This window comes from Glycine soja, chromosome 10 (genome assembly GCF_004193775.1).
Source record: "Glycine soja cultivar W05 chromosome 10, ASM419377v2, whole genome shotgun sequence".
Taxonomy (NCBI): Eukaryota; Viridiplantae; Streptophyta; class Magnoliopsida; order Fabales; family Fabaceae; genus Glycine; species Glycine soja.
Genome location: NC_041011.1, coordinates 25,725,561 through 25,797,649, shown reverse-complemented (window position 1 = coordinate 25,797,649; position 72,089 = coordinate 25,725,561). Strand labels below are relative to the sequence as shown.

General features: G+C 37.3%; 4 protein-coding genes and 3 long non-coding RNA genes across 27 annotated transcripts in view; 2 read left to right on the top strand and 5 right to left on the bottom strand.

Moving 5' to 3' along the window:
- The window catches only part of LOC114371567, a 3,108-nt gene extending 2,648 nt beyond the window's left edge, over nt 1-460 (top strand). The window contains exon 4 of the mRNA XM_028328967.1: nt 138-460. Coding sequence (XP_028184768.1) covers nt 138-460 — 323 coding nt within the window. The remainder of the gene's footprint in view (nt 1-137) is intronic.
- A 31,242-nt stretch (nt 461-31,702) lies between these two features.
- On the top strand, nt 31,703-37,866 carry LOC114369784. Of its 21 annotated transcripts, none has more exons than XR_003657705.1 (10): nt 31,704-32,409; nt 32,646-33,038; nt 33,951-34,095; nt 35,063-35,126; nt 35,347-35,390; nt 35,551-35,657; nt 36,423-36,737; nt 36,849-36,931; nt 37,005-37,097; nt 37,620-37,866. It is a non-coding gene; the product is annotated as an uncharacterized LOC114369784 (long non-coding RNA). The 21 variants fall into 21 exon arrangements; XR_003657703.1 differs by having other exon boundaries at nt 37,606-37,866; XR_003657717.1 differs by lacking the exon at nt 37,620-37,866 and having other exon boundaries at nt 31,704-32,174; nt 32,355-32,409; nt 32,661-33,038; nt 37,005-37,293.
- Nucleotides 37,867-45,500: 7,634 nt separating this feature from the next.
- On the bottom strand, nt 45,501-47,345 carry LOC114370948. The gene is made up of 4 exons (XR_003657966.1): nt 47,102-47,345; nt 46,603-46,659; nt 46,307-46,388; nt 45,501-46,126 (listed from the first exon to the last, which is right to left on the bottom strand). It is a non-coding gene; the product is annotated as an uncharacterized LOC114370948 (long non-coding RNA).
- A 2,257-nt stretch (nt 47,346-49,602) lies between these two features.
- Nucleotides 49,603-50,851, bottom strand: LOC114370529. The gene is made up of 4 exons (XR_003657846.1): nt 50,799-50,851; nt 50,104-50,171; nt 49,939-50,011; nt 49,603-49,722 (listed from the first exon to the last, which is right to left on the bottom strand). It is a non-coding gene; the product is annotated as an uncharacterized LOC114370529 (long non-coding RNA).
- A 1,135-nt stretch (nt 50,852-51,986) lies between these two features.
- Nucleotides 51,987-53,398, bottom strand: LOC114371566. The gene is made up of 6 exons (XM_028328966.1): nt 53,250-53,398; nt 53,076-53,148; nt 52,888-52,983; nt 52,732-52,825; nt 52,364-52,488; nt 51,987-52,061 (listed from the first exon to the last, which is right to left on the bottom strand). The coding sequence occupies exons 1-6, from the start codon at nt 53,396-53,398 to the stop codon at nt 51,987-51,989; spliced, it is 612 nt and encodes a 203-aa protein (XP_028184767.1).
- A 459-nt stretch (nt 53,399-53,857) lies between these two features.
- On the bottom strand, nt 53,858-54,975 carry LOC114371565. The gene is made up of 3 exons (XM_028328965.1): nt 54,841-54,975; nt 54,042-54,713; nt 53,858-53,878 (listed from the first exon to the last, which is right to left on the bottom strand). Exons 1-3 carry the CDS (start codon nt 54,973-54,975, stop codon nt 53,858-53,860), a joined length of 828 nt encoding a protein of 275 aa, XP_028184766.1.
- A 763-nt stretch (nt 54,976-55,738) lies between these two features.
- LOC114371563 lies at nt 55,739-59,125 on the bottom strand. The gene is made up of 4 exons (XM_028328964.1): nt 57,598-59,125; nt 57,398-57,478; nt 55,995-56,995; nt 55,739-55,801 (listed from the first exon to the last, which is right to left on the bottom strand). The coding sequence occupies exons 1-4, from the start codon at nt 59,123-59,125 to the stop codon at nt 55,739-55,741; spliced, it is 2,673 nt and encodes an 890-aa protein (XP_028184765.1).
- Nucleotides 59,126-72,089: the final 12,964 nt, after the last annotated feature.

The window sequence follows — 72,089 nt, the reverse complement described above, 5'->3', positions numbered from 1 at the left end:
TTGGGAAAGTGAAGATAGTGTTTTTCAATTCTATACAAGATATGCTAGATGCCATGGGTTTGTAGTTAGGAAAGATGATGTATTTCAAGATTTGAATGACAATGTTATAAAACATCAATTTGTATGCAATTGAAAAGGTTTGAGAAATAGGAAACACTTCATGAGGGTGGATAGAAAAAGAGACCGTAGACTTATCACTCGTACTAATTGTGAAGCCAAGCTTCGTGTTTATTTAGATTACAAGACATCAAGATGGAAAGTGTATTCACTCCGTGAGACCCATAACCATGAACTGACCCCACCCACTGATATTCGTCATATTCCTAAGTATAATGTGATGACTGATTTGGATAAAAGCCAAGTGGACGATAGTTTGCATAAATTTGGTGTTAGAACTTGCCACATCATGGGATGTTTAATGGCTCAAAAGGATAGATATGATGGAGTTGGTTTTTCCTAAAGGGATTTATGAAATCATTTTTATCGGAAGCAACGAGATATGATCAAAGACAAAGATGTTTGTGTTGCATTAAGTTATTTGGCAAGCAAGTTTGCCAATGATCCCTTGTCATATTCAACATTCCTAACTACAATTGATGATAGATTGAAGCATTTATTTTGGGGAAATGGAAGCAGTAAAGTGGATTATGAATGCTTTAGTGATGTACGTGCCTTTGACACCACTTACAAGAAGACTAAATACAACAATCCACTTGTCATTTTCTCTGGATGCAATCATCATTCTCAGATCACTATCTTTGGTGCTTCTCTTTTGGCTAATGAGACCACTAATATGTATAAATGGGTATTATGGACTTTTTTGAAAACAATGAACAAGCAACCTAAATCAATTGTGACTGATGGTGATGGAGCTATGAGGGAGGCCATAAAAGAAGTGTTTCCAAATGCAATACATCATTTGTGTGGTTGGCATTTGAGTAAGAATGTGTTTGAGAATGTGAAGAAAAAATGAATTTGTAGATGGTTTCAATAATGCGATGTATTTCAAGTTGACACCAGATGAGTTTGAAGCTTATTGGAAAAAGATTGGTCTTAAATATGGCCTTGAAGAAAATAGATGAGTGTGTAAAACTTATGAGATTAAACACTTATGGGCTATAACATACTTGCGTGAAAATTTCTTTGCTCGTATAAGGATGACATCTCAATGTGAAGCAATTAATTCAATAATCAATTAATTCAATAATGAAGGTTTACATAAAGAATATAAGTGCCATTAGTGAGTTTTTACAAAATTTTGATTGGGCAATAAATGAATATAGAAATAATGAGAGTAAAGCAGACTTTAATTCTTCTCTTGATGAACCTATTTTAACTACATCCTTGAAGAGTTTTGAAGGCCAGGCTTCCAAAATATACACCAGAGAGATGTTCAAAGAAGTCAAAGAACAATTAATAGTTGTTGCGTCATTAAATGTTGTTGAATGAGTACAAAATGAAGGAAAGTTGTTGTTTAAGATGAGTCCGTGTTCAAATCCAAAGAAATAATTCAATATTGTTTATGATTCAAAGATTTCAATTTTATCATGTTAGTGTCATCTATTCGAGTATCGTGGGATTCCTTATGGTCACATTTTTGCTATCTTGAAAAATGAGTACGTTGATACTATTCCGAACAGTTTAATTTCCAAATGATGGACAAAGTTTGCCATAAGTTGAATGAAATAAGTTCAGATGTCATGAAAGATGGACACCTTGCGACAGTTTCTACCATTGCTCATAGGCCTAATTGCTAGAAATAAGAGGGATTTATTTTTGCAAATAAGAAATGATGCGTTAAATCTTGCTCACAAGTATGAGACCATGGTAGATGGAAGCAACAGATTCATTATGATAATGAAGTTGGTGATCCCACTATGATATAGACCAAAGGAGCACAAAAAAAGAAGGGTGTTGGGAGTCGGAAGCGTAGACGGTGTAATAAAGTTGGACACACTATCAAGAGATGTCCAAAGCTTCTTTCAAAAGGTCATAGATCGAACATTGATGATAAACAAGATGAATTAGATTCATATATAAGAGAAAATGTATATTTGTTTAATGTTTTAGGTTTAAATATATTTTTATCCCTAATAAATATCCGATTTTGTATTTTTTCCTAATAAATGTTTGTTTTGCGATGAGTTTCTAATAAAATAACAATTTTGTTTTTGGTCCTTGACACTTATTTTTAGTCTCTAATTAATTAGCATATGTTGTTTTTGCTCCATGATAAATATTTTTCATTTGTTATTAATACAGACTAAAATAAAATTTGCTAATTTATTAGGAAGTAAAGACAAAAATTTCTAATTTATCAATGACTAAAACAAAATATCAAGGATAAAAATAAAAGTTTTATTTTATTAGGGACTCAATGCAAAACAAAAATTTATAAGGGAGCAAACACAAAAATAAGGTATTTATTAAGGATAAAAAACATATTTAAGTCAATGTTTTAATAGAATTTATTTTTTGGTTGGTTTATTTTTAAGGCTTAAATATGTTGTTGGTACTTGATATATACCTATTTTTGGCATCTGATCCCTAGTAACTTTTTCCTTCGAATCAAGTCCCTAATATTTTAAAAGTTTTGTCTGAGATCTTTGTCGTTAGTTGGGATTCGTTAACTGCTTACGTGGCTATTAACGGGACATGTTGACATGCGACATGTGTTGCCACATGTACTCGTTGCTGAGTAGGATTACACATAGGAGTATTTTTTTAAAAAAATTAAAAACAACGTCATTTGAGTGTTATCTCTCTTCCCTCAAAAAACCTAGCTCTTTCTCTCCACCTCCTTCTTCCTTCTTCCTTGGCCTGACCGTCCTCATCCTCTGCTTCCTCTGTCGCTACCTATTAAGTGTCATATTTCAGTTATTTTTTGGATTAAAATGTTAGGACTTATCTTTCTTTTGTAATAGTTTTCTTATGAATTTCCCTTAAATCTAGTTGTTTTATATACATTGTACATTTGCTAATGTTTTATCTACAATATGAAAGATTCATCCATGATTTTGTAGATCTTGATGGTTGTTTGTTGAATCCAAAAATCAAGTGAAAAAGAAGGGCAAAATGATCATTTTCTCAAGATTTCAGACATCTATTCTCTCAAGCTAGCAACCAGCTCGCCTAGGCTAATCAAATTTCTTCAGGCTTAAGCAATCAACTCGCTTGGGCGAATTGGTGCCTTCAGCACTGTCATACCCTAATTTCGTCCGGGGACCTTTGCTCGATGACGTGCGACCATTCTTTGGTCCTCGTGAGGTGCTTGGCACCCATCATTAGGCAATTTGTGAAATTCCAGGACATGCCGAAAAAAACCAAAAAATATTGATGCACAATCCGTAAGTTTCCGTGACACACCGGAAATCAAATGGAAGCATCGTTGCATAATTAAGTGAGGTTCCGTAACATTCCGTAAGTCAAAAAGGGGATGATTATGTAATCCGCAAAGGTTCCGTAACATTACGGAAAGAAAACAAGTATCGTTACGAAATTCGTAAGTTTCCGTAACTTTACGAAAAAAGAATCACCAAAAAATAGCAGAGGGGGGTGTACTTAGTAAAAATGGGGGTGCAAATAGCACCCAGGCCCACTTGGGCCCTCCAGAAGATTCCTCCAGAAGGCGGTTGCTTCTGGAGGAAGCAACCCTGCTCGCCTGGGCGAGCTGGGCGGCAACCACCTCCCCTATTTTGCTATAAATAGGGGAGGAAATGAAGAAGGAAAGGGTCCAGCCCCTTAGGCACTTCTCTCTCTTTCGAATTTGCTTGGAAAAATTGTTTCCGTGAAGAAAATCTAAGCCGAGGCGCTTCCGAAACGTTTCCGTAACGTTTTCCGTGAGGAATCTCGCAAAGGTTTCAACCGTTCTTCGACGTTCTTCATTCGTTCTTCATCGTTCTTCGATCTTCAACGTGTAAGTACCTCGAACCGAGCTTTTCGATTCATTCTATGCACCCATGGTGGTCCACATTGCGTTTCGTGCATTTTTATTCTCGTTTTGTTTACTTTTTATACCCCCTCTTGACGTGCTTAAGCCATTTTACTTAAGTCATTTCTCGCTTAACTTAAAAATAAAATAAATTTCCACCGAACGTTTGAATTGTATTATCCGTTAACTTCGGTTAAAATGAATTCCGACTGTTCGGTCGTGCCGTAACCACGTTGGAAATCAAAAAGAGGTAAAAAATAATATAATAATCAAAAAGACATCTTTTAGTAAAATAAAGCGGAAAATCAATCGGACGTTTTCTCTTTGGGATTTCTCATTCTTAATTGAATTGATTAATAACTAAAGTGAAACTAAGGCTAAAATCAACTCGCCTAGTCAAGCTCGTCCACAAAAATAGGCTTTTGAAGTTCGTCATTTCAATTTCTCACTAAGTAAAATGGATCATTTTTAAGGTCCAACGCCTTAAAATGATCACCTCTTAAAATAAAAAAGAATCACTTGATAAGCAAGAACTACGTAGGTCTGAGTTCCTCATTGAGGATACGTAGGAGCAAAAGCCCCGCTTTTGTCGACCACCCCAAGAGATCGTTAATGGTCCAATGCCTTAACGTTTCTCTCCTTTCAAAAACAAGAGATCGTTAATGGTCCAATGCCTTAACGTTTCTCTCCTTTCAAAAACAAGAGATCGTTAATGGTCCAATGCCTTAACGTTTCTCCCCTTTCAAAATCAAAAGACCGTTTAATGGTCCAACACCTTAAATGACCTTTTGTTCAAATAAAAACATATTTTGCAAAAAAGACAAAAACAACTTAACCAAACACTTTGTTCCAAAAGAACTACGTAGGTCTGATTTCCTCATCGCAATTGAGGAATACGTAGGAGCAAAGGGAAACACCCTTGTCGACCACAAAAAGGAAAAAATATAAAAAGGGTATAAAGGATATAAGAACATAAAAGGGAACATAAAAAATCAAAGTCATGTTTGCACATTCGATTAAAGGCTGCCGTCCCTTGGGACGGACGTGTGGGGTGCTAATACCTTCCCCGTGCGTAAATACAACTCCCGAACCTTTCAACTTAAAAGTTCGTAGATCGCGTCTTTTCCGGTTTTTCCGACGTTTTCCTCGAATAAACGTTGGTGGCGACTCCGCGCGTATTCCTTTCGTGGAACACGCATCCCGCGAGTCTCGCGTCGCCCTCCCGCCGAAGGGTAGGTTGCGACAGTTGGCGACTCCACTGGGGACTGTTTTTAGAGAGTTAGGCCATTTAATCTTGTGCAATGTTTTACCGTGACTTATCCCTTTGTTGGTTTTCCTTCATTATGTTCTTATGTATATAAACTCTTTGTTGCTTTTAGTGCGTTTTAAAATGTATGCATGGGGTAAATATTTATTCATTTGATGCACACAAACACCAACACTATTTGCACACACTGTGAGTGAAAAAGGGTCCTATACCCGGGTTCATGGGAGCATAAGGAGTGGAGGTGAATCTGTGATCATGCTAGGTCTCCGACTTGCTTGATTACAGTGAACCCTCATCTAGAGCTTTTCTCTTTGAAAACCTATTGTTGCTAGTAGTCCCTACTGCTACAATATGTTCTTCAAAGAGGATGATACCTCTAGAAACCATCAAGAGAGATATAACTACCTTGGGGATTATTGCTAAAAGCCTAGTTAGTTCTCTCCCTTATAGGTCCCTTAAATAGGGGCACGAAGCAAACACGCTGCGTGCCATTTTTCACACTGCCATGCATGAGTATCATATACCCTTTTGCTTATGTTCAGTAAATATTGTCATACTGTGTACATTCCCGCATTGTATCTTTTGCATAGGCATTGCATATGGGTTCTGTCTTGATCCCTACTGTAAACAAACCAACGGAGGGTCCGTGTCGCCTTCTTAAAAACGTGCGTTGGGGCATTTTGCTACCCCTAGACGTCGTATCTAAGAAGGGGACAAATTCCCCGGACCCCCGCATTCCTAGATGGCATCTGTGTCATATGCATTCCATCATGCATTCATCCATTCCACCCATGAGATATCGGAGTTTTGATTTGCACCAGCTTTTATCTCACTTTAGTAAGCATGGGAACAAATCAAACCGGCAAGAGGTTCTACCAAGTCAAGGTCAAAAGCCCAGATACCACCAGCATCAAGGAATTAGGGCGGTTGATGGAACCCCTCCAAATGCAAGCCTTCCGCAAGACTTACGGAAAGATCTTAGAGTTGACCATAGCAGAGGTGTCCATAGAAGCCATTGCATCACTTACCCAATACTACGACCAGCCTTTGAGATGCTTCACATTCGGGGACTTCCAATTAGTACCAACCATTGAAGAATTTGAGGAAATTCTAGGATGTCCTCTCGGGGGAAGAAAGCCATATCTTTCCTCCGGGTGTCTCCCCTCTTTGAGCAGAATTGCAACTGTGGTCAAGGATTCAGCAAGAGGTTTGGACCGCATAAAACAAACTCGGAACGGCATAGCGGGCCTACCACAGAAGTACCTAGAAGACAAGGCGAGGGGTATGGCCAATCAAGGAGACTGGGTCCCGTTTATGGATGTGTTAGCTTTGCTAATTTTTGGGGTCGTCCTCTTTCCAAACGTGGATGGTTTGATAGACCTAGCAGCAATCGACGCTTTCCTTGCCTACCACCATAGCAAGGAAAGTCCGGTGGTAGCTGTCTTGGCAGATCTATTTGACACATTTGACCGAAGGTGCGAGAAGAGTAGCGCACGGATCATCTGTTGCTTACCCGCACTCTGTGTTTGGTTGGTTTCACACTTGTTCCAACAAGACACAAGACATCCATGTCCGCTCCTGAGCCATCGCTCGTGTACTGAAAAGAGGAGAATGGATTGGGACCAGCTCTTGGCCGGGATAGGAGGTAGAATAATCAGTTGGTTCCCCCGATGGAAGGAAGGAAAAGAAGGAGTCCTTTTCTCATGTGGAAGGTATCCAAACATTCCGCTGGTAGGAACGAGGCGTTGTATTAATTACAATCCCACGCTCGCTATAAGACAACTAGGGTACCCCATGAGGGGAGCACCAACGGAAGAAAGCATGTCTCCTTTCCTTGTGAGGGATCTCGGCGCACAAAATTCCAAGACTATACAAAGAATCCATAAGGCATGGGAAACCCCGTTAAGGAAAGATCAAGAGCTTAGAGGCATTCGTAATGGCATCATTGGTGGGTACCACGAATGGCTGAAAGTTCGCATACGAGGTTTAGATTGGCTCGCCAAGTTAAAAGTCGTCAGCGAAGAGAATTTTGAAGCACCGGAAGAGGACGAAGAAGTCCAAGCTCTCAAAAGCGAGTTAGGAAAGGCAAAACTCGCCAAGGAGAAGTTCAAGTTGGCTGCTACACACGTTCGGAAGGAGTGTGCCGGGTTACGGGAAGAGAATACAATTACCGCAAGAGCCCTTGAACAAGAGACCAAGAGGGCTCGCAAGGAAGAGTATGGCCGGAACAAATTTCGCGGAGCTCTATGGGGTAGCAATAGTGAACTCAAGTTGCGAAGGGAAGAAAGGGACCAGTCGCGAGCACATAGCATGGTTCTGAAAGAGGAGTTGATTGCTTGTTCAAGGTCCAAAAGAAGCTTGTCTCAGCGTTTATGCGAGACAGAGACCAACATGTTAGCTATCATCGCCAAGTACGAAGAAGAGTTAGGTCTAGCCACGGCCCACGAGCATAGAATCGCGGATGAGTACGCTCAAGTATATGCGGAAAAAGAAGCTAGAGGAAGGGTGATCGACTCTTTACACCAAGAGGCAACCATGTGGATGGATCGGTTTGCTCTTACCTTGAACGGGAGTCAAGAACTTCCCCGATTGTTAGCTAAGGCCAAGGCGATGGCAGACACCTACTCCGCCCCCGAAGAGATTCATGGGCTTCTCGGCTATTGTCAGCATATGATAGACTTAATGGCCCACATAATTAGAAATCGTTAGGAAACTTGTATGGTCTCTTAGACCTTGACTAGATATGACTTCCTTTTTGAAATAAAATGAGTTGGTCCCATGTTTCTACTCCAAAAAAAAAAAAAACTTGTGCAAATCAAATCACTCCTACATCTCATCTCTAGCATGCATTTTCTTTCTTTACCCACTCCTCACGTTTGGTTTTTTAGGGAAAAACACCATAACTAAACGCGCCGCAAGGGATCCCTATCGCACCAGATCCAAATCTAGAACGATGGGTGATCAAGAGGAGACGCAGGAACAGATGAAAGCCGACATGTCGGCTCTGAAAGAACAAATGGCCTCCATGATGGAGGCCATGTTAGGTATGAAACAGCTCATGGAGAGGAACGCGGCCACTGCCGCCGCTGTCAGTTCGGCTGCCGAAGCAGACCCGACTCTCTTGGCAACTACGCACCATCCTCCCTCAAACATAGTAGGACGGGGAAGGGACACACTGGGGCACGATGGCAGCCCTCACCTGGGATACAACCGAGCGGCTTACCCTTATGGATTGCCGCCCAACTATTCACCACCCATCTTGCAAGAAGATCCGGGCCACATTGCTTCTCCCGTCCATGAAAAAGAGCCTCCTCAGCAGCCCGACGAAGTCCATAAAGACCCTCAAGATTATGCTCGGAGGGATGTCGAGTTTTATCCCCCGATCCCCGAAGGGCCGGCACCAGGCACGTTGCCCCAACCCAACATCGCAGCATCGCCAATAGTTTTGTCTATGGAAGGGCCGCCCCCGGCAACTGAAGAAAGGAGGAAGCTCGATCTCCTTGAGGAAAGATTGAGGGCTGTGGAAGGATTTGGGGATTATCCGTTTGCAGACATGACGGATCTTTGCTTAGTACCCGATGTTGTTATTCCCCCGAAGTTCAAAGTGCCGGACTTCGACAAGTATAAAGGGACGACTTGTCCCAAAAACCATCTCAAGATGTACTGCCGTAAGATGGGCGCTCATTCTAAAGATGAAAAGCTGTTGATACACTTCTTTCAGGATAGCTTGGCCGGAGCTGCGGTAGTGTGGTACACTAATTTGGAAGCTTCCCGTATCCGTACTTGGAAGGATCTGATTACCGCCTTCCTAAGGCAGTATCAGTACAATTCTGATATGGCTCCTGACCGTACTCAACTGCAGAATATGTTTAAGAAAGAGGGTGAAACCTTTAAAGAATATGCGCAGCAATGGAGGGATTTGGCGGCACAAGTAGCTCCTCCCATGGTTGAGAGAGAGATGATCACCATGATGGTAGACACTCTGCCAGTGTTCTACTATGAGAAGCTAGTGGGTTACATGCCGTCCAGCTTTGCGGATCTGGTGTTTGCCGGGGAAAGAATCGAGGTTGGATTGAAGAGAGGAAAGTTTGATTACGTTTCCTCCACAAACGTGAACGCCAAAAGAATCGGGGCAACAGGGGCAAAAAGGAAGGAAGGAGATGCCCATGCCGTCTCTTCAACACCCGCATGGGTCAAACCCCAGCAAACACCTCATGGTACCCATCAGTACGCGCAACATCACCCAAGCTTCTCGGCTCATGCTGGGAACGCCTCTAGTTCAACACCCGTGCAGCCTAAGGCACCCACCCAGAGGGAAGCTCCCCAAGTTCCAACTCCGAACACGGCTCGACCGGCCGGTAATTCCAACACGACAAGGAACTTCCCTCCAAGGCCATTGCCGGAATTCACCCCGCTCCCGATGACGTACGAAGATCTTCTACCATCCCTCATCGCCAATCATTTGGCTGTGGTAACTCCCGGAAGGGTCCTCGAACCCCCTTTCCCGAAGTGGTATGACCCTAATGCAACTTGCAAGTACCATGGGGGTGTCCCGGGGCATTCCGTCGAAAAATGCTTGGCCCTTAAATACAAGGTCCAACATCTAATGGATGCCGGATGGCTGACTTTCCAAGAGGATCGGCCCAATGTGAGGACCAACCCGCTCGCCAATCATGGAGGGGGAGCAGTTAATGCAGTTGAATCCGATAGGCCCCACAGGTCCAAACCTTTAAGAGATGTGGCAACCCCTAGGAGGTTTATCTTTGAGGCCCTACAAAAGGGAGGTGTAATTCCCCATAGTGGGTGTAAGGAGGATTCCTGTCTGCTACATTCCGGCGAGATGCATGACATGGAGACGTGTTTGGAAGTAGAGGAATTGTTACAGCGGATGATAGACCAAGGTCGACTAGAAGTCGGCATTGAAGGAAAAGAAGAGCAGCATATATGCATGCAATCTACGGAGGGGAGCGGTGTTGCGAAGCCCAAACCCTTGGTGATATACTTCACTAAAAGTGCAGCCTCGCAAAGGCCCGGGTACCCCTTAATGGCCAAACCTGTTCCTTTCCCGTACCAAAATAGTCACGCGGTCCCGTGGAGATATACACCTCCGGGGAAGAAGGAAGAAGAAGTCACTGACGTCAGCTCGCTGTCAGCTAAAGTAACAAATATCACGGGGCTGAGCGGTGTGACCCGTAGTGGTCGTGTGTTCGCACCTCCGGACCTACCAGTCCAACCCGCCGACGTCAAAGGAAAAGGAAAAGTGGTGGAGGAACAAGATGGCGAAGCACCCCATGCTTCGAATAAAGATATGCCAGCAAAGGGGCCCCCAGAGAAAAGGGATGGTAGAAAGGAGGTGTCGCTAGAGGAAGCCAGCGAGTTCCTTCGGATAATTCAGCAGAGCGAATTCAAGGTTATCGAACAGCTCAACAAAACCCCGGCTAGGGTCTCGCTGTTAGAGTTACTTATGAGCTCCGAGCCTCATCGGGCTCTGCTAGTAAAAGTGCTGAACGAGGCTCACGTGGCCCAAGATATTTCGGTAGAAGGTTTCGGAGGGCTGGTCAACAATATCACTGCCAACAACTATCTTGCCTTCGCCGAAGAAGAAATCCCCGCCGAGGGGAGAGGGCATAATAAGGCTTTACACGTATCAGTCAAGTGTATGGACCATATCGTGGCCAAGGTACTCATCGATAATGGTTCCAGTTTAAACGTGATGCCTAAGAGCACTTTGGACAAGTTACCATTCAATGCTTCCCATTTAAAACCAAGTTCAATGGTGGTTCGGGCCTTCGACGGCACTCGCCGAGAGGTTAGGGGAGAGATCGATCTCCCAGTACAAATAGGCCCTCACACCTGTCAAGTCACCTTCCAAATAATGGATATTAACCCCCCCTACAGCTGCCTGTTGGGGCGCCCTTGGATCCACTCAGTGGGAGTTGTGCCTTCTACACTCCACCAAAAGCTGAAATTCGTAGTGGAGGGGCACTTGGTCATCGTGTCAGGCGAGGAAGATATCTTGGTAAGCTGCCCATCCTCCATGCCTTATGTGGAAGCCGCAGAAGAATCGTTAGAAACCGCTTTCCAGTCTTTTGAGGTGGTCAGCATTTCCTCCGTGGACTCCCTCTTTGGGCAACCTTGTCTGTCCGATGCAGCGGTAATGATGGCCCGAGTTATGTTGGGGAACGGTTATGAACCCGGGATGGGTTTAGGCAAAGACAATGGCGGCATAACTAGCCTGATAAAAACCCAAGGAAATCGTGGGAAGTATGGTTTAGGCTATAAGCCCACTCAGGCGGACATGAAAAGAGGCATCGCGGGAAGGAAGAACAGTGGTCAGAGCTCGCGTTGGAGACAAGAAAGTGAAGGAAGCCCGCCCTGCCATATAAGTAGAAGCTTTATAAGTGCGGGTCTGGGAGACGAAGGTCAAGTGTTCGCGATATGTGAAGATGATGTTCCAAGTACTTCGGATTTGGTCCGACCATGCCCTCCTGATTTCCAGCTGGGAAATTGGCGAGTGGAGGAACGCCCCGGCATTTACGCAACAAGCATAATGTAAACCTTTACGGTTTTAAAAGCTCTATAGTTGGGCCTGGGCTTTAGAGTTTTCATTTTGTTAAGGCTTTGTGTCTTTCGTTTTTGAATTTATAATACAAGGATCTTTCTTCATCTGTTCCTGGTCTCTACCCATTCTCATTCATTTGCATGTTTACTTCTTTTTCTAAAACGGCAGATTCGATGACGAGTCCCCCGAAGGTACTAATACCTGGGACCCGTCTATCAACTTCGAGCAAGAAATGAATCAAACGGAAGATGAAGGAGATAAGGATGTGGGACTTCCTTCGGAACTAGAAAGAATGGTCGCCCATGAGGACCAAGAAATGGGGCCTCATCAAGAAGAAACAGAGCTAGTAGACTTAGGAATTGGCAGTGGAAAGAGGGAAGTAAAGATAGGTACAGGCATTACCGCACCTATCCGTGAAGAATTAATAATCCTGCTAAAAGACTACCAAGACATCTTTGCTTGGTCATACCAAGATATGCCCGGTTTGAGTTCTGACATTGTGCAGCACCGATTACCTCTAAATCCCAGGTGTTCCCCAGTAAAACAGAAATTGAGGAGGATGAAGCCCGAAACATCCTTGAAGATAAAAGAAGAAGTGAAGAAACAATTTGACGCTGGATTTCTGGCCGTCGCTCGGTATCCAGAATGGGTTGCCAACATCGTACCAGTTCCTAAAAAAGGTGGGAAGGTACGAATGTGTGTAGATTACCGGGACTTGAATCGGGCCAGTCCCAAGGACAATTTTCCGTTACCACACATCGATATCCTCGTAGATAACACGGCCAATTTCGCTTTATTTTCCTTCATGGACGGTTTCTCTGGTTACAATCAGATAAAGATGGCGCCCGAGGATATGGAAAAGACTACTTTCGTCACCCTGTGGGGAACGTTCTGTTACAAGGTGATGTCCTTTGGACTCAAGAATGCCGGGGCAACTTATCAACGGGCCATGGTAGCTTTGTTCCATGATATGATGCATCAAGAGATCGAGGTCTACGTGGACGACATAATTGCTAAATCTAAATCTGAGGAAGAACACCTTGTCAACCTGCGGAAATTGTTCGAAAGGCTTAAGAAATATCAATTAAGGTTGAACCCCGCTAAGTGTACCTTTGGGGTCAAATCAGGGAAATTGCTTGGTTTCGTTGTAAGCCAGAAAGGGATAGAGGTAGACCCCGAAAAAGTGAAGGCTATCCTTGAGATGCCAGAACCCCGTACGGAGAGGCAAGTCCGAGGTTTCCTGGGGCGCTTGAATTATATTGCCAGATTCATATCGCAGCTCACCGCCATTTGTGAGCCGTTATTTAAACTCTTGCGTAAAAACCAAACTGATCGGTGGAATGAGGATTGCCAAGAGGCTTTTGGAAGGATCAAAAAGTGCCTAATGAATCCTCCCGTGCTTATGCCACCAGTACCTGGAAGGCCTCTCATTTTGTACATGACAATCTTGGACGAGTCAATGGGGTGTATGCTGGGGCAACATGACGAATCTGGGAAGAAAGAGCGCGCTGTTTACTACCTAAGTAAGAAGTTCACGACCTGTGAGATGAATTACTCCTTGCTCGAAAGAACGTGTTGTGCTTTAGTATGGGCATCCCATCGCTTAAGGCAGTACATGCTGAGCCATACTACCTAGTTGATATCCAAAATGGACCCAGTTAAGTACATCTTTGAAAAGCCAGCTCTCACAGGACGAATCGCCCGGTGGCAAGTCTTGCTATCTGAGTTTGATATAGTCTACGTCACCCAAAAGGCGATAAAAGGAAGCGCTTTGGCAGATTATTTGGCTCAACAGCCTCTTAACGACTACCAGCCCATGCATCCGGAATTCCCGGATGAGGACATCATGGCCTTGTTCGAGGAAAAGTTGGACGAAGATCGGGACAAATGGACTGTATGGTTTGACGGAGCGTCAAACATTCTAGGTCATGGCGTTGGGGCAGTGTTGATCTCTCCGGACAATCAATGTGTACCTTTCACAGCCAGGCTAGGATTCGACTGCACCAACAACATGGCCGAATATGAAGCATGTGCCCTAGCCGTCCAGGCAGCAATTGACTCCGATGTCAAACTACTCAAGGTGTACGGCGACTCAGCGTTGGTAATCCATCAGCTGAGAGGAGAATGGGAAACTAGAGATCCCAAGCTGATACCCTACAAAGCCTACATCAAGGAGTTGGCTGAGACTTTCGATGAGATCTCCTTCCATCATGTTCCCCGCGAGGAAAATCAAATGGCGGATGCACTTGCTACATTGGCATCTATGTTCCAGCTAACACCGCACGGGGACCTACCCTACATTGAATTTCAGTGTCGTGGCAAACCCGCACATTGTTGCCAAGTGGAAGAGGAACGGGACGGAAAGCCCTGGTATCACGACATCAAGCGATATGTCGAAAGCAAAGAATACCCGCCAGAGATTGCCGACAACGATAAAAGGACATTGAGGAGGTTGGCAGCCAGTTTCTTCATGAGCGGAGGCACACTGTATAAGAGAAATCGCGACATGACACTCCTGCGATGTGTGGATGCCAAGGAGGCAAATCACATGATCGAGGAAGTCCATGAGGGCTCGTTTGGAACACACGCCAACGGGCATGCTATGGCCAGGAAGATCTTAAGAGCAGGTTATTACTGGCTTACCATGGAAAGTGATTGTTGTGTCCATGTGAGGAAGTGCCACAAATGTCAAGCATTCGCGGATAACGTCAATGCCCCACCGCATCCCCTGAATGTCATGTCCGCCCCTTGGCCTTTCTCTATGTGGGGAATAGATGTCATCGGGGCCATTGAGCCCAAGGCCTCGAATGGTCATCGCTTCATCCTCGTAGCAATAGATTATTTCACCAAGTGGGTCGAGGCGGCTTCATATACCAATGTCACGAGGAAGGTGGTGGTCAGGTTCATTAAGAAGGAGATCATCTGCCGGTATGGTTTGCCAAAAAAGGTTATCACGGACAACGGCACCAACCTGAATAACAAAATGATGGGGGAAATGTGCGAGGAGTTTAAAATCCAGCATCACAATTCCACACCCTACCGGCCAAAGATGAATGGAGCCGTGGAAGCAGCCAATAAGAATATCAAAAAGATTATCCAAAAGATGACTGTGTCGTACAAGGATTGGCACGAGATGCTCCCATTCGCGTTACACGGTTACCGGACTTCAGTGCGAACGTCAACTGGGGCAACGCCGTTCTCATTGGTATATGGGATGGAGGCGGTGTTACCATTTGAGGTAGAAGTCCCGTCATTAAGGATCTTGGCAGAATCCGGATTAAAGGAATCAGAGTGGGCTCAAACACGCTACGATCAGCTCAACCTCATTGAGGGTAAGCGCTTAACGGCCATGAGTCATGGGCGCTTGTACCAGCAAAGAATGAAGAGCGCGTTCGACAAGAAAGTACGCTTACGCAAGTTCCATGAGGGAGACCTTGTGCTAAAAAAGATGTCCCATGCTGTCAAGGACCACCGAGGGAAATGGGCCCCGAACTACGAAGGGCCTTTTGTTGTGAAGAGGGCTTTCTCCGGAGGGGCCCTGGTGCTTACCAACATGGATGGCGAAGAGCTACCTTCACCCGTGAACTCTGATGTCGTCAAACAATATTATGCTTAGAAGCTGGGGCAATTAAGGATGTCGCTGCATGTTCTTTATCTTCGTGCGTTTTCTAGATCTCCCCCCAGGGATTTCCGGTCCGCTGTATCCCTTGTTACGGTCTTTCAAAGAAATGAACATGGATTTGAGGCTTTTAGTCCTCACGTTAGTTTCACACCTTGCGTTAATTTGTGATCGCCTGAGCCCTTCCGCTCAGTTCATGGGATCCCCCAAGCGCTTAATTAGAATTGAACCTGAACCAACTTTCCCTAAATTTTCTGCGTTTGAAAACATTCATGCATACGCATACGCATACGCATGTATATTGTTGTGGTAAAACAGGGGCAGGATCACCTTGGGCTACCTTCTGGAGTGAAGACAAAACATGAATGGCAGAAACCAGTCAAGGTAGGGTAATGATGCGGCCAAGATTGGCCATACCTGGTTGTTTATTACTTGCAGGTACTTAAGGATGAACGCAAGCGGGGATGGGGTCACGACCGACCGATCGTTGCTCTTCTCTGTGCGAAACAAACAGGGAATGTCGCTGCAAGGCAGCTCCGTATCCTTTGTATTTTGCAGCTTTCTTTTACTATTTGTTTGTTTTAAAAAGGAAAAGGGTAATAATAAAATAAGTAATCAACGCCTAATTCTAACCTAAGTAAGTTCAAGTTAGGCAAAATGCTAATCCATGAGAAGGGAGGGGACATGGTTAATGTTCCCCTCAAAAAAAAAAAAAAAAAAAAAAAAGTGCAGGTTAGCTCGCCTGGGCGAGCCACCCCTGCACCAAATTATAAAAATGACGAAAGGGAGGGCGTTTTTACGTTCAAAAACTTCTTTTCCCCCCTTTCAAAAGCCATACCCACGGGATTGATGAATTTGCGGCCCTAGGGTCATCCTTTTTCGCATTTTTTGATTCCGTTTTGCGCTTTTGTTCATCACCAACAAGTAAGTATTCCATCCCTAAGCTTTCTAGCTTTTCATTGGTGTATTTTGATCTCCTTTTTGTGCTCTAAATTGTGGGAGTGTGCTCAAATATATGGGGCAATTTTGATTTGTTTTCTTGCTTGATTAGGTTGAATTAGGGGTTTGTATGAGATGGCCCTAGGCCTATAATGCATTTTGAAGTAATGGGGCATGCCACATTGTCCCCGTTCTCTTGCTATTGACACCTAAACGCGCGCCCACCAAGTGTTCGGTGAAATGCCTCAATGGCATTAGCGCGTAATTTTTGTAGGGAAACAACCCATGGGGCAATTTGGTTTGCACATATTTTTGGGACATGCATTCATTTTCGAAAGAGCTAGAGTAATTGCCCCGCATATGTCCTAGGCCTAGGAACCAAAGTTTTTATGCAAAAGTACACAAAAGGAAGTGCATATTGGGTAAAGTTACCCTCTTTTTTGGCCAGCAATCAGCTATGGGCCACACTATAATATTTTCCCTACGCCTGGATGTTTAAGAATTGTGCTCGTCATGAATGCGTAGGTTTAGAATAGGTAGCAAGATACCTTTGGCAATTTGCACTTTGGGTATGAATAGTGAAATACTTGAATGTATGTATATATAATTTTTGGTAGTCAAAATGTCTCACAAAAAATATATATAAATATGTTGAATGTTATGTGAAAGAAAACATATTCCAAAAAATATATATATAATTTGAATACAATTTTAGTCAGCAAAGGAAAATATGCTTGAATTTGCATGCGGCTTTAGGTAGCAAAAACTTGAAAAAAGGCATGAAATGTAGCACTTTATTGTGTAGATAGTCAAGATTCATCATGAAGTTTGTGTATGTATAGGTATTAGAAATACCAAGATGTGCACATGTGCAATTTTTGGTACCCCAAAATGCTTGGAGTATGCATGTATGTGAATTTAGCCAAGGAGATGTGTGTGATGTAAGTAACAAATACACCTTGGAAGTACGTGTAAATAATCTAGGTAACAAAGCTGCCTTGATTGTATATGGGTGCATTTTTTTTTCGGTTAATAGAATGTCTTGGGCAAGAGAACGTTCGTAATGAAATATGCGCATAAGCTTGCTCTAAATTTACATTGATGTTTGTATTTATGGGAGGAGGTTATATGCCATTTTTGCTTTAAGAGTAGTGTCCCACTGGTAAAATTAACTTTCCAAATGTTTGCCTTCGCAGGAATGGCCCCGAGGAAGCTTGCCTCAAAGAGGTCCAGGAAGGACAAGGCGGCCGAAGGAACTAGTTCCGCTCCGGAGTACGACAGTCACCGCTTTAGGAGCGCTGTACACCAGCAGCGCTTCGAAGCCATCAAGGGATGGTCGTTTCTCCGGGAGCGACGCGTCCAGCTCAGGGACGACGAGTATACTGATTTTCAGGAGGAAATAGGGCACCGGCGGTGGGCACCACTGGTTACTCCTATGGCCAAGTTTGATCCAGAAATAGTCCTTGAGTTTTATGCCAATGCTTGGCCAACAGAGGAGGGCGTGCGTGACATAAGGTCCTGGGTTAGGGGTCAGTGGATCCCGTTCGATGCCGACGCTATCAGCCAGTTCCTGGGATATCCGATGGTGTTGGAAGAGGGCCAGGAATGCGAGTATGGCCAGAGGAGGAACCGGTCTGATGGGTTCGATGAGGAGGCCATCGCCCAGCTGCTATGTATACCGGGGCAGGATTTTTCCCGGACTGCTGCAGGGAGGCGAGTGCGAATCATGCGCACCAACATGACCACCCTGACCCAGATATGGATGACGTTGCTCCTCAGCAACATCCTGCCCACCAATCATAATTCCGACCTCCCCATGCCTAAGTGCCAGCTGGTGTACGCCATCCTGACACGGATGAGCATCCATGTGGCTCAGTTGATCGCTGATGCCATCTATATCTTTGCAGGTATGACGCCCACTAGGCACCCTTTGGACCCAGATAAGTCCAACAGGGCTCTGGGATTCCCCGCACTGATCACAGGACTCTGCCAGTCGTTCGGAGTCCCCGTTGCACCTACCAAGGTGATTCGGCCGCCCATCACCCGGGCTTTTATTGAGAAGTACTGTACCCAGAGACAGGCTCAGGGTGATGCTCCACAGGCCGCAGGCGCGCCCCCACCACCTCATCAGGCTGGCCAGGCTGGGGCATTTGACATGGAGCAGTATTTACGGCATTTGGTTCGCCAGCAGGCGGCCAACCACCGAGCACATGTACGGACCCATGATTGTCTGTACCAGATGAGCCTTAGCATGCAGAGCCAGGGCTTCGCTCCTTTTTCATGCCCTACTCCAGACCAGTTCAAGGCAGAGGTTGCATGGCCCGGAGATTGGCCCGAGGCCCAAGCAGGAGAAGCACCCCCAGAAGCTCCCGGCGATGGAGAAGAAGCCCACGAGGATGAGGAGATGGCTGATTTGCTTGACTTCTTGGGAGGGAGTGGAGACACGTGACTGGGAGATCCCCAGATTCATGTTTTCTTTCATATTTCTTTTGTCATTTTTATTCTATGTTATTGTTTTGACTTGAGAGACTAACGTTTGTTTTTGTTGTTTCGATTGTCATTTTGTACAGTGCATACATTTTTGTTTAGATTGTTGCGTTAGTATATCACTACTATCAATGATGTTTGAAATTCTGGAACCGTGTAGAGTTCTTCGTTTAGGAACATCGTCCAAAAGTATATAGGTGAAATAAACAAAAAAATCATGATAAAAATAAAAATAAAAATAGAAAAGGAAAGAAAATGAAATAGAAAAGAAAAGAAAGTGAAAAGAAAAAGAGAGCAAATAAGAAAAAAAAAGGGGCAAGTAAGGAAAAAGGTAGAAAAAGGAAAAAATAAGTTGTCAAGTTGAAAAACCAACATGCTTTTGAAAAGAGACGATTTCCAACTTTTCTTTGAAAAAATTCATTGATCATAACCAATTTTTGGAAAATGTGTCTACACCTGAAGGGTGAATGCTGTGAAATTTCCCCGGACGCCCGAAATGGACTCGGATGAATGTACAAATTGATAAAAGAACATATTTTGGAAACATTGGGTTGATTAAAATAGAGGAAATGAATCCTGAGCCCTAGCATCACATGACCATAAAAATTTGACACTTGAGTGTCCGCATAGGTGCATGCATGACCAGTTTTGCATAAAATTTCCAAATCATCATTTTTGCATTTTTGTGTCATGGAAATAATGTGGGGCATCCCTTTTATCCTTGAACCAAACCAAACCCCGACATGTATCATGTCTAGCCATTCTACAAACCTTGAGCCAAAATCCTGACTCACCATAAACCTTGACCTAGGGTGAGAATGTCAATCCTTACCCTCGGAAGCAAAAAAGAAAAGAAGGAAAATTTCCAATCAAAGAGAAAGCAAAAAAAGAAAAGAAAGGAAATTCCCAATCAAAGAGTGGGAGAAAGCAAAAAGAAAAGAAAGAAAATTCCCAACCAAAGAATGGGAGAAAGTAAAAAAGAAGGAAGCTCCTGGTCAAAGAAACCAGAAGAAATGTGCAGAGAGGTCAAAGACCAGACAATATATGAACAGCACAGAATTGTCACCAAATGAACAAAAAAGAAGGAAAGGAAACCACGACCTAAAATGGTCTTCTCCCTTTGATTACCAACCAAAATCCCGTGCGCTAGCGACCCTTTTATTCCTCGCCCCGCACTAAACAAAAAAAAAAAAAAAAAAAAAAACAGAAAAAGGAAAAGCCAGAAAAATCAAAAGCCAAAAACACACAAAAGCCAAAAAATCACCAAAAAGAACCCATTCCCAAGGGAAGTCCTACTGATCCATGATCACGCATGTAATTTTTGATTTGATAGGAAATAATTTGCAAAGTCAATTCATGACATATCTATGGTTCGGAATTAGGATGAAACACTTACCTGTGCGAGATTGATACACTTTGAGTGGATTTCTTCTATTTTTGTCGAACCCAGTGTTTCCTCTAAATGGTCATTTAGAAACGAAATGCTAACATCCAAAATCTCATTTATGGTTATGGGAGATTTCATCAGCAGACTCTCCTTCCCCGGTAGACGCATTGTTTTTCACTCAAAAAATCATATGCTGCTCTAAATCAGTTGGAATATTTGTCTCTTTGCTAAAGCATGTTTGCATTTTAGTGGAGAAAACACCGAGACTTTTTCAAGTCTCACAAGTTATCCAGAACTACGTAGGTCTGAGTTCCTCATTGGAGGATACGTAGGAGCAAGAGCCTCGCTTTTGTCGACCACACCGCCTTTTGTTGCCATGACTCAAGAGCTGGTAGCCCGCGGAGACACCTTACGGTTATCCGCACCTCGTCATTCAGTGACCCCAAGTGTGATTGACGAGCAGAGGCCAATGTGGTCATCTGCGCCCTTTCCGGAGATGTCAGCATTTTCCGATGGAGACTTTTCAAGTCTCACAAGTTATCCAGAACTACGTAGGTCTGATTTCCTCATCGGAGGATACGTAGGAGCAAGAGCCTTGCTTTTGTCGGCCGCCCCATAATCTTTGTCATACTGACCCTGAGGTCATGTGACGTGCACCCTTGTATCATCCAGAGGCGGCGGGCCCGATGATACGCGGAGATACCTTACGGTTATTCGCACCCTTTTGTCATCCAGAGGCGGCGGGCCCGATGACAAGCAGAGACCAAGTTTGGTCATTCTGCACCCTTGTATCATCCAGAGGCGGCGGGCCCGATGATACGCGGAGATACCTTACGGTTATTCGCACCCTTTTGTCATCCAGAGGCGGCGGGCCCGATGACAAGCAGAGACCAAGTTTGGTCATTCTGCACCCTTGTATCATCCAGAGGCGGCGGGCCCGATGATACGCGGAGATACCTTACGGTTATTCGCACCCTTTTGTCATCCAGAGGCGGCGGGCCCGATGACAAGCAGAGACCAAGTTTGGTCATTCTGCACCCTTGTATCATCCAGAGGCGGCGGGCCCGATGATACGCGGAGATACCTTACGGTTATTCGCACCCTTTTGTCATCCAGAGGCGGCGGGCCCGATGACAAGCAGAGACCAAGTTTGGTCATTCTGCACCCTTGTATCATCCAGAGGCGGCGGGCCCGATGATACGCGGAGATACCTTACGGTTATTCGCACCCTTTTGTCATCCAGAGGCGGCGGGCCCGATGACAAGCAGAGACCAAGTTTGGTCATTCTGCACCCTTGTATCATCCAGAGGCGGCGGGCCCGATGATACGCGGAGATACCTTACGGTTATTCGCACCCTTTTGTCATCCAGAGGCGGCGGGCCCGATGACAAGCAGAGACCAAGTTTGGTCATTCTGCACCCTTGTATCATCCAGAGGCGGCGGGCCCGATGATACGCGGAGATACCTTACGGTTATTCGCACCCTTTTGTCATCCAGAGGCGGCGGGCCCGATGACAAGCAGAGACCAAGTTTGGTCATTCTGCACCCTTGTATCATCCAGAGGCGGCGGGCCCGATGATACGCGGAGATACCTTATGGTTATTCGCACCCTTTTGTCATCCAGAGGCGGCGGGCCCGATGACAAGCAGAGACCAAGTTTGGTCATTCTGCACCCTTGTATCATCCAGAGGCGGCGGGCCCGATGATACGCGGAGATACCTTATGGTTATTCGCACCCTTTTGTCATCCAGAGGCGGCGGGCCCGATGACAAGCAGAGACCAAGTTTGGTCATTCTGCACCCTTGTATCATCCAGAGGCGGCGGGCCCGATGATACGCGGAGATACCCGAGTGGTTATCCGTATAAACATTCTTTTGCTATCTGTAAGACAGAACGCTTGATAGCATGCAGAGGCTGACACAGTCTTCTGCACCTTTTGTTCCTCCGGGGACAACAAAGTCATTTACATGTGGAAATTTCATGGTCACCCGCGACTCTCGTCAGCCGAGAGGAGCGAAATTAGTGTCATACACTGATTTTCGTCCGGGGACCTTTGCTTGATGACATGAGACCATTCTTTGGTCCTTGTGAGATGCTTGGCATCCATCATTAGGCAATCTGTGAAATCCTAGGAACGACAAGTCACGGTCACCCGCGACTCTCGTCAACCGAGAAGGGCGAAATTAGTGTCATGCACTGATTTTCGGGGACCTTTGCTTGATGACATGCGACCATTCTTTGGTCCTTGTGAGGTGCTCGGCACCCATCATTAGGCAATTTGTGATATTTTGGGAACAACAAGTCATTTGCATGTGGAGATTTTATGGTCACCCGCGACTCTCGCCAAGTCGAGAGGAACGAAATTAGTGTCTTATCTTTACTTTCCTTTTATCTCCAATAAAAGACAAGTAAAGAGGGGCAACTGTCATACCCTAATTTCGTCCGGGGACCTTTGCTCGATGACGTGCGACCATTCTTTGGTCCTCGTGAGGTGCTTGGCACCCATCATTAGGCAATTTGTGAAATTCCAGGACATGCCGAAAAAAACCAAAAAATATTGATGCACAATCCGTAAGTTTCCGTGACACACCGGAAATCAAATGGAAGCATCGTTGCATAATTAAGTGAGGTTCCGTAACATTCCGTAAGTCAAAAAGGGGATGATTATGTAATCCGCAAAGGTTCCGTAACATTACGGAAAGAAAACAAGTATCGTTACGAAATTCGTAAGTTTCCGTAACTTTACGAAAAAAGAATCACCAAAAAACAGCAGAGGGGGGTGTACTTAGTAAAAATGGGGGTGCAAATAGCACCCAGGCCCACTTGGGCCCTCCAGAAGATTCCTCCAGAAGGCGGTTGCTTCTGGAGGAAGCAACCCTGCTCGCCTGGGCGAGCTGGGCGGCAACCACCTCCCCTATTTTGCTATAAATAGGGGAGGAAATGAAGAAGGAAAGGGTCCAGCCCCTTAGGCACTTCTCTCTCTTTCGAATTTGCTTGGAAAAATTGTTTCCGTGAAGAAAATCTAAGCCGAGGCGCTTCCGAAACGTTTCCGTAACGTTTTCCGTGAGGAATCTCGCAAAGGTTTCAACCGTTCTTTGACGTTCTTCATTCGTTCTTCATCGTTCTTCGATCTTCAACGGGTAAGTACCTCGAACCGAGCTTTTCGATTCATTCTATGCACCCATGGTGGTCCACATTGCGTTTCGTGCATTTTTATTCTCGTTTTGTTTACTTTTTATACCCCCTCTTGACGTGCTTAAGCCATTTTACTTAAGTCATTTCTCGCTTAACTTAAAAATAAAATAAATTTCCACTGAACGTTTGAATTGTATTATCCGTTAACTTCGGTTAAAATGAATTCCGACTGTTCGGTCGTGCCGTAACCACGTTGGAAATCAAAAAGAGGTAAAAAATAATATAATAATCAAAAAGACATCTTTTAGTAAAATAAAGCGGAAAATCAATCGGACGTTTTCTCTTTGGGATTTCTCATTCTTAATTGAATTGATTAATAACTAAAGTGAAACTAAGGCTAAAATCAACTCGCCTAGTCAAGCTCGTCCACAAAAATAGGCTTTTGAAGTTCGTCATTTCAATTTCTCACTAAGTAAAATGGATCATTTTTAAGGTCCAACGCCTTAAAATGATCACCTCTTAAAATAAAAAAGAATCACTTGATAAGCAAGAACTACGTAGGTCTGAGTTCCTCATTGAGGATACGTAGGAGCAAAAGCCCCGCTTTTGTCGACCACCCCAAGAGATCGTTAATGGTCCAATGCCTTAACGTTTCTCTCCTTTCAAAAACAAGAGATCGTTAATGGTCCAATGCCTTAACGTTTCTCTCCTTTCAAAAACAAGAGATCGTTAATGGTCCAATGCCTTAACGTTTCTCTCCTTTCAAAAACAAAAGACCGTTTAATGGTCCAACACCTTAAATGACCTTTTGTTCAAATAAAAACATATTTTGCAAAAAAGACAAAAACAACTTAACCAAACACTTTGTTCCAAAAGAACTACGTAGGTCTGATTTCCTCATCGCAATTGAGGAATACGTAGGAGCAAAGGGAAACACCCTTGTCGACCACAAAAAGGAAAAAATATAAAAAGGGTATAAAGGATATAAGAACATAAAAGGGAACATAAAAAATCAAAGTCATGTTTGCACATTCGATTAAAGGCTGCCGTCCCTTGGGACGGATGTGTGGGGTGCTAATACCTTCCCCGTGCGTAAATACAACTCCCGAACCTTTCAACTTAAAAGTTCGTAGATCGCGTCTTTTCCGGTTTTTCCGACGTTTTCCTCGAATAAACGTTGGTGGCGACTCCGCGCGTATTCCTTTCGTGGAACACGCATCCCGCGAGTCTCGCGTCGCCCTCCCGCCGAAGGGTAGGTTGCGACAAGCACTAAGTCACAAATTCGCCTGGGCGAATTGTCCTGCACCTCTTGGCTCATTTCTATAAATAGTCATGTCTTTGAAGCTGAAAATAACATCCAGAGGTAGAGAAAAAACGTGAGAAACTCAGGACGGGAAGAAGAAAGTGGAAAGCAGAGCTTGGGCGTTGCAAATTTATGACCGTGGATTGCATCCTTTGTCATTTCTCTTGTTGGTCTTGTGCTCTACACAATGATTGATTAGTTTCTCCAAAGGATTTGATGTAATCTTTGTACCATTATATATCTTTTGATATTATATATATGTATGAATCTTTTCTACTCATTATTGGTGATTTCATTTTGTTCATAATGCTTGATTCTATTTGATCACTAGTTTCATGAAATTAGATTTTAAATTTGATTGGGAAGTACTCTTAGAATTTAAATTGAATGAAGTTACTCTTTACATTATGTTGCTAGGAATAGAGCATAACTTTTTGATTGAAAATAGCACGAGATTATGATTGTAATGCTGGAATATTTACTTCATATGAGAGGGATCGATATTTGATAAATATTCTTAGGATTTTCGAGTGTGAGGGATCGATTTAGGGTAACTTAATGTGTGCATCAATAATGTTAGATAATGATTTATATATGTTAATTTTATTAGGATATTGAGGGTATGAACGATGAAATCCAATCCTACGTTTTTTTTTCTTGAATTAATTGAATTCGTTATTATTGTTTTTGTAATTTTACGTATTTCCAACGCACTAAATTTCGTCAATTTTGTTATTTCTGTTATTCCGTTACTCTAGTTATTTTATGTTAGATAAAAAAACCCATGATATCTCAATCAAATTTGTACATAACTATTCAAACTGTTTACTTTTATCTAACTAAATTAATTAACTCAAGTCCCTGTGGAGACAATCTCTTTTTATAAATTTGTAACCTGCGACAACAATTGGTACGCTTGCCAAAAGTCTAACACTACCTTATTCTCTTCCACGAGTTCCCCCACCCTCACTGACCCTCCCTTGCACCAGTGAGAAGCCGAGCTCTTGTTCTTCCTGCGACCAACACCTATAGGAACGTTCCTCATGGTCCCCCAGCAGTCCAGTATCTCTAGCAATTCTTGCAAAAGTGATGGGGTTGGTTGACATTGTAATTATTGTAGTAGCAGAACTTGGTGTCCATGCTATTACAACAAGGACAAAGTAGCATTTTGTCTATTTTTTTAGGTTACTGTCCTGTAAATTTCTTGTCTCGCCTGTTCTTCTTCAGTCTTTGTAGTTTTCAATGTAGTAGCCTCCCTCTTAGTGGACTGGGTGATGGATTCTTCATAAGTTTCAGAAGCAATATTTGGATTGGCGACCTCTTCCATGAGTTCTTCCCATAATACCCCATTGAAAAAAATACCCCAAACTTAAAAACTCAAACTTTTACAAAATAGAGCAAAAAATATGATATTTTTAAATTACTTACTCGATGGGTGAGACAACATTAATTGGAGGCTCTTGCGAATGAAGAGAAAGAGGTCAGGGGGAACCACCCGCCTTGAGGTACTTGAAGATGAGGGCCTAGTGCTCTAGCTCACGGTGTTTATATTTACTTATGCAAAAAAGGGAGAGAAAGAGGGAAAGAGAAAGAGGGAAATGTTCTACATTAGAAAAAAATGGGGGCAGTTACTTCAGAGAGAAGCAAGAGGAGGAGAAGTTGAGACATGATCTATTGTTATCATGCCTCATGCTAATCAGCTTTGTTTTTGTACATTTACTCAAGTTATAATTATTATGAAATTTTCTTAATTTGTCATTGACATAATTTATTTTTTAATTTTGCCCACTAGTATTACAGTGCAATGTCAAACGAAAACAATGGCTTATCTTGGAATGGATTTCTTCAACCTGTTATTAATAATGGAACATAGAGTGGAGGAGTTGAGACATGATTGTTGGTGAATGTGAAGAAGAAAAGAGGGGTGGTGGAAGAAAAGGGTTAGAGGAACCACACAATGTCATTTTTTACTTTAAAAAAATCCTACGTGTAGTCGCACTCAGACAAAGATTACATGTGGCACCACATGTGGTATGCTTGTGTGGTCGGTTAACGACCACGTAAGCATATAACATATTTCAACTAACGATAGGGATCTCGAACAAAAGTTTTCAAATATTAAGGACCCGATTTGAAGGAAAATTTAATTAGGGACCAGATGTAAAAAAATGGATATATATCAGGGACCAAAAATATATTTAAGCCTATTTTTTAAATCAAATAAAGATAATGTTGTTTTGTGTATTATTTGTAGGAAGAAGAAGAAGAAAGTGCATGCCACGATTACATGAACGACCCCTTGCCTAAAGACACTAATGAGAGTACCTTTGACATTGATAATGTAATTGTCATTTTTACATAATATATTTATATGAGTTTGTGAGTGTGTATGTGATTTTACTGTTTTGGTTGTGAGGAGTTTTTTTCTTTTGTTTTTGCAGAAGCATAAAGAGAAAAACTTCTACCAAAAGGTTTCCTAAGAATGTCTAATTATCGAAACCAAATTCAAAAAAGGATAAAGTATGTATGATACTAATTGATTGGGTTTAACAATATATTTTTAGAGAATAAATTATAGATTTTGTTGTGTTTGACTGTATTATGTATGTGTATTTCAATAGAAGACCCATAATAGTGCCTCTATTAGTGGTGCTAATACAATCCGAGTAGGAATGGAGTCCTCAGTAATGTATCGTTATGATATCTATAATTTAATCAATTTTATAATAATGTTTATCTTATAAGTTAATTATATTAGTTATATTTCCTTATTAATATATCTGCTTTATTTTGCTCAACATAAGGTTATGATCAATGTTGTTAATCCAATCACTCCCTAAGGGGTGACATTTTTTCCAAATGATAGTCAAGGCTTGTCTTTAATTTGCATTCACACTCAAGTACCTTCTATTGTTCCCGTGTCTTATGCTAATCAGCTTTGTTTTGTACATTTACTCAGGTTGTAATTAATATGAAATTTTCTTATCATTGACATAATTTATTTTTTAATTTTGCCCACTATTATTACAGTGCAATGTCAAACAAAAATAATGCCTTATCTTGGAATGGATTTCTTCAACAAGTTATTAACCGTGGAAGATAGAATGGTAATTAACTTTAATTTGGCAATAGTGTTTTTATTTTTTAAAGATTTAATTTTTTTCATAATAGAAGTTTACGTAATTCGATTGGTGGTTGAATGATTTTAGGTGGTGTGGGAGAAAATTGTTAACAATGAACAAACAATCGAATGGATTTGAAGTATATTTTGAAGTAAAATTATAAAATTAACATGTTACTTTGATGGACACCTATTGACAGTATTTGGCTATACTAATTAAATTTTGGTTGTTTTTAATCTGTGTTTTCCTAAAATCCACAATGTGGCCCCTACTCACATTTATGCTACTGAAATTCGTGTTGCAGCCACAAATATAACAGAATCAATGTTGGGAAGGGATGAATAGGTGAATTCCATCATCCTAGAGCAGTTTTTTAACTATGTATACTTTGTGTATGGGGAAGAAGTGGATGGACAAATGTATATATGGTGCAGGGAGTTTGGAAGTTGTCTTTTAAGATTTTATTGGTTCTAAACCTCACATGGGGCGATATGCAAATAGTAGTTAACAATGCTACATATATACTGTCAGTTTTTTTTATTATAGTTATGTGCACTTTTTTTTCTACATTAAAGTACTGGTTTTCATTCAAACAGAGAAAAAGACTCATTAACATCTTTAGCAATAATAGCATACATGCCATGAGGCACTTCATGAAACCAATACATATCCAGAAAATTAAAGGACAAAGAAGCAACATAGTGTGCTGCTTTGTTGCCTTCTCTATGTGTGAAAATTAGAGGAATGAAAGGAACATGTGTAGCTAGTGGTGTTTTAATCAAATCTGTTTAATTTTTAAAAATAATTAAAAATCTACCAGATTGTTAATTTGGTGTTCAACTTTTTATTTCAGTCTTTTAAACAATTTTTTTTACATCATTTGTCCCCGTTTAAAAAAATATAGGGAGTTTAGTTTTAATTGTGTTGATTTTTTATTTTTTTAAGAAAAAGAGACAAACGATGATAAATATTTTTTTTACTTTGTTTCACTTATTATTTATTGTTTTCATCTACAAAAATACAGGGGGTATGTTGGATTTGGAAATTTTGAAAATTAAAAATTTGAAAGATTTTATAAATAATGGATGTTTAAAATTCAAAATAAACTTTACGTAAAAAATGGACGGACCCACCAGGAGAAATACTCCTCCTGGTTATACCAAAAATAAAGAGACAAATTGAGACAAAGAAACACTCTTTTTTTTTCCCTTAAAAAAAGAAAAATAATCACTCTTAACTCATGAAAAAACCTCGACTTTCTATATTAATAATTTTTTAAAAGTGAAATCATGTATGTATAAAATTTTCTAACTGTAATTAATGGATAAGGGTAACGTATATAAGGGGGGTAGGCAGGGGCTTCTAATACATATTCATATTTATGCGTCCCATGAATAACCATACTTGGGTAAAACTACTTGGGTGATTAATTCTTTTTAATCATTGGATATTTTATTTTGTTACATATTTATATTTATATTTAATGTATATAATTTTTATATAAATGGTGTTTAAATTTATTTATATATCAAAACATCTTTCATTTTTATTTAATTTAAAAATATAAAAAATTATACTATTTCTTACACAATTATATACTGTATTTATGTTGTGCTAGCCATATTTATATTCATTTGTGCTAGCCATATTTATATTCATTTATTGTATGAGTATCCATATTAGGGCAAATTAATTTAGGTGATTATTTTTTTAAAATATTTTTTATGTTAAAAGACTCTTAGGTATTTATATTATATTCAAATTTAATGTATATTATTTTATAAATCATTATTTTTTATGTTAAGAGACTCTTAAATATTTTTTTAAAATTAAATATATGCAAATTTTATATGAATAATGTTTAAATTTATTTTTATATAAAAATATTTTCTCACTTTTTTTAATTTGAAAGTGTTAAAAATTATTTTCATTCATGGAACAGAATTTTAAAATTATAATTAAAAATTATTATAATATATCAATTTTTGACGGAATAGTACCATAAAATAAATGAGGCCCAGAAATGTTAGAATTTGTAATTGTTTTGTTTTGGGTTCTTTTTTCTTCTGGTTGTTGTTCTTGTTCGATGCTCTCTCTCATTGTAAAGGTGAAGATATTTTTCACTGATTTTTGCGACCGAAGGATGAGAATCTCTCTTTAGAATTTTCCGTTTAGTTGTTTTTTTTTTTTCGATTTCGAGGGAAACTAACGGAAAAGGGGCGGAACGGAAAATTAGCAACATTAAAGTTCATGACGTTTTGGGTTTGGACTGTGTAGTGTGAATTCTATGTGACTTTGCCGTTTGGAAAGCTAACCGTTCTTGTTTCTTTTTTTTCTCCAGCGTTTTAGTTAATTTTGTTGTGATTAAAATTAATAAAAATGAATTTAATTTCGGTTTTAGTTAATTTTGAGATAATGATGGCAAATGCTTTCGCCGGAGTGGAAGTTAGAGGAAAAAGTTCTTTCATCTGCAGTTACGTTTTTCAGTTATTATCATTTTTTTAGATTACTATTATTTTTGAAAAAAATGAATTTATATTATCTCATCCAGTCCTTCTGTTAAAAAATAAAAATAACAGTATTGTTATAATTACTTAACTCTAATATATTTTTACTTTTACAAATATGATTTTATTTTATCTTATTTTTAAAATTTTAATCTTTATAAAACTTTAAATTCACAAAATGACTCTTTTTTCCGGTTTATTGATAATCTGATATTATTTGGTGTGAAATAATTTAATGCATAAAAATACTAATTGAAACACAACATAATTCTAAACCAACTTTTAAGAATGGATTTTTTAACTTTTATTTAAAAAGTAAAAATTATGATTTTAATTTTAAATCTGAAACAGGAAAAAAATTACCTCTTCATCTGATGTGGTTTTCAAGTTTCAAAAATTTCTTTCTTTTATTAAAATTAAATAAATTTTAAAACTGCATGCCCATAATTGTGGACGTGAATAACCCCACCATTTCGGTTAAATAAAAATATTTTTAAAAGAAAAAATAAATTTAAAGTATTGAATTCTTTTTAAAATTATGATAAATTTCAGAAAAATAAAAGCAGAATTCTTTTTTAAATTTTTTTGATTTGTTTTTCAAAAATTAATAATTTTTAGAAAAATAAAAGCAGAAAAAAACTCCAAACACGCCTCCTAATTATAAACCTATTTTTAAAAATGGTTTTTTTTATAATTTTAAAATCAACAGTAAAAAAATAATTTTTAAATCCTTTATTTTTTGAAAGTAAAAATTATGATTTTAAAAATTTCCATATTCCGATAAAGAAAATAAAAAAATAAATCTTAATATATATATAAAAAACTCAATAGCAAAATAGAAAAAAGGAAATAGGCAATGCTTTCGCTAGTTATTAAGTAAAACTGCTCATTTTTTTATTTAAAATTCTACAAACGTGCTAACTAGAACTGTTTTATTTTTTAATTTTAAAAACCTATGGCTTTGTTAATTAAATCTAATTATTTATTTAAAATTAATAAATCTACCAATTTAATAATTACAACTTTCCATTTTTTATTTTTTTAAAATCTACCAAATTGTTTATTACAAGTTTACAACTAAGTGAAATCGTATCATTCGAATTCCATCCTTAATTGAAATAAATTAAATAGATATACAAATAATATTCTAAAAGTTAAGTAGTATGGATAAAGTATACAAAGATAAATAAATTATTTAAATATTAGTGAAAGTTTAATGTAGTAGTAGAGTAATACAAGTCAAATTACAGCATAAAACTTGTATATAATAAAAACAATTTAAAAATACTATAACACCACATTGTTTTCGTTAACAAATTAATTCTTGTCGGCACTGAAGTTAAAACTGATTTTTAAAATAAGAAACAAATATATCTTTCATTTATTTTATTTAAAAAAAAATAGATTCTCAAACTGTTTAGAGATAAATAAAACTATCCACTTCCACCTTGCTCACATGATCCACCAGTTAAGCTAAGATCAAGCACAAAATGAGGCTTGCCTCCCATCCTTGAGGTGGTTTTTCGTAAGACCGTCGTAGTTTCATTTCTCTTCCAACAAAACAACTCGCGTTTCATTCATTCACACACTCACTCACACTCACACTCGCAGTAGAGAAAGAACCCTAAAATTCCATCGCCGCGATGAACATGCATTGACGACGACGAAGACCTTGACCTCGAGGACGTCGAACTCGACCCGAGCAACGAACTTTGAAGAAGGTGGTTCACTCTTCTTCAGATCTAATCGAAGAAAGAAATGGACGAAGCGCTGGAAATGTCATGTGCGAAGGACACGAAGGAGAGGATGGCGAGTGTAGAGCGCCTTCACTAACTTCTAGAAGCTTTCAGAAAGAGCCTATCCTCTTCCGAAACATCCAGATGACCTTTATCCTCTATTGAACCTGAAAATGACGGTGAGGAACACCGAGAAGCTGAGAAATGTTAGAACCTTGTTTTTGATTTTTTTTCCTCTTCGATTTTGATTTTTTTTCTATTGTAGTTTTTGTTGTATTGCTTTCTCTATTTTTGAAATGAGATTGGAGATCTGACTTTGTGGTTTTTGAATTTTATTTTTTGGATTGTGTTTTTCCAAGTTGCTACATTGAGCTTGCAAATGGAGGTTTGGTTCCTGTTAGTGGAGCTCTTAAGGTTTGTTTCATAGTTCAATGATTCTGTTTTTCTTTTTAATTTGTAATGCTTTCTTAATGTGATTTTATTTTCCTAAAAAATAAAATAAAAATAAACTATTGAAAATGTGATTTTAGATTGTGTTTTCTGCAATTATTTTTGTTTAAGTGTTGAGTTTGTAACAGACTTGATGGACTTTTATCAAATCTAGTTAATACAACTGAGTTCTTCCTAATTCAAGTTTGGTTAATAAAAAGGCATGCGCAGTGCAGAGTGTACAAGTTAAGGGTCAAATACTTAAAACTTTGCTTCTTTCCCTCCCCGTCGAAGAGGTCTTAAGGGATTTCAAGGGTCGCATAGCTACTTTGATTAAAGCCCTCATCACCGGTTCTTACTACTACTCCTTTCTTTCTTATCCTTTTTTCCATTTCAAATTTTATTTTTTCTTTTTTTCTTTACTTTGACGTTAGAGATCTTGTTTTTTCATCTTGTTCGTTCATCTCACTTCTAATTAAGGAACAAGCTTTCCGCAGTTGAACACCCTAGCTAGCTAGCTTCCACCAATTTGAATCACCAATGGCTCACTCTTTCTCTAACATCAAGGTTCTCTCTGCTTTTGTCGCCGATGGATTCTCCAACACTCTCACCTGGTACCACAATCGTTTCTCATCTCAATTTTTATCAAAAAATTGTTTGCAGTTTCAACACGTTCAGTAATTTTCTAAGTGATATGAGAAAATGATGAGTTTGTCTATTTATAGTTCCAACATTATCAACTTTTTGTCGGATAATATTAGAGTGTTTTCTCATTTTATTAATTTTTTCATTCATAGAATACAAAATCTTAATTTCTTATCATAGGCTAGGCTGTCTCTTCAGAATTCAAATACATGGTACTTGACAAGAAACAACAAAAGAAGGAAGTTAAGTTGCTTGTTTCGAACTTTCCTTAAGTTAGAGTATTATTTTATACATAATTTTTATAATATTATTTGTTTATCACACCACATGTTAATCTCTTTATTCTTCTCATCTACTACATAGCTTTTTTATTAAATCAAATGTTGTAATAAATAACATACAACTAATGTTCTCTTTCTTTTGTTGAATAACTTGTTGAGCTCTATTTTCAAAAGCCACAAATAGTTGGCTTAAATTTTTGCCCGAGGCGGTTATTTCTTGTTCTCTTTATGAAAAGGGGGGATTCTTGTTCTAACGGGTTATTAAAAATTGAATAATGAAGTGAGGGATTAATAATTGATATATACTTCCTCTATCTCTGGTCCTTTATTAAGCAGGTTTGATATTGTCCTTGTTCTCTTGGATACAAAAAATCCTAATTGGGATGTAGTAGTTTTATCTCATATTCTTTTTTGGGTAATCTTTATCCTTGTACAATGCATATAACTTCCTGTGGTTAAGATTATAATATTTGTATAAAAACTAATATCCAGGCAGAGCACAAAAAATGTGCTTTAATATTTGTGTTCTTGTTCATTGACAGAATGTGGATGGTGTAAATTACTTTCATGTGAAAGTTGTTGGCTTATTGTTTGTTGCAGCTACAAGGGTTAATACATCACTTTCTTTTGTCTTGGAGCTTTTACAAAGAATTGCTCGAGTTATTAAGGATTACCTTGGGATTCTCAATGAAGACTCATTACGGAAAACTTTGTGCTTGTGTACGAATTACATGATGAAGTTATTGTTAGTTTCCTCTCTTGCTCTATTTGGTTCTTTACTTCTTTAAAAGTCCCATGATTTCTAAACTTTAATGCTTCATTGAATTAAATTATCACTTTATCCAGGCTGGCTCCCTTTTTTTAATCTAATCTTGAGTCTTGATACAAATATTATAGGTACCCAGCTAATATTACCCTGATATGTGATTCTTATAGGTTTTTTTTCCTTTGAAAAGTTAGATATCCTTTTATTTTTCTGTAATTTCATAGATACCCAGCTAATATTACCCTGTTATGTGGAAATCATGAAACTAGACAATTAACCCAGGTGTGCTTTGTGAATGGAATCATTATAATGAGTTACTGAAGTTAGTTTATAAAATCTCGAAACTATCAGAAAAGTAACCATTTGTGATAGTTTTATTAATTTGAATGACTCAATTATAAAATTTATGAAAAACTAGATAATCGATTAAAAAAAATTAGTTGGTTGAAGGATTTAATTAAATTTTTTAAAAATAATTTAAGGACCTACAAATATATTAAAGCATATTTTTTTATAAGAAAATAAATTTTGTTGACAAAAATGCAAATAGAAAACATACAAGGAATGGATGCGACAAGAAAAGTTTTAATACAAATTTATATATCCTTGATTACTAGTTTTGTATAAAGAATCTTGAAAAGTCTTAAAAGGTTGGCTGGTTTGACTGGTGGAATTTCAGTCTTAATATTTTGGCAGATGTTACCTAATTTATGTCTAATATTTGCATAATTCAAATAGAGATTTAAAAAATGATCAAAGATATATGACTTTTTTTAAATGAAATATAGACATATGACCTTTATTCTTGATGTGAAGAGGAAGTCACATAAAAAATGAGGTTTATAGGACAATTATAAACACTGAAGCATGGAAAAAAATTGAAAACCTTGAATAATGATCCAGTTGCTTTAAACTAATATATACCTTTTGTTGTTCTTGTGTTCAGATTACTTTTAGTGTTCCTTTTGCTCTAGCATCAATATACTGCAACACTTGAGGAACAGGACAAGGTAAACAAATTACCAATTCACAACTTGTTTGAAATAGATTATTTTAGTTACAATGATTTATACTTAAAAAAGTAATTCATAAAAGTAACTTTAAAAAATTTATTTTTCACAAATTGATTTTTGCTAAATACACTCAATTAAATAAATTGTTCTCATGGCAATTTCAAGTAGCCAATTGGGTTTTACACTTTTACTAACCTTAATTTCTTTCTTGCTTCAGGTTTATCTTTGGGAGTTCTCAATCTTGCAATTGTGATACCACAGGTTAAAACCCACTTACTCATATTTTTCCCTTAGTTACTTTGTCTAATTCATATATGGAGAAATTAGTCTCCGACCCTCAATTAGATATTCTAAATAAAGAATAATAATATTATTAATACACAATTATTTGACTATGTTGTATACACATGTGAATGTACAGATGGTGGGGTTTGCATTAAGTGGTACTTGGGAAGAGAATTCAAGAAAATGGTGACATTTAATTTAATGGGAGCATTTAATGGAGGGAATAGTAGTAGACGATTTCTGGTACATTTAATCTTATAATTTCTTAATTTAAATTTATTTTTTTATTCTCTGATTTCTTTTTCATCTAACATTTCTTAAAGTAGTTTATTTTAGGATTTGTAGATGTGTTTTTTTAATTTTGTTTTGTACTGATTGTAATTATTAGTATTTTGGAGGCATTTGATATACAATAAGTTATATATGTTAAAACATAAAAAAAAAAGTGGACAAAAAGATATTTAGATATGTACGAATCTTATATAAAGAAAAATAATATTTTTTAATAATATCTATACAATTTATTTTTTTGTTAAAAAATATATTCTAATACGGTTTGTTAAAAAATCGTCTACTTTCTAAGACGATTTCTCCAAAAAAAATAGTTTTAGAATCTTCAATTTTTTTTTAAAAAAAACAAAGACATTTTAAGACGATTATTTAAAAAACCGTCTTAGAATGTAGAGACATTTTAAAACAATTTTTACAAAAACCGTCTTAGAATTCACTATTTTTTTATTTTTTTTAAAACCATTATAAGACGGTTGTTCAAAGAACCGTCTTAGAATGATACTCTTCTAAGACGATTTTTAGCCAACAACCGTCTTAAAAAGGAACATTCTAAGATAGTTCTTAATCAAGAACCGTCTTAAAATGATACTTTTTTCTAAGACGATTTTTTGAAAACCGTCGTCAAAAGTCAAGACTTTCAACGATGTTGGTTTCAAAGATGATTCAAAATGGTCTTTAAATGTACTCAAGAACTGTCGTAGTATGTTATTTTTGCAGTAGTGTTCAACTGTTGGAGAGGGAAAAGTTATGCATGAGACACAAAACATATCTATAACACAGGTATGTCAAGAAATCTCAAATATGAAATCAACTCTTGAAGATCTTAAAGAGGTTGTGAATAACTTAGTAAAAGTTGTTATAAATAACATTCCATCTTCGAGCCCGTCTCAAACCCCAACTACTAAAGATGCATAAAACATAATGATTTCAACTACTCCACGATTCGAAACTACAATTAAGCCGAACAAGCTTTTCCATAAAATTGCTATTGGGAAATATGAAGGAAAGACATTTGGAATTGTGATATCGGAGGTAAGTTTAATAATTTTGTTTAAAAATTCAACTATTGATAGTAATTATATAAACTAATCATTACTGCATTTTTTTTTTTTTGCATTTTTCATGGATGCCCGTTGCAATTAGACCCTCAGAGGATTTGATACTTATTGAGTGGAAGCTGCAGTTGCTTCATACATATTTCAAAACAAGCCTCGAAATTCACTTAGGTTTGTAATTGAATTCATTATTCTTTTTTGGTTCTCATTTATATAGTTGAAATTTATTTGTTTCTATTTGTAGAGAGGAGGTTTTGATGAAGTACTCATCCTAGGGTCATGGAGAAAGGAAAAAGGTTGTTGACTTTTATGCCTCAAGAAGAGGTTGACCAAAGAAGTAAGAATATTTAACTATGAAGCCATACAAATCTTATGTTTTATTGGAATTTATAAAATGTTAAATTTAATTTTTTTTAGGTCCTTAACTTGCTAGCAAATTGAGTTGTAAGGAAAAAGTGATTCAATGTATTTGATGGCTTGGTTCTTACCTACAACTTTTGTGGTATAATAGATTTCATCCTTTATTTGGTATACATGCCATATTAGCATTCAAATATATGTAAAAGATAAACTAAAATTTTCTTGTTAATATACATAATGCAACAATATGCATTGGACAAGAAGACAATGATTGAAACTGTGATTAGATACTATAAGAAGGATTTCATGGATAATGCTAATATGTTGAATAAGGTATTTTTTCCCCAAAAAAATTACTTTAAAGTTGAAGTCATTTATATTTAAATGATAAATAATTACATTTATTGTTGTGTATTATAGATCTTTATTCCAATTAATGATGAAAAATATTGGTACCTTCTTGTTGTTGAAATCATTGGGAAAAGACTTATCATGCTAGATTTACCAAGTGAGACAAGAAATGAATTTTGGAGGAGAAAGGCTAAAAAAGTTATGATGCAATCCTACCCTTCAAGGGTATTGGATAAAAGACTCCAAGAAGATTGAGTCAGAGATGCACGAGGAGGCCCTAAGGTAGATTTTGAGCTCATGGGCTAAGTATGAGCCCACTTATCTTTGTACATATTATATTAGAATTTCATTATTTTTTGACCTTGTATTTAGGGCTCCATAGTGTAGGGAGAGTATCATAGTAATGTAGGATTTTTCAGCCTTAGTATTTTATGGCACCTAGACTAGTTTTTGTATTAGGGGTAGTTTTGTAATTTCACATGCATTAAGTGCACTATTTGATGTGTGTGTTGGGAGAAAAATTTAATTGAACCGGGAGAAGCTCAATCCAATTAAATTTTGGTTTAGCATAAGGGGGAGGTGAGCATTTGCTTGCTACACCCTATTGCCACATCATATAGTCACACTTTGTGCATGTCCTTCATGCTTTACATACTTCATGACACCTAAGCACACTTAAAGGAGAATCTTGGACTTGAGCTTGGATTAGTGGTTGAACCATAGCTAAAATTCACTAATCATAATTAGTGAAATTTTGACCTCAAATTTGGCTCCACAAATTCAAATTCAAGTGAAATTTGAATAGAAATTCAAATTTTCCTCTAATTTTGTATTACACTTAGGCTATAAATAGAGGCCTTGTGTATGCATTTTTTCAACTTTGATCATTTGAGAATTACACTTCAAAGTTTAGACCTCATTTGAGGCATAAAATTCTGTGCTCTTTTTCTTCTTCTCCCTCCACTTATCTTCTCCTACCTTCAAGCTCTTATCCATTGCTTCCTATGGTGGTAAGCTTGTTCTTGACTCATCTTCTCCTTGAAGTGGCGTCTCCAATCATCTTTCTTCCTTCTCCATTTTGCTGCCATTGATCTTCAAGAAGCAAAAGACTCCATTGATGAAGAAGATCCAAGGCCTACAAGCTTCACATGGAGCTTCATCAAGTTATAAGTAACTTAAATTTATAAATAAACAAATGTTATCTTATTTTGCTTAATGGATTTCACTTGACTATGTTTATTAGGTGTAGGCTATGTTATTAGAAGAAATTTTATAGCATCCTTCATTTTATGACCTTTTCTATGGTGTTAAGCCTATTCTTTCTGACTTTCCATTGATTGAACATGAATGACTTGGTCAACAATTGAATCCTAAGACTAAAAATTTAAATTCATAAGGAAAATTATCACTATAGAGTCCTGAATGACCAGTTCACAACTCTATTCAGAGTCATTTCTTTCTGATCACTCATAACCTCTAAACTATTTTGCTCTTTCAAAAAGAAAAATATACCAGCCATCATTTTAGGTCGTCACATGAAAAATAATAAAATGCGGTCAATAAACTCTTTTCAATAAAGTTTGTTAACACTTCCTTTTCAAATAACAAGATTAAACATAATTTCATTCAACATCTAAAACTGTCCAAAATATGGGAGTTTACAAAATACATAGTGACATCCAGAGCAAAGGTATCAACTATGGTGGTTTCAGCCACATATATACAATCATCAAAATTTTTATACAATAGGTCTACCCACCCAAAAATCAAAAGAGTAAACCTAGCAGTCTATACTGGATACACCCACCCACAAAAAGTATGTAAACCTAGTCTAAGGAGTCGTATGCTATGATGAAGAGTCTTCACTATTCGCTGTCCCTCCAGGGCCACTCTCTTCTATAGAGTCTGCCTCAGATGCTGACATGATATCCTCTGGAGAATCCACCTCAGGGAGTAGGTCTTCATCATCCTCAGGTAAGTCAAGGGCGTCCATAGCAGGATCAGGAGGTAACTCCTCTGGGTCCTCCTCAGGATCTTCTTCAGAGGATGACACCTTTATCACTTGGACTGGCTCCACTAGTCAATATGGAATAGGTGCAGGTAGTATCCACTCCACAGGCTGCTGAAGCGTGCGTGCGGGTTCCTCCGGATGTACCAATGAAGTAGCAGTGAGTCGAATTGTGCCACAAAATTGGCACCTCTCATTGCCTTCGAGGGTCTCCCAAACTCCCTCTAGGCACTCCATCACCACGCGATCATGGATTAACTGCGCTGCCATCGTGATCTACAAGAAATAAAAGAAAGAGGGTAGACTCTTTCACAAGAAATCTAACTACAGGTAACAATACAATACGTCCCATAACCGCTACGTATAGTCAAAAGGTATGTCTCAAGGGATTTCTTCTCTGGTAATCGATTACCAAAGTATGTAATCGATTACCAGTGCCCAAACTCGAATTACACAGCTTCTGCACATGGAAACCAACAAATTACACTGTGCAATCGATTACACCTAAATGATAATCGATTACCAGTGCCCTGTTACTCTGTGTAATCGATTACACACAATTGGTAATCGATTACCAAAGGCCATCTTAACATCCTTTCTCCATTTTTTAGCCCTGTAATCGATTACACACCCTTGGTAATCGATTACCAGAGGCCATCTTAACATCCTGTCTCCATTTTTAAGCCTTGTAATCGATTACACATCATTAGTAATCGATTACCAGAGGCCAAATTTCAGATACCACTCAAGATTCATAGCTGGCCAGCCGCCACACAAGCCTCCTTGCTTTGTGGACTTTGTTCTTTTATTGGTTGACTGCTAGGAGCTCGCCTGTTTAGGTACATCACATGTTCTCACTGACTGACTATGCCTGGGTTGGGTCGGGATTGGTCAAGCTTGGTTTTGGGAAATAGCACTCCACCTGACGTCCCCAAGGTCTCCTGACCCCCGCGACATATCTCCAGGTACCACTCTGTGGTCAACAAACAAAAGTAGGAAGACTGACTCTTCCACGCTTTCTCACATCAAGCTTGTTGGATTATGGGGTACCCGTCATATGTGGTACTAGGTGGCAATTAGGTGATGGTGCAAATCAACTCTCCCACATCCACAAATCAAACATGAACCCACCATCCCCAGTTGCCCACCTTCAACTGAGCTCACGTACTCCTACGTAGCCCTTATCCTCGTTCCTCTCAGCACCGGGTCCCCATCAACCCCTCCAAGCTTCCACAATATCCAATCAATTCAATTCCAACTATCATGAACTACCCTAAACCAAGAAAACAGGGCAAAGGCAGAAAACTCTACCCAAAACACATTCACATATTACAGCTTTCCTCACTCAAATACCCCAGTAACATTTTCTTCGTTCCGATTCGTTAACCGTTGGATCGACTTGAAAATTTTACTGGAGGTTCCTAGTACAGAAATATACATTTTTACTGTTGGGATCTGCTAGAAAATGTCCAGAACCCAATATGTACTACCTTTCCCATAACCAGCAATGCACAAGCATTTTCTGCACATGTTGAAAAATTTTGCTGCACAATTCAACAACAATTTTCTGCATAATAGGACAGATTTTGAAATCCATCTTGCCCACATCCAATTTTGCTCAAATTGGATCCTACAAGTCCTAAATTATGAATAAATCGTATTTAAACCAAAAACAAGCTTCAGGTCAAGGTAAATCCAAATCTAGGTATCCAAAGCCCATCAATTGAGTGAATTTTCAAGGTTTGAGAAGTGAAAATGAGAATGGGGTAATTTTGGAGTAAACTCTCATTTCAAACAAGTCTATAACATTAATTTAGACTTGCTCAAACTGATTTTAAGGCGAAAACTCCACCGATTCAAAAATTGACCCCTCAACACCCAATTTACCCTAGAAATGGCTCTTGTTTTCACATTTGTCACTCATTTTTCTCATTTGCTCTGCCCAAGCTTTCCTACAAGTCCTAATTGACATTTTAAACTAGGATCAACTCACTTTAGACTCCAATTATCACTAACCCCAAATTTAGCTTTTCAAGTCCTCAAAATCTCACACTTTTCCACTCACATCACTACCATTCTCACATTTAACCCTAGGTTAACTCTCCCCATCATCTTTACCAGTTTTCTATCAACAATTTCAGCACTCAAACATCACAAAGCATCATCATAAAACCCTAAAATAGAATGGGTAGCTTTACTCACATCAAGCATGTCAAGTATAGCATGTTTTCAATAAATTCCTTCACAAATAACTACCATAAGGCATAAACCTAGTAGAACTACCCATCATATCTCCCAAAAACCCAATACCCACGAATTTCATGTGAAAAGAAGTTCACCCATACCAGAAATTCGAAGTCCCACAACGTAGAGGTGCGCTTCACGACTCCGAAAATGGCTTCATTTTGCAATTTGGAGTAGAAGTGATAAGCAAATTTTGGAGCTTTAATGGAGGCTTCAATGGAAAGGAAGAAGAAGAGAAAAGCAACGTGGGAAAGGGGAAAAGCTTTTTGAAAATCTGCTGAATGAAGAGAGAGAATGTGGCTTTTATTTTAAAAAGATTTTATTTTTTCCTTTTTCTAAAGGCCATGCCACATGTCTCATTTTGAGTGGAGCAAAAGGGGCCCACCTCTTCCCCTTGATGTGACTTCATACTCAGCCACAAAGAGAGAAAAATTTAACTTTTTGAATGCTAAAATTTTACCTCGGTTTGCGTGTCATTTCTTTGGTTCCAGTTCCTCGCATTTCTCTGCACCCGTCGGGACCCGTTTTCGAAAGTAGGCAATATATATATCAAAACGCTCAGAATGAAACCCAGAGCGTGGTTCAGAGGTTGGTTTTGTTAAATTTTAAGTTACACGCAAAACGATAATTTTTAGACTAATTAATTGAGAATTAATCTATAACTGTCCAATTATGGATTACTCTTCGTTAATTAGCCTAACCCGCGTATCTTTTCCCCAATGTACATACTTCTACCAGGAATATATATATATATATATATATATATATATATATATATATATATATATATATACACACATACACTGAATAATACTTATATATATAATTATTTAAAATATATCGCTTACAAAATTCCGGGTAGAATTTCCAGGATGTCACAGCTTGTACTTTATAATTACATATATCATGCTAGGAATGACGGTTGTGTGTGGGTAGCAAAATGGATGTTTGACTATAAATGCACTTATGACTATACCAATGTTATAAGGATCACTGTTATTATTGCTAAAAATAAATGTTTTAGAAGTTTACCCAAATTTATTACTTATGTTGATATTGTAGGTCAAGGCTAACATGAGGATGCATTTCGCCATTGATTTGGTCCTGGATTCTTACAATGATCAAATAAAAAAATGAAGTTATTCAAAAACCATTTAAGAATTAGGAGTCAATTGATGGAAAAAGAAAAAATCTTGTCCAAATTTGATATTTCAAGATTAATAGTCTTTTAGTATTTATTTTGCTTAATCTTTTAATATGGTATAAGATTTGATGGTTTTTAAAGGTTTAGGTCATGTTGAATTTGTAGATGGTACGGTATTTTAGGTTTGAAGTTATTATGTCATTTTGAAACCTAATTACTTGATAATGGTTTTAGTTGTTTATCATTACGTCATTTTTTCCAATTTTGGATTATTTATATGTTTGTGGATTTTGAATGATTTATCTTATTTGGAAGCAAAAGATTCCACCAAGAGTTAGAATGATGGTAGGGAGAGCTTGCATGAATGTTCTCTCTACTTGTGCTAACTTGAGAAATCAAGGTTTGGTGTGTCCCCTAACAGGTACATTCAAGTACAACATAGATGCCTCCTTTTTTGACCTTCAAAACTGCACCGGTATAAGTTATTGTATTATTGACAATTTTGGAGAGATTTTCATGGCAGCGACTGAATGGAAACATCCATGCTTTTCGGTGCTGGAAGGAGAGGCATGGGCTTTATGGTCAGCTTTGCAATTTGCCAATAATATTTGCTTAACTAAAGTCTTATTTGAGTCCAATTGTAAAATCTTAGTAGACAAAGTTAATGCTTAATGAAATGTCATAATTATATGCCTTTCATAAAAAAAATCTTATGATTGATTTTGATTAAATCATATTTTACACTATCACTTTATAGTCTTTTTTTCTCATTTTATAAGTATATTGAAAATAAAAATTATTTTTATTAATTTAGTAATGTTTAAAGTTTACCTTTTCTACGAATAAACCAATTAAAAGATGATAACTCAACATAGAAGTTTTAATAGTAGATTTAAAAAATCATGATAAGTGTACACGACAATGGTAAGAAATATATCTACAATCTAAAAGTGTTTGAAAATTAAAACAAAATATGAAATCTTAATACCTCGTTTAAAATTATTTTATCTTGTCCTATTACTAATATGTGCTTTAGTGTGCTTATTTAATTTAATATGATCCTTTCTCCTTTTCACCATTATCTTACTATGTATTTCCTTTTAAAAGGGATGACATCATTTCCTTACTGCTCCAAATTCAAAAATTTAACTAAAGTGACATCATTTCTTAATACCTCGTTTAAAATATTCAACCATTGCCACAAAAGTGACAAAAATAGTTTAAAAACTGAGTTTTTACAATTATGCAAGGTGCACATATGCATAATTTGCATGTCAACGTGAAAAAAGCACCAATAAAGTTGGATATTCAAAAGAGAACTTGAATGTGAATCAAAGACAGAAAAACTAACAATTAAAACATGAGGACTATAACAAAATGCCATCACTTATTGTAACATCATGATATCAATTATATCAATCATTTATCTATCTATCTACTCTTTCTAATTTTTATCTCTCAAGGTGTCTACACTTGAAGGGTGTCCATATATGTTTATCCTTTAGTGAAAGTGTACACCAGTTGAGCAATAATGTTTGTTATGGTCAAACTTTCGTGCAGGGTCTATCAATCTATGATGTTGCTTTTGGAAAATGGGTTGTTAAGCTTTTTATTCCTGTTTAGTGAGTTACTGTGTGCATCATTGTCAGTTTGATGATTAGGTAGTATTTCAGAGAAATGGGTAAGAATGCATGGAATTTTTTAAAGTATTTCAGGGAAGAGGCTGAGTCAGGTGACTATCACACAAAGGATTGCTATAGTGATTCTTTCAATGATGAGAACGAGTGTGACAATTTATGGAGGTTCGATGGAACTTCCTCTGAAGAGGGAGGCTTTGAGCAAGATTCTCTCTGGCATTTCAATGCCAGATTCACTACTAGAAGATGCATGATCTACATCGGTCACAATCAATGTTCTACAACGGTGCATGACCGTTTTTGATTATAATGATGTTGAAACTTAAAAATTTCAACATCAGTCCATAAGCGAACGTTGTAGTAAGCTGTTTTTTTTTCTAAATCGGTGCTATACTAATGACTGATGTAGAAACCTTGGTTCTGCTTTTTGAGGGCGGATTTTCTACATCGTTTTTAAATTAAGCAACGATGTTGATCTTTTATTTTCTACATCGTTTTTAAATTAAGCAACGATGTAGTAAGTTGCGCTTTTTACATCGTTTTATAGAAAGCAATGATGTTGAATATGGGAACTTCTACATCAGTGATGACGTAGGCACTGATGTAGTAAGTTGCGCTTTTTACATCGTTTTACAGAAAGCAATGATGTTGAATATGGGAACTTCTACATCAGTGGTGACGTATGCACTGATGTAGTATGTTACGCTTTCTACACCGTTTTACAGAAAGCAACGATGTTGAATATGAGAACTTCTACATCGGTGGTGACATAGGCACCGATGTAAAAACATATTTAACCTACATAATAATTTAAGGTTAATTAAAATAAATAATTTATAATGAATAAATTATCTATAAATAAAACATACTGTTTATAGTGATAAATATGACTATAAATAATTGATATAAGATATTAAAAAAAGTTACTGTCTATAAATAATTGATAAAATATATAAAACAACATTTTACTTGATCAAGAGGTCTCAATCGGTTGAGAAAAGAGAAAATATCATAACATATGGTATGGAAGTTCCATCATAAAATATCATTCTTTTTATTTTGGTGAATCATAACATATCATTCTATTTCACCCATCATTAGATATATCTAGAAGCTTTGGTAATACGTTAAACAAATTTAAATCCATAGTATGTGCGCGTGCGTGCATATGCAGTTGTGTGTTTGTGCAATTTTTCTTTTATGTTTGGGCTATGATTTTCAATCTCAACAAATACAATGTTAGGGAATCAGACAATTTTGCTATAGATTTTGTTGACACAGTTTTACATACTTACTCGGATGGATGAATACAAAATGTTTATGGAGTTTAGTATTACTCATTAAGTTATGACAGAATTTTCAAATAATCTAATGCAGATGTTCCAGAAAGGCTCGCCAGTGGCCAGAGACGTGTCAAAAGCTATATTACATCTCTCAGAAAAAGCAGAGCTGAAGAGATTGGAAGAGAAGTGGTTGATTACCTCACCGGCATCATGCTCCAACGTGACCTCCGATGATACAGACAGTTTGAAGCTGAGAAGTTTATGGATTCTATATGTCATCTCAGGTGCCACTTCCACCATTTGTGTGCTACTATCAGCCATCCAATCTCTAGTAAAATCCTGTCACCAATGTCAAGCAGTGGCACCAGAAGGCAATGACACACCAAGTGATCATAAAGTGTGGGAGAACAAATAATATTTAGTTACTTAATTTGTTCAAATAATATTCTCAAGTTACTTAATTTTAAGAACCAACATCAGCAATTGTATTGAAATTGTTCTTGTTCACTTCCAACTTACATATATCTGTTAATGAACACAACTTTCATCAGCTCACGCACAAGCACAACCAATTGACATCTCTTTTCTCATTCAATTTTCCCTGCATTTCAAGCAAAAGAACAAACAATACAGCAGCCACAGTGGTGCAGTATCCATTCTAATCCCATTGTAATTCAATGAAAATGGTAAAATAAATTAAATAACGAGTTAACACTTAAATGCGAGCCTTGTCCAGAAATAACAATTTCAGTGATGGAATTGTTGATTACATGATCAGAAGTAATGGAATTATTAACCAAAAATTGCAGTCACACCTTTTTTAATTTATCTTCCTTGTCAAGTGTCTCTCTGCGCTTGTCGTTATCACCTCCCTACAAAGAAAAAATCCAAGTGAGGCTCACATCAAGTATTAGTACAACAAATTTAATATGTAAAACTAAACTAGACTTAATAAAGCTGTCATCATTGGAGAAATGCAAGAAGTATATGATTGCTTTATCATGACTTTTTTGGTTTGCTGTTTTTCTGAACTTGAAATATGGTAATATATATCCGTTAATTTGAGTAGATATTTCAGTAATGTAGGTGGTGTTTGCAAAAGGAAGTATAGGCAAATTGTTCATAAAAAGTGGAAGCATATTACCATGCCACGTCCAAAACTGATAAATCTTAAACGAATATAACATAACATAGTCCATTTCTAAAACTAGAGTAGTCCATTTCCAAATGTAGCTATGCTCATTATTACGAATATAACATAACATAGTAATACAGATGTGAATAGTATTTTAGTTTTTCTTTTGCAGGATTTACCAGGCTTCATGGAATCCCTTGTGAAGCAAATGTCTGTAAATCTTAAACGCATTCACAGCTTAGGGATAAAAAAGGTAGCAGTTGGGTTATTACAGCCAATTGGGTGTTTCCCTGTGTTAAATGTGATATTTTGCCGTACGAACTGCATTGGCCTTTTGAACGTGATCTCCAAAGATCACAACAAAATGTTGCTCAAAGCTGTGCAAGAACCCAACAAGGAAGCAGCAGTCAAATCAGTTTTCATAACATTGGACCTCTACAACTCCTTCCTCTCTGCAATTGAAACTATGCAGAAAAAGCGTGCAGGTTAGTTCTCATTGTGCTTTAAATAGAATTTCAACACGCTATGGATAAAATTGTAGAGGATAGCATTTGATATTTATTTTTTGAAGAATTATTTTTATGGAAAATGCTAATCAGGATTCTTAGAACATTAATTAAGAAAATTGAAGTAGAAATATTTTTATTGAAAAATAAAAATATATATTATTTATAATCTTTTTTGTCTTCTCTTAATATTTTCACATTAAATATTTTTTTGATTTGGTTTCTTAATCAATACTGTTATGACACATTTGTTAGCAATATCTTTTTTTATATATCTAAATCATGTCAGCAAGAGAAATGCTAACAAGACATTATTATATGACATATGCTTTAAAACAGAATCTATATTATTGGGTTATGTGGGAAATGCTAACAAAGATTAGACCTACCTAATTAATTAATAAGACTAACAGTGTGTTGAAATGAATGCGTCAAATAATAATAAAATCTCAATGATGCTAACTTTCAACAATATATGCATACAATAATTTGTTATTTTGAACTTTTCTAGTTATTATATATGCAATATTTTTTTTTCTTCTTCTTCTTCTCGTTACTCTAGCTAGTCATCATAGATAGCATTAGTTGATTTTGTGCAAGCAATTACTTTCTTTTTCTTAAAAAAAAATTATAATAGAATAATGGAAATATCAGAAACTATGACTATAGATAGTTTCAAAGTTAAGCACTGAGTATCTAATTGCGTAATTATAAGAAAACCTCTAGATGATGACAGTTTTTTTTTTCTTTCTACATTATGCAGAAAAGTCTACACTGATGAATCCGTTGCAACCATGCTGTGAGGGAAACAAGTTGGAAGATTCATGTGGAAGTGTGGATGACGAAGGATCAAAGAAATACAGTTTATGTGAGAACCCGAAACTTTCTTTCTTTTGGGACACACTTCACCCTTCTCAAAATGGTTGGTTTGCAGTCTACACAATATTGCAATCTACTCTTGGCCAACTTATTACATGAAAAAAACTTCTAATCAATATTAGTGTATTTGGATTAGTTCCATGATGAAAAATAATCTATTAATCCTTCAAAGTTATTGTATATAGCTGTAGTGTATTAAAAAATCTGATGCATATCAACTTGGTTTTACTGATAAAAAAATTATTTAATCTAGGAGAAGTGGCAAAACTGTTTGTTGATGCTGGCTTAATATGTGTTGCTAGTCTGATATCTCCTTACAGAAGAGACCGAGACACTTGCCGTGCCATGTTACCTGATGCAAATTTTATTGAGGCAAGGCACCATTAGGCATTTCTTATCATTTGTATTAGTTGGTTTATATGATATTTGATAGTGGAACTGTATTTACAGGTTTTCATGAACATGCCTCTAAAATTGTGTGAGGCATGAGATCCAAAAGGCCTCTATAAGCTTGCTCGTGCGGGGAAAATCAAAGGTGTGTTATTGTAATGTGTTTCACTTGCGAAGGCTTTGTCCCACCCTTCTAAGTAAATTGTAATTGACACACAGCTAGAAAGAATATAAAATGAAGGAAGCCCAAAATTAAGTTTGTTCTGCATTGTTAACTACAATGGGAAGAATGCATATTTCAAGGAAGCATTTAACCCTATACTCTTTTTCTTGAGCCTGTACATGATGTTAAGAGTTAATAACTAGTTTGGTTCACAGATCCTTGTGGTTAAGTGTTTTAGGTTGAGCATATTTGGCTGTTGGCCATGGTATAATTCAGTAAGGGTAGTTTGTCTATGGACTTATTTTGAAGGAGTGTGGAAATTCTTGTTTTCATAATAAAAATTATCTAAAAAAAATAAGGCAGTAGTTAATTGGTTTTGATGGGTACTTTCTGGAACACCAGACGTAAGATGACTTGTAGTTTGGCTATGGGTTATAACAATGAAATTTGAAAATCAGTCTCCTTGGTCAGAGATTTGCTCCTACAACCAATGTTGCTAATTGTTGACAGAATTCAGGGCTTGCATTGCATCTGAAATATATTTTCCTTGCATTATCTTCATGCTTATTGTTTTACAACTTTCCTTTATATCCAAACATTTGTAAAACATTGCTTGAATCATTTCTTAAATTCTAACTGCTGATTTTGAATTCTACCATGTGACCTTTATGAACTGTGAAATTGCACAAGTTTTACCGGTATTGATGATCCAAAAAAAGCTAACCAAAAAAGGCATGTTAAGAAATGCAAGAAGTATAAATACACCCAATAGCAATCATATACTATCATAATTCACAAGCAGTTGAGAAGATGCAATTTCTTGCCTGCTTAAAGATTGTAGACTTCCCAGACTCTCCAGCACCTAAACAACAGAGATATTAACACACAAATAAGTTCAGAAAATAAATAACAAAAGCTAGTATTTGCACGGTATATTAAGAGATTGTGGCACACACATATAATTCCTTCAAACTCTGGGGAGTACAACCACATTACGTATTAATGCTAATTGCTAAACTCCAAATAATTCTACAGATTGCTATATAAAATAAGGAAAGTCACACCTAGTAAAACACACCTAGTAATAAAAGTTTCTGAATATGCTTTTCAACCTTTGTTTCTAACTTGATTCTTGTTTCAATTTCTGCATCCTGCAAATGCACGCCACATTCATCAAATTAAAGCTTATTTAACAGTATTATTTCTAATTTAATAAGTGCCAAATTTATAAAGGACAAAAGACCTGAGCATTTTCTTCAGCATCAGCTTCACGAAAACGACGACTTCAGCTGCAGACTAAGCCCATGTTATCTGTTACAAAGAAGATGCATTGATCAAGCTCCACCAGAAACCGCTGTTTCAATTTTCAATACTCTCCTTTATTGCATACTTGCATTATGCAGCATTTATCGTAGCTTATTTAGACTTGTGGAAGTAGCTTATTATGACATTTCTATAAAAACTCTATTTATTAGTTCAATAAACTTCCTGGTAAAACTTAACCAATTAAGTTCTTTTTAAATTAGTTTTAACTAATTAACGACATAAGTTATTTTTAATTAATTATACTAGTCTTCACAATCAAGCTTATAAACAAATGCTCATTTGACAAGAGCTTATTGAATCCATTGCTTAATTAAGGTGTTTACTCAAAAACACACCCTCTATGGACTTGAGTTCACCTAACAAGAAGACATGAGCAGAGCAAACAAACACAAGCAGGCTCTCCCACCTCAAAGGAATATCTCAAGTCAACCACAAGCTAATACTTCATGCAACTTGCAATAATATATGCAAATAATAGATTATCAATCCACAGAATAAGACATCTGAATAAATAAATAAATAAGAAAGACTCAAGGGCACAGCTGGATAGCAAGAGTATCTTGAAACAAACTATGAATTGACGTTTTAGCCAGAACAGTTCCCGGCCCACACCTCAGATCTGAATTTATGATTATTCTGAGCAAGTTATTCAACCAAAATGCTACATTTAACAGACATTGCAATATTCTACTCCCTGCATATGGGAAACAATGTGATGATCACCTACAACTTGGATTTATTTATTAATTTTTTTTTTTGTTACAAACCTACAAATACTTGAATTTTATCAAATGGATAAACCCCATTATCAGATACAAAGAGTGAAGTTAAGGATAATTAAGATGCCCATGAGTGTTAAAAAAGAATTACAATTTTGGGCATGGAGCAGAATCAATGAATCATCAAGTTATCAATTCATTTATAGGGGCAAGAATGGTCCTATTTTTTCTATTTTACTTTTGAGGGTAATTATTTGATGCTTTGAATGCTGATTCTCTCTACACGAAGCATGAAAGCTTAGCAGTTGAAGTACCATGAAATTAAAATACATGCAGGGTACAACCACCTTATCATCAAAGTTTACAGCAGAAAGAGAATATAGTCGAAAATGGTACCCAAAAAAATCTACTGTTAAAAAACTATACAAAAAGGGAAGAAAAAAAGGAGAATATCTTCGCATCTCGATCTACATATGCAACACCAAACTCAGAGATCTCCTAAGCCAAAATCCACCCTCCATAAATAATCAACAACAAAAAAAAAGAGAAGGATCTTGAGGGAGGGAGAGAGAGAGAGAGATTGGGAATGCAACAGAAGAAAGAGTTCTTACCTGAGATTAATGAATGAATTAAAAGCGCCGAAAGCTATGAGGGAGGGTTCTTGGTTGGTTGTTCCTGCACCCTTTGGTCGGGTCAAAGTTGAGTTTAGAAAGGACACAAGAAGGGAGCAGCAACAGCAACAAAAGGCACAACAATGACACTTTTTTTATGTCTTCTTGGGAAAATACACTCACTGACCTCTCTTTCTCTCTCCGCCTGCCACTTTCAACTCCAACATCTTAACGCAGACCAAGCACCACTATATTGTTTTTGTCAGTTAAAATTTTGATAAAAAAAAACATAAAACAACTTATCCAAAATGGTATTAATTAAGCTATCAAATTTAAACAAACTAAAAGCATTAACTAAGAAATTCTACATACAACAATAGAAATAAAAGGCATGTTAAGAAATGCAAGAAGTATAAATACACCCAATATTGAGAAGGAAAATTGTCAAATTTTAATGATGGAAATGGAAATTAAGCCAATTGAGAATTTCTTCTGTGACTAACGATGGAATAATCACAGGAGTTCTCAAATTCAAGGTTAAATTTCTAAAGTGCACAACATAAAATTAGTACAAAAACAATAAAAAATAAAGATCCAAAGCAATGAGTGAGAACTCATACCAGAAAGGTCAAGGTAAACTTTATCGGATTATCATTGATTCAACAGACTCCAGAATATTCCTGTAAATGTAAGTGACTTTACATCTATGATCATATGCACAATTACAATTTCATAATGAGCCAGTTATAAGTGACAAATAAAAAATCTTCTGCTTGACTACTGATAATGTTAAAATTTTCAGAACCAGACAAAATCAGAACACTAGAAATAAACAAAGAACAATCACCTTATTCTCAGGCTCTTTTTGTTCAGCTTCATTAGTAGGATTTTCCTTGTTTCCATCTGCAGCAACATCATCCTCACCTGAAGGGTTTTGCTTTTCATCACCAAAATTCTTAGCAGTTTCATTCACTTTAGCAGTGGCCCCAAGTAAAATTGAAGAGAGAAAAGAAATACAGAACAATAAAATTTCATGGAAATAGTATAAAACAGAATACATGTGCAGACTAGAGGTGGAAATCAACATGTTTTTAACAAATATCTATTGTTATTGACACATAAAAGTCCTTACAGCAGGTAAATTGTTTCTAACACTTAATCAAATACATCACAAACACGAAAGCGGTTGTTTGCATGTTAACTACAGCTTTGTACATTGGATGCTTCTAAGTTTTACAAAATATTCTGCCCATTTTTTTCGTAATGTTGTCATGATGTTGATGTCTAGCGGCGTGCCATCATTGAACCACTACACAATATAAAATACAAGTAATTAGTTACGTAGTGCTAAAAAATGAAGACAAAATTTACCAGCGTCCAATTAGTCTTCAACTGCCCGACGATTATGTTCCACATCCAATGCATGACATAATAGCCACACTCATAGGTTCCGCTTTGAACGTGACTCTACATTGAATGGAAAAAATCATTCAACGTTACAATTAACATGTTTTCCAAATGGAAATCAATTGTATCCAAAATCAAAATGTACGACTAACCTTCACTTCAATCCACCGCGGTGTACTGTGACCAAATTTCCCCTCACTCTTGGTTTCCAAAGTGTTAAATGCACTGAAAATAAACATTAAAATTGTTAGCTAATGTGTGCAACACTACTACAGTACCGTGGGTTCTATAACCAAAATTCCACAACTTAAAATGAGTTACTTAACTTGTTAATTGCAGCTTTTATATGAACATCTACCCTTCTACGCAAAGAACAAAACCAGACGACAGTATTTTTTTTAGGACACAAAACAATGAGCTGCCAATGTCCCTTACATTTGCATGTACAACAGTGATGTATCAATAACACAAACATCATTTAACATATAACACAACATAGTCAACTTACTGATTCAAATAAGCGCCTAGATAGACATCTCGGTTCGATTCCTTAAGCCATTTTGCAATGTATTCTTGACATTGTCCACGTTTATCGTTTGCATTCAGTATAGCCTGCGGCTCAAGGAATCCATACACCGATCCTAGACCATAGCTTTGACTCAATTGGTCCATATACCTATTTTCAACAGTTGAAAAATTCAGTTAACATCATGTATGTAACGCAATAGACATACATTATTAGTGAATGACATCAAATATATTTACATGGTCCACAATTGTAGTATAGCTATGTTCAAACACTGTACGCTTGATATTATTTCATTCACATCAGCACACGTTATGAACAATGATGCAGTTGCATTTGGAATTCCAAATTTAGTAACATCCCACACTAACTCTACAGGCTTCTCATAAATGTCAACTAGGCTCTTAATCAACTCGCGCAAGGGGTCATCTACAACAACATCGTTGACCGCTTCAACAGCTTCAATGTCTTTAGTTGGACTACTGCCCTCATGCTAAATATTTAAGGAGACCAACAATTAAAGTAATGTTAGGAAGTATGTTATGATATAGGTACGTATGTATAGAATTGGGAAACATAAAAAGTAAAATACCTCAATAAAGATTTTTTTAACAAGTGGTGTTGGCCATGCAATGAATGTGTGAAGGGCCTGCCTGACACACTTAATCTCTGATGCTGGGAATGGGACCTCAGCGTCACCGTCAATAACTTGCTCAACACTAACCCTTACGACATCGTCTGCATAAGCCACATTGTGTATGGTCGAGCCTCCATCATATGTTTTTCCCAAGGCCACCAACTCAATTGAATCTTGGTGTTGCACATACAACCCCATAAGGGGTTCGACAGGAGCAACATCATTAGGCAGACATGGGTTGAGAACACTCTCCGCATTGCTCCCTTTTGTGCTCACTCGTGCTCTTAACCCATGTATATCTGGCTGAATATGTGTTGGGATCAACGATCCCCTCTGCGACATCTCAAGTATGATTTGTTCCTTCAACTCATCTTTCAATACCTGTATTTCATTTTTCCACTGTTCCTGTAGGCCTCCAATTATTTCAGCCATTTGTACTTGGCTGATCGACCCTGATGAACAACTGGAGCCACGTGCTGCCCTTCCAAAGTATTGACTTATTGTGACCCCAAACCCCGCTGCCCGAACACGGCCTCCATGATCCGGTCGCCCGATGGCAGTGTTCAGTATGTCTTCACGACCATGGGGGACAAAGGTACCCTGTCTCGTTTGTTCTTCCAATGAGGCCTACATCAAACACATTATAAATGTACAATTAACTTACAATTTGAACAACCAAGTCTTAAAATTATAAAAAAAAAACAATTATTTCAAATTTTAGTAAATTGTATTACAAATGGAACAAGCAACTCACAATTTTATCAGATATTTCTTGTGCCGACTTTGATGTCATCTGTCCATATTGCTTAGTGCGTGCCAACACCCACTTGACATGTCTTTGAATGGGAGATGGGGGATCCGCAGAGTTTGGTGTATTCTCAGTTGTCATTCCGTCATGTTGTCTTTTGTTCATCTTCTCCTCCATCATCTTCTTTTCAAGCAAATCATACCCCCCACGAGAAAGTACATGGGGGCAGTCATTGTATTTTTGGATCTCTTGCATCTTCTTCCTGATTCCCTGTGATGTAGCAATTTATTTAATAATCATCAAAGATTAAGTTGGCTTTATATTCACCAATTTTTTTTTGAAACATTGAATGATATTGACCTCTAACCTGCCAGTTAGGAGTTTTGCGGCTTGCAGCAAATTGCTCCCAAGTTTCTTTATCTACGTCATATTTGACCGGAGGATTATGTTCATGTTGACCTTCGGAGTTACCATACACAAATCTAGTCGTCAGGTTACATTTAAATTGCCTCCATCTACTGGCCACGGTGGACATGACCTTTTTCTTTGCATTTAATGTTTCTGGGATATCAAATTTTGCCTACATTACAAAGGGTTTTGTAAATGTTTGACAAATTGCATACCATTCAATTTTAAGAGCAAATAAACCAACATGTACTCAATATTAAAATCACTTACCAAAATGTCATTCCATACTAGGTCCTTTAGCGTGTCTGGAACATCTTTCCAGCTATTATGTACAATGGGAATTTTCTCTCTGGCCACGACCCCAAGATAACTGTGGAATTTCTCTTTGAATGGACCCGATCCTCGGCCAGTTGCGGCATCCACGTAAACAGTTGGTTTTGGCTGATCCAATGCTTGTACAGTCAACCTCCGTAGCCGTGTTGATTTTCTAGTATTCCTACACTTCGTTGGTGACTGAATATTTGACTGCAGAGGGGACGCTGGTGGGGTTGCCATGAACCTGTCAAAGAAAAAGAAGTATGTTATAAACAACAACGTACTAATTTTATAAACTAACTTAAAAGGAAATATATCAACATTAATATCTACAAAACACAAAAGGCATAAGGTTATTACATGTCATTGATAAGAATTAGTTACGTAACAATGTTCTCCCATAGTCCTTCATCATGATCATTACGATTTGCGTGTACATCGTCAACATAGTGTGAATCATTCATATTAGGCATAGCTGTCGAAAAAGGTGGTGTCTCACAAATATCAAGCATCGTTGGATCATGTGCGTCATTTAAACCACTAGGTCTTCCCTGTAGAACCACTGAATATGTTGAATTGCAAGGGTCTTCGACATAAAATATTTGTCTTGCTTGTTGTGCCATAATGAAAGGCTCGTCCATGTAACCCACCTTGTTGAAGTCCACTAAGGTAAATCCCATTTCATCTTGCCGGACACCGGTACGGGCATTGATCCACTTACACTTAAACACGGGCACTCTAAAATCAGTATAGTCAAGCTCCCAGATTTGTTCAATGACTCCAAAGTAATGCATGGATGCTCGAATAGGATTGTTGTCTAATGCACTGCAAAAGTGATCCGAATCAGCATCAACCGTCACCCCACTATTTTGCATCGAGCTTTTCTCATCTTGGGACTTAGTATAGAACGAATAATTGTTGATGTGATACCCTTGCCATGTCGGAACATTTAGATTTGGCCCAAGAGCTAACAATCGTAATGTTTTGGAAGTAGCCTCATCAGCAAATATTGTGTGTCTAAACCACTTCATGAAAGTTCTGTTGTGCTCTTGCAAAACCCTCATCATGTTGAATCTTGGGTTAAGTGCGGCGACTTCTTTTTTGTGGGCATCTATGTATGGAATTACCTCTGCTGTATTATTCAATATATATAGATGTGCTTGTGAGATCTCGTGGCGAGTCATTGTCACAACATTGTAGCCTCGTGTACCCTTGCCAACTGGTGTCGTCACATGACGAGGTTCAGGTACCCCGACAGATTTAGCAGCTTCAATGTACTGCGAGCAATACTCAATACATTCTTCAGCAACATACCTTTCAACAATTGAAGCTTCTGGTCGATGTTGATTCTTGGTATACCCCTTTAACACCTTCATGTACCATTCAATTGGATACATCCACCGCAAAAATACAGGACCACACAACCGGATCTCCCTAACTAGATGAACAATTAAGTGAACCATTATGTCGAAAAATGATGGAGGAAAATACATCTCCATTTGACAAAGGACAATGGCAGCCTCATTCTCCAATTCATCCAATCTTGCAGGGTCAATGACTTTGCTACATATAGCATTAAAAACAAAGCATAGACGAGTTATGGCAACCCGAACTTTGTCAGGCAAGATTCCCCGAATTGCTACAGGCAGTAGTTGTTGCATTAATACATGACAATCATGAGATTTCAAGCCAACCAATTTAAGATCTTTAATGGATACAAGGCTGTTGATATTTGAAGAATATCCTTCAGGGACTTTGACATTCCGCAAACAATGACAAAAACTCCTTTTTTCCTTTGTTGACATTGTGTGACATGCTGGGGGTAGATACGTTCGCGAACCTTTTGCTATTGGATGTAACTGCTCCCGTATACCCATGTCAACCAAGTCTTGACGACACTTCAAACCATCCTTTGTCTTGCCTTTAATGTTAAGAAGGGTGCCAATTAAACTATCACAAAAAATTTTCTCCACATGCATGACATCTATACAATGTCTAACATCAAGATCAGACCAATAAGGAAGCTCAAAGAAAATAGACCTTTTCTTCCAGATGTTTGTCTCACTACTGGTTTTCTTTTGCGTCTTCCCATAGTTATGATGTCGTTGACACGATCATGTACTTCTTTACCATTTAACGGTTTTGGCGCACTTTCATTTTCTTGAGATCCATTGAAAGCTTTCTTCAATCGTCGATATGGATGGAACTGGTTCAGAAATCTTCGATGCCTTGTGTATACTGTTTTCTTTCCATGTTTTAGTTGGACGAAACTTGTATTTTTCTCACATATAGGACATGCGTGATGGCCTTTCACACTGTAACCACTTAAATTTCCATATGCTGGAAAGTCATTTATGGTACAAAAAACCATTGCACGCAACCTAAAGGTCTCCTGCAAATTCCCATCCCAAACATCTACCCCGTGTTCCCACATTGTTCGTAGGTCTTCAATCAACGGAGCTAGATACACGTCAATATCATTACCGGGCTGTCTTGGTCCTGCTATCATCATGCAAAGCATTATGTACTTCCGTTTCATGCACAACCAAGGAGGAAGGTTATAAATCATCAACAAAACAGGCCATGAACTGTGACTGGTGCTTAAGTTACCAAAAGGGTTCATTCCATCGGAGGCAAGACCAAGCCTTAGATTTCTGGTCTCATTCCCAAAATCAGGATACAAAGCATCGAATGCCTTCCATTGCGGACTATCAGCCGGATGTCGGAGCAATCCATCAATTTTTCTACCTTCAACATGCCACATCAACTGTTTTGCATCATATCTATTAGCAAACAATCGCCTAAACCTTGGTATTATTGGAAGATACCAGCAAACCTTTGCTGGATGACTGTTCTCTGCGGTTGCAACATCACTCTCTTCATGGTTTTTGACCTTGTAGCGGGATACACCACATGTTGGGCATGTGCGCATTTTTGCATACTCATTTCTATACAATATGCAATCATTTGGGCATGCATGGATTTTCTGGTACTCCATTCCCATTGGACATAAGATCTTCTTCGCCTCGTATTGACTCTTTGGCAACGTGTTATCTTCAGGAAGCAACTTTTTCAATAACACTAGCAATTCAGTAAAGCTCTTGTCACTCCAGCCAAATCGTGCCTTCAAGTTGACTAAAGCTAAGACCGCTGACAACCTTGTGAATGTTGTGCACCCAGAATACAAAGGAGTCTTTGAATCATTCTCTATTTTGTCATACAAAGGAGCATGTGCTTGCCGAAAACCATCTTGCCCTAGGTCGCGAATCATTTCTTCTATACGACAACCCGTATCTACATCGATTGCCTCAGTGTGAGACAATGTTGGATTGTCTGGCAATTCCCCATGCCATATCCAGTTTGTGTAATTTGGAATCATCCCGTGACATATTAGATGTGATCTTATCTCACTTAGCGTCTGGTGTCTACCATTTGCACATTTTACACATGGACAAAAATATTTTCCGCGCAAGGAGGGTGCATGCATTTCGGTAAATTGGAGAAACTGTTCCACCCCAGTCCCATACTCAGCAGTGATGCGTGATGCTCTCATCCAACTTCGATCCATGTTGTCCGTTTGCTGCACAACCTTATGAAGTTATGTAACATGCATGCGACATCTCACTTTTCTAAGTAAAGGTGTGGCCCTATCCCATTCAGGAAGTAATTTTTTTTATAGTAGATTGAATACTACAAGTTAATTGTCTTTTCTAAATTTGACAAAATTTCGGCAGCATTTCACCTAAGTCCCCAAGTACACAAGATGAAAGCGGTGATGTATTGTTATCCACCACATTCAAGTATGCACTCGGAGAACAAAGGGAAATGAAGTATACCGAAATGTTGACAAATTTAAGAAAAGAAAATTAACCTATACGTAATAATCTACTATAAAAAAAGATTCTTCCCAAACTGTCCAAACGGACAATTCAAGATTCAATACACCGATTAATACAAACTATCCGTATTAATCGATGTATAGAATCTCAAACGGGAAACTAAGGTTCGCTCACAATGCTCATAATTTAGTTATATAATACATCATGTCATATACAAAGAAGCATTCAATTATCATTGTTGTGAGTCAAAGAAATACAAACCTAAAAAATATGGTAAATAACAGCTACGACTGTGACGACAATAATGGCAAGGCAAAGACAACAGTGTAGATTCAACTCCTCAATACGTGGGAAAATTCATTGGTTCTAGGTTATTTTTCAGAAGCAACTACCTACAAACAAAAAACACATAATATCCAATATATCAGAGCTTATTTCTACATCTCAAGCACAAGGTATGAAGAATCGTGTAATTAAGGATGTAAATAGCAACTATAACTGACTGACATAAAAGTTACAAATAAATTTGTATACTAAACTCCAACAAAATGTAATTAATAAAAAAGAAGGTTGGTTAAACTTTCTTCTACCAATACCATTTTGAATATGTATAAGAGTCTGAAATTAATAACTGTTAGAACAAAAATCAATTGTTCAGAATTTTCGTAATACAAATCCTACATAATTGACCGGCCTTTTACAAATATTAATGCTAACCTCGTCAGGAAGTACTCAACAAAATAAAAAAGGGTGCATAAGCATAAAGAATGCTTTATTGTAAATGATACATCATGCATGAAACTGTCTGCGGTTTTCATTTAACTATTATGAAAAATTTGAGTTATTAAGTAGGCTATATATTAGGTCAAAGCTAAGGATCATTGTTTAAGTATGAGCAATATCAGTCATAAAATACCGGTATTTCTAGGGAGTATCAAGCTAACTGCATGCAGTTTCTGACATTCAAAGGCATAGTTGGATCATTTAGATCCAGCCAGATACATACTTAGCTTTCCAGTGAGCACATTCTTTATTCTGTAGTAGTTCAAGAAGTCCTTCCAGTATCTGCATATTTAATTTAAAGTAAATAATTAAGATATTGAATGAAACGATAAAAGGAAATAATTAAGAAAAAAAAGTGTAGTGAGTTTCAATAAAGGAAACAGTCCAAACTTCATATGTTGAAAATAAAGGATTTCTAATATATACTGCCATAGTTTTCTGTCTAGGCTTTTAACTGTTTAGTGCAAGTTTGGGCTCAATAGTGCATATTGGAATGCAAGAAGAGCTTATACCTGTCAATTAACCTCATATATTCTCAATTAAAAACAGTTATAGAAGAATAAAACAATTAAAATTAGTACCTCCAATCTTTCACAGCTGCAGCAGTGAGCTGTATATTATCATATTCATGACATGGACGATAATTTTACCAAAAAAGGGGTGGCACCACCTATATCTGATCAAACCAGTAGAATTTATAGGAACCTGAAATTAAAATAAATACTTATTAGTGTTAATATCACCATCCTGAAATTAAAACTAGTGGTGTTGGTAACTTAGATACCAAGTCAACCAGAGGGTAAGGTAGCCACCTACTCAACCCAAAAGGATATTGATATAGGAACCTGAAATTAAAATAAATACTCATTAGTGTTAATACAAGATGAATCTCTTGTTCCTGCTGCGGTAATATGACCTGTCTCTTATTCTTGTAGCTTAATTGGTATCAAAATGGCTCCAAGTTAAGTGGGATTGTCTCTAGAGTGATTAGTAAGGGTGTGTTTATGAGTTTATCCTTGTAATTTATTTAGTATGTTAACATTACAATTCACTTTAAATTAAATGAAGGTTGGACACACCATTGCTTGCTTTGATGACAAACATACTTTAGAGGAGCCTTATCCAGTTGGTATGATGTGCACATATTTATCGTTAATATGTATCTTTTTTATGTAGAGGCATGTTGAATGTTACATATATTGTTCTATTATTGTGAATCATGTTCATAGACACCATTGATCTCTAAATCCTTAATGATTTTGCCTATATTTTTTGTTGGTCTCTATCTACCTCAGTACTTCCAGTCATAGAGCTACTTTACATTTTATCTACTCTCTTAGCTTGGACTTTCACTGGTCTTCTCTACATATGCCCAGACAAATCTCCTAAGGTAGAAAAAACAGAAATTTATATGCTGAAAATGTATTAAAGTAACCTATTTCTGATTATATAGTCAAGGCTATTGTATAGGTCCTATAGAATATTGTTTTCTTTCAACTATTTCAGCAAGAAAAGAATTGCTGTTGAATGCAATGATCTCTCACAATCTCCCATGTTTAGTATTTAGTTCCCTGGTTAAAATTAATTTTTGGGATGTATCAAACATACTGCTCTAACATTTACAGCACAAAATTGATGCGCACTAGCCACTAATTTATGTAATTGGACTTAAGAATACAATTCATGCGCACTAGCCACTAATAACACTTGGTCCATGAGCCATCGAGAAGGTGAAAGTCAAATATTATCACATCTTTATACGAAAAGTAACTTAGGAATGGATAGGTAGACTTGTCAAACAATCTCTCTTTTTTTCTCCTTTTTTTTATTTACTTTTCTTTTCTTGTTGTTGAGTTTAATCATTTGGTTCGGTTGTAGATTCTCCCCTTTAGAATTGGGTTTAGAACTTAGAAGAAGACAGAAATAAAAATATAAATATAAATTGCACTGTGTTTCTAATCAGTTCAAGAAAAAAGACAAAACTTAAAGTAAATAATTAAGATATTTAATCAAACGATAAAAGGAAATAATTAAGAAAAAAAAGTGTAGTGAGTTTCAATAAAGGAAACAGTCCAAACTTCATATGTTGAAAATAAAGGATTTCAAATATATACTACCATAGTTTTCTGTCTAGGCTCTTAACTGTTTAGTGCAAGTTTGGGCTCAACAGTGCATATTGGAATGCAAGAAGAGTTCATACCTGTCAATTAACCTCATATATTCTCAATTAAAAACAGTTATAAAAGAATAAAACATCCAAATAATTAGTACCTCCAATCTTTCACAGCTGCAGCAGTGAGCTATATATTATCATATTCATGAGATGGATGATAATTTTACCAAAAAAGGGGTGGCACCAGTTATATCTGATCAAACCAGCAGCATTTATAGGAACCTGAAATTAAAATAAATACTCATTAGTGTTAATATCACCATCTTGAAATTAAAACTAGTGGTGCTGGTAACTTAGATACCAAGTCAACCAGAGGGTAAGGTAGCCACCTACTCAACCCAAAAGGATATTGATAATTGACCATTCCCAATTCCACATATTATACTTGTTTTAAAAATTTCCCAATTCCATTAACAATCTATCCCTTCCCTGTTTGGCATGGCAAGGTTGACTAACTTACTGTATGTCTCTTGTAGTGATTCTAGCATATATCATATGGTAAGAAACAAAGATGTCGTGGGAGGGATATAATATTTAAAAACAAAAGATATATACAAGCTAGAAAGAATCAACCTATTTATACTACTATAACTACACTAATGTTTATCTATTTAATAACTTTTTATTAGATAATCTTATTTTAAAACTTACCATCAAATTCAAAGTTCTTATCATATATACAAATCTTATATGGATCCAATTTTTTTAATACTCTATTAATAAATATCAAAATTAACATATATATTATATACTTATAAAGTATGGAAATAAACACTTTTTGATTATATTCTACTAAGGACATAGATTAACTGACATGTGATTGATTGATCCAACTTATCTAGTGGTTTTAACTCTAGAGTTCAAGTCTTGGGTATGGGTATGCAACTGTCACAATCCAAATCTTTTGCTGGAACTTTGCGGCTCAGAGTAATCTTATTGCTTGAGTAGAATTGCCTTTAGTAGAGAACATCTATGATATCTACCATAAAATATTCTTAAGGTTGAAAATTGACACACAATAATGTAGCAATACTTCAGTTATGCAACATTAAGTATCTTTTCGTGATGTCTAGTATTACTTGTAAATTGATTCTGATTTATTCAAAATTCCCAAATGATCCTGTTTTTGTCAAGGAAAGCCAAAATGCTCCGGGTAGGAATGAAAACTTACACGAAACCAGCATAATCAAATTTGTTTCTTAGTTGAATAATTTCATATTGCAAAGAGGAAAAATCTGCTGGAACAATAGACAATTCTGTGGAAAGAGGTACTTTGCCAATTGTCTGCTGCCGGTTTGAAAATTATTAGTTAGTAATGGGTACTTGGCAAAAGCTGCCAAGACTAAAAGCATGTTTTGTGAAAACAATATTTTGAGATTTTATATTTTTGATGTACATTGGATTATGACATTCAAATAAAAAAATAAAAAGACAGAGGAGCATATAGTTTCATCATCAAACTAGGTACCACCTCTTAAGTTTCAAGATGTTGCTACCATTTTAAGTAGAAAAAAAGTGGAAAAAACATATCTTCAAGGTGCTCCCCAACATGTGGTCTGACTCGGATATTATGTGTTTCTAGTACAGAAAATATAAAGATGAGATTTGAGGGTGAAATAGCCTTCGTTCCTCCTTTTGCTTCCATTTTAATATTAATCAGCACTTTTTTGTCTTGCTAGTAGCTACATAAAGCTTTTAAGGCTGGCATTCTGCCAGATAAGATGTTTCAGCTTATATGCTTCAAAACTTTAGGTCATAGCCCTAATTTATAGGTCCCGAGACTGTTTGAAGAGGACGGACAATCCCCTTTTGAGATTAAAAACAGATATCCACTTTATTCTGATGAAACAGTTTGTTCAAAAGAGAAATTTGCCAAGTGTCAAGGTTCTTGAGCCTGCAATGGCACATGCCCAAGTTTAGACTTGGATGCCATCTTAATTAATGTCACATATTTTGATCTTCAACAAAACCATGTTTCTCCATGCCTTACATAGATGCTTGCACCTATACTATGTTGTACACAAAGGGAGAAAAAGAAAGACTAAAGCATTAGCTACTTACTTTTGTTTCTTTATTATACCAATGAAAACAACACTTGGAAAAAAGATCTATATACTCCTAAGAATCATGTGAATTTAAGAATTAATTGTTTCTTTATTATATCAGTTACTCATGCTAGTTAATTGTTCTCTCCTGTCCACTAATGTTATAGGCCACTGTTGCAAGCCAACTAAGCATTAACAAAAACTAACAGCTCTGTATGAGGTCCCCCTCCAATCCCTTTTCCACTATAGGTATCAACCAAAATAAAAACACAATCCTTGTCTCTCCTCTGTCTCTCCTCTGTCTCTCCTCTGTCTCTCTCTATATACCCTCATATTCATATTAATTTTAAGCAAACCCCACAAACCATCATCATCATTATTTACCATCCCGCCCCATGAAGTGTTCTCTTTGTCCCTCAAGATTATGACTCACCTATATAGCTGTGTTACGAGTACAGAGGACGCAGAAATTGGAGAAGAAGGTCTTGAGGAAGAAGAAGACCAGAGTACGAAGGAAGAAGAGAAAAAGGGGGGTTCAAGGAGAAGGAAAGACCAAGAGGAAGATTCTCAAGCCCAACTACTTAAAAGACTACGTTTAAAGAAGGAACAACAACATACTTCATCATACTTAGCCTTATACTTAATCCTTATACTTAATTAGGAAATTAAGAACTCAAGCAGGAGATAATCATAACCAATTTTGTTATATACATATTCTTGAATGATTCCATAGCTAGACAGCTCAGCACAAATTCTGTTATCAACCATCTATATAATATCATGTAAATAACAAGTATAAGGCAATGAGAATATTCACCTTTATCTCCCCTTCTTTGTTATCTTCTTCTTCTTGTTCTGTGGAGGGTCTGAACCTCGAAATCCAGAAGCTATCAAGCTGTATCATACCTCAAAGTGTACATGCAACTCCAATTAAAAAAACTATTTTCACTTTCAAACACAATCCTTCCCATAGCACCCAATAAATTAAGGACAAGCTGGGTTAATTGTAATGTTGTTATATTTTCATGTTGCTTATGCAGAACTCAGTCCAACAGACCCTAGAGTTCGACCTCAACTGTAAATACCAAGCCCGGACAAACCCTAGAACTGGTAAATGACGAAAACTAACAAGTAATTAACTTACCTCACAAAAGTTGGACAAAACCTAGCCCGAACAAGTTACCGGCACCGACGAAATGCAGAAGCAGACCAGGGAGGGCACCACAGAGGTTTGCTACGAAGGAGATTGCTAGCTAGGGCGTGCTCACAACAGATAGGAAGGGCAAAGAGATAAAAGGTAATGGCGCAGTTTCTAAAATTTTATTTTAATTTGTAAAACTGCAACAAGGACGGTGATTTCTTAAAAAACGTTGTTGTATTCTGTCAAATACAAAGACGTTTTTCACTACTCAAACGTAGTCATTTGAATTGCTCAAATACGACATCGGGCAGCACCAAAAACGTTGTCGTTAAAGTCAAGGTATTTACAAAAATGCCACCGGTACATATTCAACAACGTTGGCATAGCACCGATGTTATTCTGATGTCGTGGAAATGCTTTTTTATAGTAGTGATTGGGTCACCTTTATTGCCAATATTGCTAGTCATGTATAAAAACAACAAAAATATTCTTGTAGCATTACCAGTAATGCACAAAAGTATAAACATTTGATATTGTTGACTTGTTGGGATGGTATCTTACTTTCATATTATTGGCTTAGCTCAAATATACCCGAGGTTGATATCATTAAGTGTAGATCTTTTGTAGCAAGTTGGACGTTCATTGCATGATAATTAATTTTCATCTTATCCTTGGCTACTTGATAAAAAATTATTCCCTTTTCTCATCTATCTAACCTTTTCACCAAAATATAGTCCAAATGTTGCTGGTGTCATTGTGTAGAGTTCTAGGCAGAGTTCTAATTTAACAGTATTGAAGCATGGTGAAAATAGGGTGTACAACAAGAAGGGGAAAATGAGGAGGCTAAATAATGCAAATATTGTACTTTTGAATCAGTTGCATTATCACATGTTACATTAACCAGTTTCAAAAGGAGGAGGGCTATTTTGCACACAATGGTGTGGTCTTTATGCTTGTCATTTATTTACTTTGATGGGACATACTAGATATTAGGAATGTGCTTTATTACAATGTATTGAGGTCACCGGTTCGGTTTGTTGGCAGGGTTGCTTTGTAAAGCTAGATGCTTTCCAATAGTACAGACACACAAAACAACTTGAATTATGCACGGATAGTTTTTTTTTTTTGGCAAATGATGCAACTTGGGTGGATAAATATATCACTTCTGATATAATTAGGATGGTATCCTTTGTACTATTGACTGATCAAATAAAAAAAATCCAGCTCAAACCTAGCTCCCTTCTAAATTGCTTTACGCTGGTTAACCTCATCTTACTGCATCTATCTTCATCTGTTACTCTCAGATATAATATTAAACTAATGATCATTGATATTTAAATATTGACTTATTTTTATCAAACCAAAACAAAGAAAAACTATAGCCGGAAGAAACCAGTTCCCATTGCTGTAATTAAGTATTGACATGCCTTGATATATTGTTTTACTTACAAGTTATACAATAAATTGAATAAAATTAGAAAAATAAGATGATACAAAATTATTTTATATAAACAACAATATTATATGGTAGTCATGATCCCCCTAATTACATGTGTATACTATTCTACAAATGGAGAAATGATTACTTGACATGCAACATAAGGCCACGTCTTTCTCTTTTGTATGCTGTTATATCAGATGATAAAGCAGATGCACATAAGCAATACATTTTCCTATATTATTGATTTATACTTCCAAGCCACTCAAATCATTCCTTCCAGAGTTGCGACTACCTAACTTCCCAATCGAACTCACAATGGATATGCTTTAAAGCTATTGCTACCATATTATCTTTCAAGTTTCAAAGTTTCCTTGACTTGCTCAGCTTGGAACGATTGATATCAACACTACCTTGATCAGTTCATCATTACATTTTGTCTTCACAATCAAGAGTCTTATTTTTTAGAAGCCAAATAAAAAAGAATAAACTTGTAACAGTGCAGAAGATGTGGCCCTTGCCAAGAAAAATACATATCACAGCCACAATTTTTGCTGCTATGAAAACAACACACCAAATCTCTCACGTGTTTACACTTATCTTTACACACCAAACACCTATTTGCCGTAAAATCCCATGCCCACCATGTGTTTGAAGCAAATCCCTATTGAACCACACCCTTCTAATTCCACTGCAGCATATCACTCCCAACTCTAGTCGAGAATCTCCACAATATAGCATCAAATTGAAAAAAGCTCATCCATAACTCCATATCAAACATATCCGTCTTCAACACCTGCTGATAACATGTAAAACCCAAGTCCGAAATCACTATTGTTCCTCACAAATCAATATCGACCACCACATGTTCAAAATGAAAACTCCTCATACTTGACCCATAGTCCCAAACATCAATACAACACTTGTACACCACATCACTGAACCTCCTAGACACCCTCAACCAACACTCCACTTTTGAAAATCACAATAAATCAACATTCAACAATCTTGTTAAGTTATGGTGCTTCAATAAAATGGACAAACTTGAGATATTAGGCTACACTGAAGTTCACATTATCGGTGGGAGACGAACTTCACAACAACAATCGTTGAATAGCCACATTCTTGGAGTTGAATAGACCATTACGACTACATAAATTATGGTTCGACCAACTTAACAGATAGAGATGGAGTATTGCGGCTGAATTTATGTTGGGTTCAATCACTTTCACGGATGAAGATGTGATATTGCACCGGGGATTAGGGGTTGACAATCTCGATAGAACACACTGGATATTAGGGAAATTAGAACATGATAGAGGCGGCTGGAGATTTTGGACTATTAGGGTTATGTTAACTTTACTATTACATTTTAATTTAATTTGCAAACTAAAATACTGATTTAAGGATTTTGGTATATATTATTATTATTGTAATAAATTGACAAAGGATTAAGTTGCAAATAACAAACTTTGGCAACCAATACATGGGCTTTTTTTTATCAATAGGGTTTTTTTTTTGTATTTTTCCAATTGGGGTAGGTTTTAAATAATTTATTAGAAGGAACTAAATTATAAGATGTGTTACGATTTTTGAGTTAGAAGTCGTAAAATTTATTATGACTTTTTTTTAACGGAAATTGTAAACAATTTTACGACTTCTTTTTTCTTTTACGGATTTAAAGTGTTAATCCTCTTTTTTTTTTTTTTGCTTTTACGACTTCAAAGTCATAATTTTTTTTTAAAAAAATGAAATTTTTTTGTTTGGTTTTTTTTATAAAAGTTTTAAATTTTTTTTAAGGTTATTTTATTTTGTTTTCTATTTTTTTAATTGTAAAAAAAATATTTATTTAATTTTCAATTTGACTTGTTAATAGTTTTATTTAATATGGTATATATTTTTTATGATTTTATTTTACATGTTATATGTTTTTTTAATTTTTTATTATTTCAAATATATTATATCTTTTTAATATTGTTTTACTTTAATTTTTTTGTTTCTTTAAAATTTAGATAATCTATTAATAAAAATACATACTAAAATGAAAAGGAGATACTAAAATTTTAAAACACTTTAATTTAAAAATTGATGACATTTAAATGAAAATTACATGTTTTTTTAAAAAATAATAATAATGAGATGATGTCCCACAATGAGTTCTTCTAGACATGCGTCTCAGTCTCTCATCTTGTTGGATTGGATTTGCATGTGTTTGTAGTACTCTTGTTCTATGACCCCTACCTCCTCTTGTTCTAGTATACTCACGCGTAATTGTGTGTTGTTGTTGAGAAACATGATCACCACCATGGCCATCATCATTATCATCATTGTAGTTATTGTTGGTATTATTGTTATCATCATCCTCCTCCTCATCTTCATGACTCATGTCACACATTTGAGTAGGTAATGATGGATGATTACAAGAACTCGATGATTAGGGTCTGTCAAAACATGCCCTTTTGCGGGCGAGCGAGGCGAGGTTCTCGGGTGTGCTTTCCAAAGGAGGAAAGAAGCGCGGAGTCGCCACCAACGTTTATTTGTGGAAAACGTCGGAAAAACCGAAGGAAACCGGTCATAAAGAATATTCCAAGTTCGGGAGTTGTATTTACGTTTGAGGAAGGTATTAGCACCTCTCACGTTTGTCTCAAAGGACAACAGCCTTATTTTTAGAATTGTGGAAATTGTGTTACCTTAACTTTTATTTCTTTTTATTTTTGAGGTCGACAAAAACGGAGCTTTTGCTCCTACGTACCCTCCATCGAAGAGGAAATCAGACCTACGTAGTTCTTTTTAAAGGTGAATCAAGCGATTCTTTTTACTTGGAAGGTGATCATTTTAAGGCGTTGGACCTTAAAAATGATCCATTTACTTGGTAAGAAAAACTGAGATAATTCCAAAGAGAAACGTCCGATTGATTTTTCCGCTTTATTTTACTAAAAGGTATTTTTGATTATTATATTATTATTTTACCTCTTTTTTTGATTTCCAACGTGGTTACGGCACGACCGAACGGTCGGATTTCATTTTAACAGAAATTAACGAATATTACAAATCAAATGATCGGTGAAAATTTATTTTATTTTTTTATTAGGCGAGAAATGACTTAAATAAATGACTGAAGCACATCAAAAGGGGGTACGGAAAGTAAATGAAACGAGAATAAAAGTACACGAAACAAATGGGGACCACCACAGGTACATAGAATGAATTGAAAAGCTCGATTTGGGGTACTTACCGGTTGAAGATCGAAGAACAATGAAGAACGAACGATGAATGACGAAGAACGGTTGAAAATCTTCGCGTAATTACCTACGGAAACGTTACAGAAACGTTACGGAAGTGCCTCAGCTTGGATTTTCTTCACGGAAACAATTTTCCTCAGCAATTTCAAGTGAATACGAAGTGCCAAGAAGGCTGAACCCTTTTCTTCTTCACTCCTCCCCCTAATTATAGCAAAATAGGGGAGGAGCTAGCCACCCAGCTCGCCCAGGCGAGCCAGGTTGCTTCCTCCAGAAGCAACCGCCTTCTGGAGGAAGAATCTGGAAGGCCCTAGTGGGCCTGGTTGCTATTTGCACCCATTTTTTACTAAATACACCCTTTTTTACTTTTTTGGTGATTCTTTTTTTGTAATGTTACGAAACTTTACGAATTTCGTAACGATACTTATTTTCTTTCCGTAAGGTTACAGAACCTTACGGATCATGTAATTACTCTTTTTTAGCTTTCGAAAAAGTTACGGAAACTCACGGATTGCGTAACAATACTTCCTTTTGATTTCCAGCTCGTCTCGAGACTTCACATATTGTGCAACAAAGGGTGCCAAGTACTTTAAAGCAGTCAATTAAAGGTTGTATGTCATCAAGCAATAGTCCTCGGACGAAATTAGGGTATGACAGTTGCCCCTCTTTACTTACCTTTTATCGGAGATAAGAGGAAAGCAAAGATAAAACACTAATCTCGTCCGTCTTCGCCCTTTCCATGATTAGTCTATGACAACTCCCGTCTCTCCTTCTCCTTTTTTTCTGCCCAACACAAAACAAAACACAAACAACAAAAACACCAATAACATAATATACATATATACACATGTTTGGCGAAGGAACCGATCGGGAAAATAACAAAAACCACATTTCCCAGTCACCAGAGGCTCCGCACTTGATGGTGGAGGACGTATGAACAGCGCTAGGCAATCAATTCATGGGTTTCCGAACAAGATTTCGAGGGTGGAGGATAGGCGAACAGCGCTAGGCAATCAATTCGCTGGATTCCAGCCTCGATGGTGGAGGACATATGAATAGCGCTAGGCAATCAATTCATGGATCTCCGAATAAAAATGGAGAATGGAGGATAGGCGAACAGCGCTAGGCAATCAATTCGCAGAGCTCCAGACTCGTTGGTGGAGGATGCATGAATAACAATCAATTCATGGGGCTTCGAATAAGATTTGAGGGTGGAGGATAGGCGAACAGCGCTAGGCAATCAATTCGCGGGGCTCCAGACTCGTTGGTGGAGGATGCATGAATGACAATCAATTCATGGGGCTCCGAATAAGATTTAAGGGTGGAGGATAGGCGAACAGCGCTAGGCAATCAATTCGCGGGGCTCCAGACTCGTTGGTGGAGGATGCATGAATGACAATCAATTCATGGGGCTCCGGATAAGATTTGAGGGTGGAGGATAGGCGAACAGCGCTAGGCAATCAATTCGTGGGGCTCCAGACTCGTTGGTGGAGGATGCATGAATGACAATCAATTCATGGGGCTCCGGATAAGATTTGTTGGCAAGACCAAATGGTCCACCGATTTTTTCTACCTAAAAAGGGGAATCATGTTTTTTGCAAAGAAAAATAAATCATTCGCGAGAGCACCATATCTTAGAGAAACAATATACCCATGCCAAAGGTAATTTTCCTTGTAACCGAACATGAAGGGCAGGATGTCAACATTTAGCTTTTAAATGAACATTCAGGGGAAACATCGGGTTAAGCTGAAACTGGGAATAAATCACTCATAGTGTATAAAAACTCACATAGGCAAGTGTTTTACCCTAATCTCAAACCATAACTACACCATGACTTTATTTTGCACACGATTTCCTATTGAACCAAAAGATC

Coding starts and splice junctions, on each gene's coding strand:
- LOC114371566 (XM_028328966.1), bottom strand. CDS start 53,398: ATGTTTGTGTTATTGATACATCACTGTTGTACATGCAAATGTAAGGGA. Junction 53,149..53,249: donor ATAAAAGCTGCAATTAACAA/GTTAAGTAACTC, acceptor GTTTATTTTCAG/TGCATTTAACACTTTGGAAA. Junction 52,489..52,731: donor AAAACTTAGAAGCATCCAAT/GTACAAAGCTGT, acceptor CCACTGCTAAAG/TGAATGAAACTGCTAAGAAT.
- LOC114371565 (XM_028328965.1), bottom strand. CDS start 54,975: ATGACAACTGAGAATACACCAAACTCTGCGGATCCCCCATCTCCCATT. Junction 54,714..54,840: donor AAGAAATATCTGATAAAATT/GTGAGTTGCTTG, acceptor TGTTTGATGTAG/GCCTCATTGGAAGAACAAAC. Junction 53,879..54,041: donor TTAAAAAAATCTTTATTGAG/GTATTTTACTTT, acceptor ATGTTGTTGTAG/ATGACCCCTTGCGCGAGTTG.
- LOC114371563 (XM_028328964.1), bottom strand. CDS start 59,125: ATGGATCGAAGTTGGATGAGAGCATCACGCATCACTGCTGAGTATGGG. Junction 57,479..57,597: donor ACAAACATCTGGAAGAAAAG/GTCTATTTTCTT, acceptor TTAACATTAAAG/GCAAGACAAAGGATGGTTTG. Junction 56,996..57,397: donor GTTACATCCAATAGCAAAAG/GTTCGCGAACGT, acceptor TTGTTCATCTAG/TTAGGGAGATCCGGTTGTGT.